The 61,095-nt window shown below is 43.2% G+C and overlaps 4 protein-coding genes across 8 annotated transcripts; 2 read left to right on the top strand and 2 right to left on the bottom strand.

Annotated features, from left to right (window-relative positions):
- Positions 1-1,844: 1,844 nt before the first annotated feature.
- LOC135546240 (gap junction delta-2 protein-like) lies at positions 1,845-33,287 on the bottom strand. 2 transcript variants are annotated; one of them, XM_064974497.1, is made up of 2 exons: positions 32,072-33,287; positions 1,845-4,345 (listed from the first exon to the last, which is right to left on the bottom strand). In XM_064974497.1, the coding sequence occupies exons 1-2, from the start codon at positions 32,140-32,142 to the stop codon at positions 3,502-3,504; spliced, it is 915 nt and encodes a 304-aa protein (XP_064830569.1). In that variant the 5' UTR covers positions 32,143-33,287; the 3' UTR covers positions 1,845-3,501. The 2 variants fall into 2 exon arrangements, with proteins under 2 accessions (XP_064830569.1, XP_064830570.1); XM_064974498.1 differs by lacking the exon at positions 32,072-33,287 and adding an exon at positions 15,643-15,778.
- Positions 33,288-35,321: 2,034 nt separating this feature from the next.
- LOC135546236 (ribosome biogenesis protein NOP53-like) lies at positions 35,322-44,619 on the bottom strand. 3 transcript variants are annotated; one of them, XM_064974491.1, is made up of 14 exons: positions 44,424-44,619; positions 43,815-43,894; positions 40,974-41,286; positions 40,388-40,464; positions 40,191-40,287; positions 39,461-39,660; positions 39,312-39,367; positions 39,071-39,166; positions 38,828-38,929; positions 38,571-38,720; positions 38,295-38,470; positions 37,898-37,964; positions 37,574-37,650; positions 35,322-36,965 (listed from the first exon to the last, which is right to left on the bottom strand). In XM_064974491.1, exons 3-14 carry the CDS (start codon positions 41,177-41,179, stop codon positions 36,905-36,907), a joined length of 1,365 nt encoding a protein of 454 aa, XP_064830563.1. In that variant the 5' UTR covers positions 41,180-41,286; positions 43,815-43,894; positions 44,424-44,619; the 3' UTR covers positions 35,322-36,904. The 3 variants fall into 3 exon arrangements, with proteins under 3 accessions (XP_064830563.1, XP_064830564.1, XP_064830562.1); XM_064974492.1 differs by lacking the exon at positions 43,815-43,894; XM_064974490.1 differs by lacking the exon at positions 44,424-44,619 and having other exon boundaries at positions 43,815-44,386.
- Positions 44,620-45,189: 570 nt separating this feature from the next.
- On the top strand, positions 45,190-48,184 carry LOC135546238 (histone H3.3A). The gene is made up of 4 exons (XM_064974493.1): positions 45,190-45,307; positions 46,521-46,664; positions 46,798-46,951; positions 47,425-48,184. Exons 2-4 carry the CDS (start codon positions 46,537-46,539, stop codon positions 47,551-47,553), a joined length of 411 nt encoding a protein of 136 aa, XP_064830565.1. The 5' UTR covers positions 45,190-45,307; positions 46,521-46,536; the 3' UTR covers positions 47,554-48,184.
- Positions 48,185-49,187: 1,003 nt separating this feature from the next.
- Positions 49,188-52,156, top strand: LOC135546239 (histone H3.3A). 2 transcript variants are annotated; one of them, XM_064974494.1, is made up of 4 exons: positions 49,188-49,295; positions 50,124-50,267; positions 50,485-50,638; positions 50,849-52,156. In XM_064974494.1, exons 2-4 carry the CDS (start codon positions 50,140-50,142, stop codon positions 50,975-50,977), a joined length of 411 nt encoding a protein of 136 aa, XP_064830566.1. In that variant the 5' UTR covers positions 49,188-49,295; positions 50,124-50,139; the 3' UTR covers positions 50,978-52,156. The 2 variants fall into 2 exon arrangements, with proteins under 2 accessions (XP_064830566.1, XP_064830567.1); XM_064974495.1 differs by having other exon boundaries at positions 49,193-49,291.
- The last annotated feature ends 8,939 nt before the right edge of the window (positions 52,157-61,095 follow it).

Raw genomic sequence — 61,095 nt, 5'->3', positions numbered from 1 at the left:
ACTGACTTGTAAAAGAGTTGGAAATTAGAGATTCCTGACATCAAGACTTAATACACGTTTTATCTCAAAAGCTTGGACAACGACTAAAAAAACCTCTTAAACCAGGTAGAAACATGCTTATTCTAGCCATTGTACATGCCTTAAAAAAGAATACATTTGAAACCCCATGTAATTTGCATATCACTTTGGCAAGGGAGGTATACAATACTAGTGCATTACATTTCAACACACCGCCCCAGTTTGCACATTTCAAATGTTTTGTTCTTTACATAGGAAAAAAAAATGACTTTTTCAATTTGTCTTTCAATTACATCACTGTACAAAAAAAGAGCAACAGACAATAAAATGAATCCACAAGTCAGGAAAAAAAAGGAAACAAATCAAGAAAAGAAAATTGCATAATTTTCACATATAGACTAGAGAGACCATTGGACCGCTAGAACCCTGTGAAGTGTTCACTTTGGGAAGTGTCCTCATCCCAACCCTGTTATATACCCCTCAATGAGACCAGACAGGAGAGCAGTGGTGAGCAGCCAGAAAGCAGAGACACGTGGGGACTGGAGAGTCCTGTATATCCATACTATACTTCAGACCAACCTTACCAAGCCATTTCTTAAAGAGAAGGGCCCAGGATCATTTAAAAAAAGCCCGGCCTTAACCTCTACTTTTACACCCTCTCAGCGGTCTTCTGAGAACAAGGCTCCGCCACATCCGATCCCACGGACATTCAACGAGCTCTGAAGAAGAGGACTTATTCTATACTAGAGATTACCGACTGGTATCAGAGGGTGAATCACAGACGAGCCTGAATGAATAAAGAGTCTTCTTTGGCCACTTCACCAGTCACACCTCAATAAGACTATACCACCACGTCAGTAGTGTGCTCAGTGAGGATAGAGAGGAGGAGCATGGATAGCTGGACTCATACATAGAGATACAACACTAGAGGCTGATTTCATAGAGCCCCAATGCTCTAGAAGGGAACAATTTGTCAGCCATCTTACATGGGGACAGTTCTGAACCGTTCTATCTCCATAAACTTGGTTGTAAATCCTCTGTAATTGAATGACTAGCAAGGCCTTTGTTTTTAGAGGCCTTGGCTCTGTCTGAGCGATGTCATGGCTTTCTGTCGTTCTGTTTAGGACATTGTTCATTTCCTGTTCTTTTCAAACAAATGTGCAACTTAAGGCTTTCTGGCTTTTCATATTCCACTGGTAGTGGCATCCATATTTCCTCTCCCATGTCTGTTTTCTCTGCTTGGCTTGCGTCATATAAATTTTGAGTGGTGTGAAATGCATGCTGGGACTGTTCCTCCCTGTCCTCCCCTCTCGGCTGGAGTTAGTTTGGCCCGGGCCCAGTCGGTGTCACTGTAAACCCAAACATCTCCAACCTGGGCTGTCTACTCTGTTTTACAGTGTACCAGACGCAAGTGCCAAAAGAACACGTAGTGTTGATGTCAATGTCTACCAGCAACTCCCCCCTCTCCATCTTTTCTCTCCTGCTCCCTACAGAGTGTTTCAGAGATTACACACTCCAGGCTGTGTGTCCCTTGGCAGTGCTTGGGGTGACCCCCATTACAGGGTTCCCATATGATCGTGGGGTAGAACACAAGGAGAATGTTCCGGCCAAAGCATTTCCATTCGAGCAGAACCATGCTGATGGGGATTCTCTCTCTGGATGGGACATAAACCAAGGAGCACACACACACAGGCACAGTGTACAGTATGGTGAAGCACCTCGCCGGTCATGTTTGGCCTTCTTATTATTTCATCGCCATGGACACTACTACTGCTCCTTGTACCAACCACTCCCTCAATATATCCACAACAAGGACCCCCCCCCCCTCCCCTCCACCTCCCATGTCTGGCCTCACTGCAGGGTCAAAGGCCATTGTGCTGTAAATGTGGGATCCCTTTTAGAGCGTACCACTATTGTAGAAAAGCTGAACCCTGTGTTCAGTGGCGTTGAGCGAGTGTGTTGGGCTTTTATTGCTGGTGCTACAGAGCTTTTCCCAACGAGAGTTCCTTTCTCTCTCCCGTCTGTCTTCAAGGATCATGGTGCAGCGCTTATTGTCCTTGGTACTTTCCTCAGTCTCTTAAAGGCATGCCTGCTGATCACCACATATGAGAGAGATGCAGCACAAACCAGTAGATGAACATGTTCTCTGTCAGGAGTACCATTCATGACAACACTTAGTTTCTTTTAGAAGCACTGCTTGTGTACATGCCTTTTTCAAATACCTCATGCAATCCTCCTCTCAGACACAAATTCAGTTCCATCGATCGGAGGCAAAATGCTTTGAAATTAACAAAAACAAAGTACCCTCATAAAACCCAACCATGTTCTTTTGGCCTCCCCTCCCTCCATAAAGACAAATACATCTATTTTTGACATACTCTCTCACCTAAAAGAGGAAATACTATGCAGGAACTTTCAAACAAGAAGTAAATCCAAAGGACGGTACCAACTTTGTCACAAACAGAATAAATCAGCTCATAATAATGATATCATAAACATATAAATTAGTAATACAATGATCTGGTCCTTCACCATAGAGATTGCAAGGAGAAGGTTCCTCTTTTACTCTCTCTTATTCCCTATTTCTCGCTCTCCTTTTATTTCTATCTTTATTTCAGTCAGTCACAAACACACGCAACACATTGGAATGCTGGAGAGATGTTGGTGGGGGGTGTTGGTGTGGAGGGGAACGGTTTGTGACTGTGGAGGTGTCGTTTATGCGTGACCTCCTTGGGTTTATCTCTAAAGTTTACACCAAGGAGAAAGAGGAGAAGACATTACTGTCATCCACCCTCAGTCTCAACGGTGCAGGTGCCAGCAGTGGAGAAGTAGAGGAAAAAATGTTTTCAATATTCCTTCATGGTGTTTGTGTTAATAATTGTTTGCCAGGAGACAAAATGTAAACAGCAGTTTCTTCTGGCACCAGCTCCAGGACTCCCGAACACTGGCTCTCTCCGTCATCGTCATCTCTGCAGACTAGCTTGAGAGGAACATCATTCTCTCTCCACACCAGCAAAGAGGGGCTAGAGAGTCGAAACCGTGCGTGCTGCTTGTGGAGAGGCGGATCATCGATGCGACAGCTCTTCCGCTCCTTCTCAGTTAACGACCCCTCCAACTCTCTTCATCATGGATGACATAAGCCAGAACAGCATCATGACATAGCCTACCCTTCGGTCCCCTTCTCCACCCCACCGCCTCTGGCCCGGAAACCCTACAACAGCCAGAAGCCTCTCCTTGAAGACTTCCGTACAGCACTTTGGGAACGTCCCAATAAAACAAAATCACATGACAAGGTGACAAGAACAGGTGCAGCTGGTCTCATAATAAATAAAAAATACAGCAAATATTCCTTGGCAGCTTTTTTTCACGTCCCCCTCCTCCTCTTTCCATTAAAACTCTAAAAAGAGAGAGTGGAATGAAGTGGTCGCCCCACTCGTTCCCTACCCTGCCCCCTCACTTACCCAGCCTATAGCCCTGTCTCCATCAGACATAGGCGGATTCGCTGGACTGGGTCCTGCCCATGTTGGGGGGCTGCGACATGTGGGTCATGTCCTTCTTGCGGATCTCGCAGATGGACTTGCGGCGGGCCTGCACGCCCCGGATGGCTGCCTTGATCTTCTTCCAGCCCAGGTGGTTGAGCTCTGCCAGGTTGAGCAGCACGCAGATACCGCTCACGGCGAACATGAAGACCAGGAAGACCGTCTTCTCGGTGGGCCGCGACACGTAGCACTCCACCTCCTTCACGCAGGGGTAGCGGTCGCACTCGAAGATGCCCGGCACGCTGAAGCCGTATAGGAAGTACTGTCCCACCAGAAAGCCAATCTCCAGTGCATTACGGAACACCACCTGGATAATGTAGAAGCGTGAGATGCCCTCCTGCTGTCGCTGCTTGGACTTCTTGCCATGCGTGAGCCCCCGCGGCACATTGGGGATCTCTTTGACCTCCATGCAGTCATGCTCGTCCTTCCCGCCACTGTCGCCGTGGTGCACCAGGATGCCGTTGATGTTACGAAGCTTCCTGGTGCCACTTTGCCCGTAATCCGAACGCTCCAGCAGCGGGTAGAGGAAGGAGTAGCGCCTGTCACGCTGCTTGGCCGACTGGTGCACAGAGTAGGTGATGAAGCACAGGCTGGGCGTACACACCAGAATGATCTGGAAGACCCAGTAGCGGATGTGGGAGATGGGGAAGGCCTTGTCGTAGCAGGCCTGGTTGCAGCCCGGCTGCAGGGTGTTGCAGATGAACATGGTCTGCTCGTCCTCGTACACCGTCTCGCCAACGATGGCCACGATCAGGATCCGAAAGATCACCACCACGGTCAGAAGAATCCTGTATGAAAGAGGCACACACAGAGAGACAGAGAGCGACAGAGACAGAGAGTGAGAGAGAGATAGAGAGAGTAGAAAATACATACGTGTTACAGTTAACAACTGGAGGGAGTGGTGAAGAGAGAAAGGATAGTAGAAGACCAACAAAACATATTGGATTAAAGAGAGTGAAGTAGCTTTGGGCACAGCAGGAGCAAGAGAGGGAGAGAGAACGTGGATAAGAGATGTGGAGTTGTGGGAATTATGAGTAGTGAGTGATAGGTAAGGATGTCACTGTTCCTTTAGATGAGGTAGAACAAGGGATTCATCTGGAGCACATTCATCTGCTGAGCACAATATATACAAAGCATTCAGAAAGTATTCAGCCCTGTTTACTCTTTCCACATTTTCTTACGTTACAGCCTTATTCTAAATTGGATTAAATCTGTTTTCCCCCCCATCCTCATCAATCTACACACTATACCCCATAAAGACAAAGAAAAAACAGGTATATTGATGTAGAACAACAATTATTTAATCAATTTTAGAATAAGGCTGTAAAGTAACAAAATGTGGAAAAAGTCAAGGGGACTGAATACTTTACGAATGCTTATAGTTGTCTATAACCTCTACTTCACTCTTCCTATTCAAGTTCAACCCATATCCTAAAGCATATCAAACCAGACTTTCCAGAACACTGCACTTTGTTCTCCCACCATCATTCACCTTTTGTGTACAGGAAATAAGCACAACATGTATGAAATACTGTTAAACCAAATTAAAATACAGTATCCAAAAGTGTTGCTTTTGGCCACCAAGTGAATAATTTTTAAAAAAATCTACTTTTACCGTTCATGTCAAAGTTTTTTTGGGGAGGGGGGGGTGTAATACATTTTACAATGAGGCTGTAACGTAACAAAATGTGGAAAAGTCAAGGTGCCTGCATACTTTCCGAATGCACTGTACGTAAATTAGAGAAATAACAATTATTACGTGAATATTTTTTCCGTGCTACTTCCAGTCATTCTATCTCCAGCGCAACAGTCATTTAAAACAGGGACATGACACATCTCTCTGCTTCATGGTCTAATTTTAGCGTCAGGCTCATTTAACACGTAACCCTCATCCCAGTCCCTGCTAAAGTGGATCTTGCTGTAATTAATTTTGTAACACACAATCTCTGTCTTCCCATTTTTCCTTTCCCCTTAGCAACCGATGACACTATGCACCTCGTCTGCGGTTTACATGCTATTTCTGTGCGTGTGACAGAGGGGCGAGAGAGAGATTACTGTGGTAGTGGGGGTGTGAAGCAATTCACTGTGATTTTTCAGTGGTGTGCTTATTGTGACATGTTGAGACGTATGTATACAAGCTTGTGCGCTGCTTTTGTATAGCGTAGGGATACGATTTCATTATGCGAGTGGGCTTCAGAGGCACCCTCCTTTTTCACTGTCAATGGAACTCAGACACTCTCACTCAAAGCTCTCTTCTCATTCATTTTTCATACAAACACAGCAGGCATTTTTAACGCAAGCCTTTTGTGTGGCGTAGCCTGCAGCTCTCGAAGAGTTCAGAGCAATTCACACTTGAATTGAACCTGTATTATAAATGATCATTTTTACTCCACGGGCACAGATTTACCAGATTTAACAATATTGTGATAACTTTTATGAAGTGATGACAATAGAACAAAGTGGGATTGTCACCTTAGTTGCCAAATAGTTGGGTGCGGTTCGGCTGATGTGGGTGAATTGGTAACCTACCAATCGGAGCGGTTTACTGGCCTGCACATGCCACAGCTGTGGTTTCAAGGGGCATATTTCATCTGACCCAAAGTCAGCCGCTACTCACATGTAGGCCTACCTCTCATCATAGACAGAGACTGCAGAGGTAAAAACAAATATGCCTGGAAATAAATGATTATTACTATTTAAAGAAGACATGCTCCCAATCCGCCCACCTGTAATCTAATGTGCCGGATGGAAATGCAGTAGAGAAAAATGAAATGCTTTTTCAGTTGTCACCAGTTTAGGGCTGAGTATTCACTGTAGCAGTTCTAGAGCATTGTGTCAGCTCGCGCACTGTATCAGTCACAGGATGTGAAAAAGTATTAGGTACAGAGGAAAAACATCAAGTTACTGTCAAATTAGTTACAGACAGAGATTAAAAGTCACAAAAAAATGCAGGAGCTAGAGATTTCCTTGAATAAAAAAATGCCATGAGAGAACAAAATCTCATCAGGGAGAATGAATTATATAATGGCTTCCACAGGCAACCCCACAACCTTAATCTGTACCAGGGCCAATGGAGGATTCTTGCATTAGGCCTAGTAGTTTGTTTAATGCCATCGAATAGCTTTAGATTATCTATGCCCATAACCCCCACCTGCTTCTTCTCCTCTTTTCCCTTCACTCTCTCTTTCTGTCTTTTCTCCCTGTCTTTCTGTGCTCCTGCTCCTACCATCTCACTCCCTCCTAACCCCCCTCTCTTTCCCTCCTCACCTCTGCCTGGCACTACAACAGAATCAGCTCCAAATAGAGACTATTTCTCTCTTTTTTGGGAACCATTTTTGCTACCATTGTCGGCAGACCCTGTTTAACATTAAAAGGAAATCTCCTTTGTGAATCTTGCAAAAACGTCCAAAACGATCTGAGTTGTCCTCCGGTCCTCCCCCTCAACAGCCTGTATTTGTTTGTCGTTAAATGAACACCCTGTCTGTGTTTTCATCCAATCCCCAGTGATTACATCAAAACATTATGCCCAGAACCCAAACTGCTTCTTTTAATTTGATCACGGTTTTTCTCTCAAATTTGAGGACAAAAGCCAGGGGGAGGTTTATTTGTATCTGCAGTGATCAGTAACTAACAGTGTGCACCAACATGTGGAATTATACATTCTTTTTCGGAGTGAAGCGTTGTCACAACCGTCCGCGCACAAACCACTGAGCAGCTTGCATTGTTTGCCTGCTAAAAAAGAAATACAGAGATGCCATTTGAAGTGATGCCGCTGTACCATTGTTGTTATGGAGGAAGAACAGCCCCTGTCATACCGTACGGTCATGAATGTCGCTCTTCCCTAAGTGTGACTTACCGATTCAACAGTGTTTCTTTAAGTAACCCCTGGAGATAATATGTTGATTGAGGAAAGTGGGTACGAGAGGAAGGAGAGGGGGGGGGGGGCACCCTGGTGCCTTTACCCACAAACCCCCTCCCTCCCCTCCTCTCTCGCCTCGCACCCAACTTCCTCTGCCAGTTACCATGGCAACAGCCGATGGGAAGAAAAACGAGAGGTGCTCATGAGCGCTGATTCGAGCCGAGGACCAGCTAAAGTGAAGAAAGGCAACTTAACTACCCAGCAAGCTGAGAGAGAAAAAACACCAGCAATAACAATGCTACCAAATCAAACTGGAACTGTCTTCTGTCATCTGTGGATGGAAGCCAGAAAACAATCATTCCACACCCAGGAGAGAACATCTCTCACAACCTGTTGTGCAGAATGGTGCAGACATGGTTGATCTGTGATGGAATCTTATTGATAACCACGAACACGACCGATATATACTAATATAAAAAACACTAGAGAAGTGTAAGTGTTCCATCTGTCTTGTCCAATGCCAAGGCTCCCGAGTGGCGCAGCGGTCTAGGCACTGCACCTCAGTGCAAGAGGCGTCACTACAGGCCCTGGTTTGAATCCAGGCTGTATCACATCCGGCCGTGATTGAGAGTCCCATAGGGCGGCGCACAATTGGCCCGTCCGGGTTTGCTCCGGGGAGGCCGTCATTGTAAATAAGAACTTGTTCTTAACTGACTTGCCTCGTTAAATAAAGGTTAAATAAATAAATTGGCTAGGTCATGTTATTAGAAAGTATTCAAATCCTTTTCAGTAGGTGATGGCTGAAAAAGCGATCCATACAAAAGAAGCTGTGAAGAGTCAAAGCTGGCTTGTTTGCCCTATGATTTAAGCATTCCCCATGATACTGCTGTGTAATCCTCTTAAAGGGCTCCCTCTTTCCCTGGCTGCTGCTTTACCTGGTCTCATCCCTTTAACTCTCTCTATAAAGTATTTCCCTGGCTTCCCCATGTCTGTCTTGTGTCAGGATAACAAGGTTGAGCATCAATAGGACCTGGTTGACTTGACAGCAGGCCATTTGTCACCTAGCCCACAGCTACAGTATGTCTTGCTTCAGGTGAGGTCAGAATCTTGTCCGTTTAGCCAATACTGTATCGACTCTCCCCAGAGAATGTAGCCTATTTCCTCAGCTGCTCAAACACGCCCCCCCCCCCCCCCCACACAGGTCCATCCATATACACACATACAGTGTATGAAATTGTACACACACATGCTTACACACGTACTGTATATAAAACATCACCATCAGCACAGACACTTATATTAATAAGTGTATATTAATAAGCCACATACCCAGTCAAGCATTCACACAAAATACATGATGCAAATAGTCTGATATAATTATTACTGGGCTGTCCATTACAAATCCACCCACCTTAGAGAGCACAGGAAGAACACAGGAATGTCAGACATTACAGACACAATCAGCTTTCTAATGCTCGGCAACAGCTGTGGGTGTGAGTGTCTTTGCGTATCTGTTTGCTTGGGTGTGTTTGTTGGCTTGTGTGTGTTTGCGTGTGTGTGAGTGTGGATGGCACTCTGTTGGCTAGGGGAATGGCTCCCCTCTGCTCCTTCTGTCACCGACTGGAATGTGACAGAGATGGAGGAGGTCCAGGATAGCCCTCAAGACCGGAACACACCCTCCGTGGCAGAGCCAGTACACACTGCTCAGTGTGCTAAGTGTGTGTGTGTGTGTGTGTGTGTGTGTGTGTGTGTGTGTGTGTGTGTGTGTGTGTGTGTCACTGGCTGTGGGTTTTTGTGTGGTTTGGTGTGAGAGATATAGAGCCAATATTGTATGTGTGTGTAGATGTTTTTTGTGTGTCTATATAGGTCTAAAGTCTATGCCATACAGATGTAAATCTCATTTGTAGACCTCTGACGCGAGACAGTACCCACTATCTACTTCTCATTAGGTCCTACTACTGGCCTGAAAACAAACACACCATCCCTGTGCAGCTGATCAGTACTGAGAGACAGACTGGGGTCATGGCACAGTGGTGGTGTCCTCTCTCGATGCACTAGAGTGACTGGTGCTGCATTTTGTACTGATGATTTAATTATACACAGCACAGCCATGATTAATCCATATTTACCACACGAGTAGCTCCAAGTACACTCACAGTCTCACGGCAGTCCTTTACAGAGTCCCAGAGACCTCCACTCCACAGTAATCAACTGGTAACAGTATAGGTGTGCTATAGGGCTGGTATCGTCATGGCAACACAGCCATCAGAGTAGAGTGCTGGGTTTGGGAAGGTCATGAGGTGTGAGCTGGGAAGAGTACAACAGTCAGCGATCGGGGTGGGAGCACGGCTATAATCCACATTTAATCTGCTGTTTTGGACAATCCAGTGTGGTCCATGCCAACGCCAAAACCCAAATCACTCTCAGTCACACATGCTGGAAGCATTCTCCACTGACTCCCAGCCACACATGGTTAGCATACACTCCTCTATCGCTCCTAAATCTATTCTAAACATATACAGTACAGAGAAGTATTATTCATATATTCTAAACATGTACAGTACAGAAGTATTATTCATATATTCTAAACATGTACAGTACAGAGAAGTATTATTCATATATTCTAAACATGTACAGTACAGAGAAGTATTATTCATATATTCTAAACATGTACAGTACAGAGAAGTATTATTCATATATTCTAAACATGTACAGTACAGAAGTATTATTCATATATTCTAAACATGTACAGTACAGAAGTATTATTCATATATTCTAAACATGTACAGTACAGAAGTATTATTCATATATTCTAAACATGTACAGTACAGAAGTATTATTCATATATTCTAAACATGTACAGTACAGAAGTATTATTCATTATTCTAAACATGTACAGTACAGAGAAGTATTATTCATAAAACATGTACAGTACAGAAGTATTATTCATATATTCTAAACATGTACAGTACAGAAGTATTATTCATATATTCTAAACATGTACAGTACAGAAGTATTATTCATATATTCTAAACATGTACAGTACAGAAGTATTATTCATATATTCTAAACATGTACAGTACAGAGAAGTATTATTCATATATTCTAAACATGTACAGTACAGAGAAGTATTATTCATATATTCTAAACATGTACAGTACAGAAGTATTATTCATATATTCTAAACATGTACAGTACAGAGAAGTATTATTCATATATTCTAAACATGTACAGTACAGAGAAGTATTATTCATATATTCTAAACATGTACAGTACAGAGAAGTATGCAAGGACCCCAGACATTATGATTCACGAGACATGTCACATCAAGATTGATGTGTACAGTTAGTGAATCAATGTAAAAATAACAAATTGCTAGTTGTGCATTTCAGTGTGATGAACATCTACATTTTGGGTGAAGGTTGTGCATTTTAATGCTTATGTGTTTACTTGTTTATAGGTGGGGGGAGAGAGAGGGAAAGAGAAAAAGAGTGGAGGAGAGGTCAGTGACTCTGGCTGTTGAAGGGCTGTTCATGAGGGTTCAGTCCATGAGTCAGCGCTTATGACTTCCAGGGGTTGTAAATGACCGTAAGACTGACCTTAAATGACCGTAAGACTCACAGGGAGAGGATAGAATAGACAGTGTCCCAGACCACTCTTAGGCCACTCTTAATTATTATCTTATTAACGCATGTCAACAACTCAAACAGTCATGGAGCCATAGATTCAGAGAGAGAGACATACCATGGTTTGTCAGAGATTAAGTAAAGGCCTCATCGTTTAGGCCTCACACTAGTGTTGGGCTCTCCACAACAGAACAGTGAGTTTTCATTACCTTACTTAGCAAGAAGCATATGAAAGGTTGTATCAGTTTGTTAAGAGCCTTTTCCCTTTGTTCTAAGCTTCCATAGACTCATAATGAGATCCACTGATTGTACAAAGGCACCAGTGCTCTCGCTCTATCTGTGAGAGTAAGATGGGTGAAGTGTCTGTGGGTATTGATTTGCACCTGGTGCAGATCATATCTTTCCCATACATCTCTGACACATTGTCTTATACTGCCTCTCAATGTTTATCTATTTTAATAAGGTCTCTCTCTCTCGTTCCCTGAACAGATAGAACTAGAAGGCCTTGAGAGGGAGGGCGGAACTGAGGCAAACTGCATCTTATCATTCTGCTGCAATGTTTGGGCTATAGGCATGATGAGGGCAGATATGGCATTGGTCTCTCTCTCCACCTCCTCTCTCTCTCTCTCTCTCTCTCTCTCTCTGTATGTATCCTATCTCTCCACCTCCTCTCTCTCGCTCTCTATCTCTCTCTCTCTCTCTGTATGTATCCTATCTCTCCACCTCCTCTCTCTCCCTCTCTCTCGCTCTCTCTTGTTCCCTGAACAGATATAGCTAGAAGGCCTTGAGAGGGAGGGCGGAACTGAGACACAACCTGCATCTTATCATTCTGCTGCAATGTTTGGGCTATAGGCATGATGAGGGCATGGGGAGATATGGCATTAGTGTGTGTGTGTTTGTCCACTGTGTCCAACGTTGTCCCTCAGGGCTGACAGCAGCAGTTGTCAGGCCTGTGTGAGTGAGCCAGACAGCTCAGTCACACACGCACACACTTAATCACGCACACAAACACACACACAAAAGGTGTGATGACAAAAGGTGTGATGCTCCCATCTGAGACCTAAGGAGATCAGACACATGAACCACTGCTCTCTCCCTGTGTGTGTGTGTGTGTGTGTGTGTGTGTGTGTGTGTGTGTGTGTGTGTGTGTGTGTGTGTGTGTGTGTGTGTGTGTGTGTGTGTGTGTGTGTGTGTGTGTGTGTGTGTGTGTGTGTGTGTGTGTGTGTGTGTGTGTGTGTGTGTGTGTGTGTGTGTGTGTGTGTTGTTGTGTGTGTGTGTGTGTGTGTGTGTGTGTGTGTGTGTGTGTGTGTGTGTGTGTGTGTGTGTGTGTGTGTGTGTGTGTGTGTGTGTGTGTGTGTGTGTGTGTGTGTGTGTGTGTGTGTGTGTGTGTGTGTAATACATGTCCCAAATGTTTGTAACACAATTTACTTGGAAAGAGTGGAAATCAATTCAGTATATTCTTGCCAGTCAAATGACCTCTCTCTCTCTGCAGCATGGTGAAGCTGAATAGTTAATGGGAAGATAAGTGAATTTGATAACGTGTTAGGTGTAGTGTGAAGTCATTGTCACATTTAGCATGCGGTTATTCATATTTGGCTGCTAACAGTGTGTGGCTTACTCAGTTTTGGCAGTGTAAACATTTGCCTGAGAGTGTAAGAGTAAATATAGCATCCGCACTGCAATTTGCTTACGCTTGTGTTTGTATGTTTGGCCGGCCATCTGGCTGTATGACTGTGTGTGTGTGTGTGTGTGTGTGTGTGTGTGTGTGTGTTGGGGGGGCGAACTTGTGAGTCAAATGAGGATCTGTTTCACAAGTGTCTGTTTATGTTTGTCTATCTGTGTTGGAGGGAGCGTGGCATCTGTCCTTTATTGGTCTGTGTGAGGTGTTTCACTGGTGTTTGTGTGCGTGAATAAGTATGTATTTGTGTGTGTGTGTGTGTGTGTGAGCTGTCTGGCTCTCTCATCAGCTTCTATCACTTTGACTCAACCACACACAGCAGCTGCTGCTGTCAGCCCTGAGGGACCATGTTGGACACAGTGGACAAACACACACACACACACACACACAAATGCCATATCTCCCCATGCCCTCATCATGCCTATAGCCCAAACATTTCAGCAGAATGATAAGATGCAGATTGTGTCTCAGTTCCGCCCTCCCTCCCACCCTCTCAAGGCCTTCTAGTTCTATCTGTTCGGGAAACGAAAGAGAGAGAGAGAGAGAGAGAGAGAGACCTTATTAAAATATAAAAACATTGAAAGGCGGTATAAGACAATGTGTCAGAGATGTATGGGAAATATATGATCTGCACCAGGTGCAAATCAATACCCACAGACACTCACGGATGCTTAGAACAAAGGGAAAATGCTCTTAACAAACTGATACAACCTTTCATATGTTTCTTGCTAAGTAAGGTAATGAAAACTCACTGTTCTGTTGTGGAGAGCCCAACACTAGTGTGAGGCCAAACGATGAGGCCTTTACTTAATCTCTGACAAACCATGGTATGTCTCTCTCTCTGAATCTATGGCTCCATGACCGTTTGAGTTGTTGACATGCGTTAATAAGATAATAATTAAGAGTGGCCTAAGAGTGGTCTGGGACACTGTCTATTCTATCCTCTCCCTGTGAGTCTTACGGTCATTTAAGGTCAGTCTTACGGTCATTTAAGGTCAGTCTTGCGGTCATTTATAAACCCCTGGAAGTCATAAGCGCTGACTCATGGACTGAACCCTCATGAACAGCCCTTCAACAGCCAGAGTCACTGACCTCTCCTCCACTCTTTTCTCTAACCCCCCCCCCCCCCTCTCTCTTAGGATTCCTAATCGTCTGTTGATTGTTTACCCAGCTGTTTGGGGTACAGTAAATAGTCGAGTGGAGCCGTCACACCTGGATTAATCCAGTCAGATAGAACCCCATTGAGAGAAAATCACTCAGAAGTCTCTGAATGTAACAGCTGTGTATAGGATATCTTCCGGCTTTTTCAAAGTGACATGGTTTATCCAAACACTCATCCATACACCCATACACAAAAGACAAGGGTTTGTCTGTATGACTTTAACAGTGGTGACAGGGAGCTTAGCGTTAAAGGATTGGAAGGATGAGTAATTGGAATAATGGATAGAAAATAAGAAACGGTGGGAGAGGAGGAATGGGTTGTGGGAGGAGAGGGTGAAAAGAGAGATGGAATGAGAACAGAAAACTGGAAAAATCAAGAAAGAAACATCCAGTGGAGAGGAGAATAAGGGAAATGAGAATATATTTGCATCGAAATGCATTTGTACACATTTTTATACGCTGTGGTGCATGTTGATAGACACATTTATTGGCTGTAGGGCAGGGGTCAACAACAGGTGTCCCGCAAAACCAAAACCGACCAACATTAAAAGGTTGGTGCCCCAACGTTTTTTTGGGGGGTGGATTTTATACTGAACAAAAATATAAATGCAACATGTAAAGTGTTTCATGAGCAAGTTTCATGAGCTGAAGTAAAAGATCCCAAAACTTTTCCATACGCACAAAAAGCTTATTTCTCTCAAATTGTGTGCACAAATTTGTTTAAGTCATTGTTAGTGAGCATTTCTCCACCTGACAGGTGTGGCATATTAAGAAGCTAATTAAACAGCATGATTATTACACCTTGTGCTGGGGATAGTAATAGACCACTCTAAAATGTGAAGTTTTGTCACACAACACAATAATACAGATGTCTCAAGTTTTGAGGGAGCATGCAATTGGCATGCTGACTGCAGGAATGTCCACCAGAGCTGATGCCATTGAATTTAATGTTAATTTCTCTACCATAAGCCACCTCCAATGTTGTTTTAGAGATTTTGGTAGAACATCCAACTGGCCTCACAACCGCAGACTAGGTGTAACCTAGCCCAGGACTTCCACATCCGGGTTCTTCACCTGCAGGATCGTCTGAGACCAGCCACCCGGACAGCGAATGAAACTGTGGGTTTGCACAACCAAAGAATTTCCACACAAACTGTCAGAAACAGTCTCAGGGAAGCTCATCTGCATGCTCGGTGTCGTAACCGACTTTGGTGGGCCAATGCTCAACTTTGACGGCTACTGGCACGCTGAAGAAGTTGGCTCTTCACAGATGAATCCCGGTTTCAACTGCACCGGGCAGATGGCAGACATTGTGAACAGAGTGCCCGATTGTGGTGGTGGGCTTATGATATGGGAAGGCATAAGCTACAAACACAATCAGCTTTAATATTGCAGATAGATTGTAGCTTCCATCAAAGTAATTGTCTGCATCATTTCCAATCCCCCATATGCATTTTTTGTAAATATATATACAGTACATTTGGAAAAATATTCAGACCGCTTGACTTTTTCCACATTTTGTTACGTTACAGCCTTATTCTAAAACGGATTAAATAGTTTCTACACACAATACCCCAGAATGACAAAGCAAAAACTTTTTTTTATTTTTTTTACATTTTTGCAAATTTATATAAACTCTGAATCTGAAATATCACATTTACATAAGTCTTCAGACCCTTTACTCAGTACATTGTTGAAGCACCTTTGGCAGCGATTACAGCCTCAAGTCTTCTTGGGTATGACTCTACAAGCCTGGCACACCTGTATTTGGGGAGTTTCTCCCGTTCTTCTCTGCAGATCCTCTCTGTCAGGTTGGATGGGGAGCATCACTGCACAGCTTCAGTTGAAGTCAGAAGTTTACATACACCTAGGTTGGAATAATTAAAACTCGTTTTTTCAACAACTCCACAAATTTCTTGTTAACAAACTATAGTTTTGGCAAGTCGGTTAGGACATCTACTTTGTGCATGACACAAGTAATTTTCCCAACAATTGTTTACAGACAGATTATTTCACTTATCATTCACTGTATCACAATTCCAGTGGATCAGAAGTGTACATACACAAAGTTGACTGTGCCTTTAAACAGCTTGGAATATTCCAGAAAATTATCATGGCTTTAGAAGCTTCTAATTGACATAATTTGAGCCAATTGGAGGTGTACCTGTGGATGTATTTCAAGGCCTACCTTCAAACTCAGTGCCTCTTTGCTTGACATCATGGAAAAATGTAAAGAATTCAGCAAAGACCTCAGAATTTTTTTGTAGACCTCCACAAATCTGGTTCATCCTTGGGAGCAAGCCGTCATACCGCTCAGGAAGGAGACGCATTCTGTTTCCTAGAGATGAACATACTTTGGTGCAAAAAGTACAAATCAATCCCAGAACAATAGCAAAGGACCTTGTGAAGATGCTGGAGGAAACTGGTACAAACGTAACTAAATCCACAGTAAAACGAGTCCAATATCGACATAACCTGAAAGTTTGCTCAGCTAGGAAGAAACCACTGCTCCAAAACCGCCATAAAAAAGACAGACTACAGTTTGAAACTGCACATGGGGACAAAGATCTTACTTTTTGGAGAAATGTCCTCTGGTCTGATGAAACAAAAATAGAACTGGCCATAATGACCAGAAAAAGGAAAAAGGGGGAGGATTGCAAGCCGAAGAACACCATCCCAACCTTGAACCATGGAGGTGGCAGCATCATGTTGTGGGGGTGCTTTGCTGCCGGAGGGACTGGTACACTTCACAAAATAGATGGCATCATGAGGATGAAAGATTATGTGGATATATTGAAGCAACATCTCAAGATATTAGTCAGGAAGTTAAAGCTTGGTCGCAAATGGGTCTTCCAAATGGACAATGACCCCAAGCATACTTCCAAAGTTGTGGCAAAATGGCTTAAGGACAACAAAGTCAAGGTATTGGAGTGGCCATCACAAAGCCCTGACCTCAATCCTATAGAACATTTGTGGGCAGAACTGAAAAAGCTTGTGCGAGCAAGGAGGCCTACAAACCTGACTCAGTTACACAAGCTCTGTCAGGAGGAATGGGCCAAAATTCACCCAACTTCTTGTGGGAAGCTTGTGGAAGGCTACCCGAAACGTTTGACCCACGTTAAACAATTTAAAGGCAATACACTCAATTAGTATTTGGTAGCATGTAAACTTTTGACCCACTGGGAATGTAAATAAAAGCTGAAATAAATGACTCAACTATTATTCTGACATTTCACATTCTTAAAATAAAGTGGTGATCCTAACTGACCTAAGAGAGGGAATTTTTACTAGGATTAAATGTCAGGAATTGTGAAAAACTGAGTTTAAATGTATTTGACTAAGGTGTATGTTAACTTCCGACTTCAACTGTATTTTCAGGTCTCTCCAGAGAAGTTCGATTGCGTTTAAGTCCGGCTCTGGCTGGGCCACTCAAGGACATTCAGAGACTTGTCCCGAAGCCACTCCAGCATTGTCTTGGCTGTGTGCTTAGGGTCGTTGTCCTGTTGGAAGGTGAACCTTCACCCCAGTCTGAGGTCCTGAGCACTCTGGAGCAAGTTTTCATCTAGGATCTTTCTGTACTTTGGTCCGTTCATTGTTCCCTTGATCCGGACTAGTCTCCCAGTCCCTGCCGCTGAACAACATCCCCTCAGCATGATGCTGCCATCACCATGCTTCACTGTAGGAATGGTGCCAGGTTTCCTTCAGATGTGACACTTGGCATTCAGGCCAAAGAGTTCAATTGTGGTTTCATCAGACCAGATAATCTTGTTTCTCATGGTCTGAAAGTCCTTTAGGTGCTTTTTGACAAACCAAGTAGGCTGTCATGTACCTTTTACTGAAGAGTGGCTTCCATCTGGCCACTCTACCATAAAGGCCTGATTGGTGGAGTGCTGCAGAAATGGTAGTCCCTCTGGAAGGTTCTCCCATCTCCACAGAGGAACTCTGGAGTTTAGCTGTGCAGACAGCTCTAGGAAGAGTCTTGGTGGTTCCAAACTTTTTCCATTTAAGAATGATGGAGGCCACTGTGTTCTTGGGGACCGTCAATGCTGCAAAACTTTTTTTGTATCCTTCCCAAGATCTGTGATCCCGAGTGGCGCAGCCGTCGAAGGCACTGCATCTCAGTGCCAGAGGGGTCACTCCTGACCCTGGTTCGATACAGGCTGTATCACACCCGGCCGTGATTGGGTGGTGCACAATTGGCCCAGCGTCGTCTGGGTTCGAGTTTGGCCGGGGTAGGCCGTCGTTGTAAATAAGGATTTGTTCTTAACTGGCTTGCCTAGTTAAATAAAAAAATGTGCCTCGATACAATCCTGTTTCGGAACTCTACGGATAATTCCTTCAACCTCATGGCTTGGTTTTTTCTCTAACATGGCACTGTCAAATGTGGGACCTTATATAGGCAGGTATGTGCCTTTCCAAATCATATCCATTCAATTGAATTTACCACAGGTGGACTCCAATCAAGTTATAGAAACATCTCGTGGATGATCAATGGAAACAGGATGCACTTGAGCTCAATTTCGAGTCTCATAGCAAAGGGTCTGAATATTTATGTAAATAAGGTATTTCATTGTTTAAAAAAAATGGTATTCATTTGCAAACCTTTCTAAAAACCTGTTTTCACTTTGTCATTATGGGGTATTGTGTATAGATTGATGAGGGAAAAATAGAATTAAACAATTTTAAAATAAGGCTGTAACGTAACAAAATGTGGAAAAACTGAAGGGGTCTGAATACTTTCCGAATGCAGTGTATACATATATATATATATATATATATATATATATATATATATATAAAATAATAGTGAAGACATCAAAACTATGAAATAACATATATGGAATCATGTAGTAACCACTAAGTGTTAAACAAATCAAAATATATTTTAGATTCTTCAAAGTTGTCACAATGCTATCATCAAGGAATAAGGTGGCTACTTTGAAGAATCTCAAATATAAAATATATTTTGATTTGTTCAACACTTTTTTGCTAACTACATGATTCCATGTGTTATTTCATAGTTTAGATGTCTTCACTATTATTCTACAATGTAGAAAATAGTACAAATAAATCAAAACCCTTGAATGAGTAGGTGTGTCCAAAATTTTGACTGGAACTATATATACATACATACATACATACATACATACATACATACATACATACATACATACATACATACATACATACATACATACATACATACATACATACATACATACATACATATACACAAATACATACATACAGTGGCAAGGATAAGTATGTGCACCCTTTGGAATTACCTGGATTTCTGCATAAATTGTTCATAAAATCGCTCTGATCATCATCTAGGTCACAACAATAGACAAACACAGTCTGCTTAAACTAATAACACACAAACAATTATACATTTTCATGTTATTGAACACACCGTGTAAACATTCACAGTGCAGGGTGGGGAAAGTATGTGAACCCTTGGATTTAATAAGTGGTTGACCCTCCTTTGGCAACAATAACCTCAAGCGAACGTTTACTGTAGTTGCGGATCAGACCTGCACAACGGTCAGGAGGAATTTTGGACCATTCCTATTTACAAAACAGTTTCAGATCAGCAATTTTCTTGGGATATCTGGTGTGAACTGCTCTCTGGAGGGCAGGCCACAGCATCTCAATCGGGTTGAGGTCAGGACCCTGACTGGGCCACTCCAGAAGGCTTATTTTTCTTCTGTTGTTGATTTACTTCTGTGTTTTGGGTTGTTGTCCTGTTGCGTCACCCAACTTCTGTTGAGCGTCAATTGGCGGACAGATAGCCTTACATTCTCCTGCAAAATGTCTTGATCAACTTGGGAATTCATTTTCCCGTTGATGATAGCAAGCTGTCCAGGCCCTGAGGCAGCCCCAAACCATGATGCTCCCTCCACCATAGTTTACAGCTGGGATGAGGTTTTGATGTTGGTGTGCGGTGCCTTTTTCCCCCCACACATAGTGTTGTGTGTTCCTTCCAAACAACTCAACTGTAGTTTAATCTGTCCACAGAATATTTTGCCATAAGCGCTGTGGAACATCTAAGTGCTTATTTGCGAACTTCAGACGTGCAACAATGTTTTAATTGGACAGCAGTGGCTTCTTCCACGGTGTCCTCCCATGAACACCATTCCTGGTTAGTGTTTTACTTATATGGTACTCATCAACAGAGATGTTAGCATGTTCCAGAGATTTCTGTAAGTCTTTAGCTGACACTCTAGGCTTCTTCTTAACCTCATTGAGCACTCTGCACTGTGCTCTTGCAGTCATCTTTGCAGGACGGCCACTGCTGGGAGAGTAGCAACAGTGCTGAACTTTCTCCATTTATAAACAATTTGTCTTACCGTGGACTTATGAACATCAAGGCTTTTAGGGATACTTTTGTAACCCTTTCCAGTTTTATGCAAGTTAACAATTCTTAATCTTAATTTTGTTCGAGGCATGGTTCACATCAGGCAATGCTTTTTGTGAATAGAAAACTCAAATTCTGTGAGTGTTTTTTATAGGGCAGGGCAGCTCTAACCAACATCTCCAATCTCGTCTCATTGATTGGACTCCAGGTTAATTGACACCTGACTCTAATTAGCTTTTGGAGAAGTCATTAGCCTAGGAGGTCACACTTTTTCCAAGCTACACTGTGAATGTTTAAATTATGTATTTAATCTAGACAAGAAAAATACAATCATGTGTGTGTTATTATTTGAAGCACACTGTGTTTGTCTATTGTTGTGACTTAGATAGATCAGATCAAATTGTATGACTCATTTATGCAGAAATCCAGGTAATTCCAAAGGTTTCACATATTTTTCCTTGCCACTGTATCTTTTTAAAATATATGTTCCTTTATTATGTTCCCCTAACTGTACCACCCATCCCCTAATTGGAGTAAACTAATGGGCAACAATACTTAGGCTTCTACTTCCAGCTTATACATACTATATACATTTTACGGACATAATGTCTTTTTCTCTTCTTTTTTTATCCCATCCTTCAACTCCCCTCATCCCCTCCCATCTATCGCTGAAGACCATCCAGTTTTGCTTTCTAGCTGGCATATATTTTTGCCTGTGCTGTTTCACAAAAATTCTGAACCTCTATACATTTTACGGACCCAGTATATTTTACATTAGTTAACTTGTTGTTTTTAGTCCCACCCTTCATCTCCACTCAACCCCTCCCATCTATCTCTGAACACCATCCAGTTTTTATTTTCTATTTGCCATATATTTTTCGAACGGCTGTGATGTTTCACAAAAGTTCTGAACCTTTCCAGTTGCGTTTTATTGATGGCAATTTGATACCCTGATGAGATTCTGAGGCCCATTGTCGGGCCATTCATCCGTTGCCATCGCCTCATGTTTCAGGATGATGCATGGCCCCATGTACACAATTCCTGGAAGCTGAAAATTTCCCAGTTCTTCCAGACATTGAGCATGTTTGGGATGCTCTGGATCAACGTGTAAGATGGCGTGTTCTAGTTCCCGCCAATATCCAGCAACTTTGCACAGACATTGAAGAGGAGTGGGACTACATTCCACAGGCCACAATCAATAGCCTGATCGACTCTATGCGAAGGAGATGTGTCGTTGCTGCATGATGCAAGTGGTGGTCACACCAGATACTGACTGGTTATCTGATCCACGCCCCTATCTTTTTTTTAAGGTATCTGTGACCAATATGCATATCTGTATTCCCAGTCAATGTGAAATCTATAGATTAGGTCCTAATGAATTTATTTCAAAATATTTATTTCCTATATGAACTGTAACTCAGTAAAATTAACAGTAAAATCTTTTAAACTGTTGCATGTTCCATTTATATTTTTGTTCAGTGTAGTTTTTGATTCAAAAAGGACCAGGAATTCAGCTGAAAAAAATATGTAATTTAGGAAGTCTGTTCCCAAGTATTCCCACTAATAAAAAAAAAATATATATATATATATATATATATATATATAGTGTACAAATTATAATTATTTCCAGCCCTCCTACCATTCGCTCCGATCTAGTTTCCTGCCCATGCTGTAAGGGGAATAAGTGACTGTAAACACTAGGGGCCAATGTATCTGAAATGAGGACGGTAATAAATAGACCTGTGTGGGACTCCGCAATGACATTACCCTGAGGCAGGGCACAGGGTATGCCATGCCGTGCAGGCTTGCTCCTCTACCTACAGTGCCTTGCAAAAGTGTTCATCCCCCTTGGTGTTTATCCTATTTTGTTGCATTACAACCTGTCATTTAAATGGATTTTTATTTGGATTTCATATAATGGACATCCACAAAATAGTCCAAATTGGTGAAGTGAAATGAAAAAAATAACTTGTTTCAAAAAATTATAAAAAATAAAAAACAGAAAATTGGTGCGTGCTATGTACACTGCTCAAAAATATAAAGGGAACACTTAAACAACACAATGTAACTCCAAGTCAATCACACTTCTGTGAAATCAAACTGTCCACTTAGGAAGCAACACTGATTGACAATAAATGTCACATGCTGTTGTGCAAATGGAATAGACAACAGGTGGAAATTATAGGCAATTAGCAAGACACCCCCAATAAAGGAGTGGTTCTGCAGGTGGAGACCACAGACCACTTCTCAGTTCCTATGCTTCCTGGCTGATGTTTGGGCCACTTTTGAATGCTGGCGGTGCTTTCACTCTAGTGGTAGCATGAGACGGAGTCTACAACCCACACAAGTGGCTCAGGTAGTGCAGCTCATCCAGGATGGCACATCAATGCAAGCTGTGGCAAGAAGGTTTGCTGTGTCTGTCAGCGTAGTGTCCAGAGCATGGAGGCGCTACCAGGAGACAGGCCAGTACATCAGGAGACGTGGAGGAGGCCGTAGGAGGGCAACAACCCAGCAGCAGGACCGCTACCTCCGCCTTTGTGCAAGGAGGAGCAGGAGGAGCACTGCCAGAGCCCTGCAAAATGACCTCCAGCAGGCCACAAATGTGCATGTGTCTGCTCAAACGGTCAGAAACAGACTCCATGAGGGTGGTATGAGGGCCCGATGTCCACAGGTGGGGGTTGTGCTTACAGCCCAACACCGTGCAGGACGTTTGGCATTTGCACATCAAGAACACCAAGATTGGCATATTCGCCACCGGCGCCATGTGCTCTTCACAGATGAAAGCAGGTTCACATGTGACAGACGTGACAGAGTCTGGAGACGCCGTGGAGAACGTTCTGCTGCCTGCAACATCCTCCAGCATGACCGGTTTGGCGGTGGGTCAGTCATGGTGTGGAGTGGCATTTCTTTGGGGGGCTGCACAGCCCTCCATGTGCTCGCCAGAGGTAGCCTGACAGCCATTAGGTACTGAGATGAGATCCTCAGACCCCTTGTGAGACCATATGCTGGTGCGGTTGGCCCTGGGTTCCTCCTAATGCAAGACAATGCTAGACCTCATGTGGCTGGAGTGTGTCAGCAGTTCCTGCAAGAGGAAGGCATTGATGCTATGGACTGGCCCGCCCGTTCCCCAGACCTGAATCCAATTGAGCACATCTGGGACATCATGTCTCGCTCCATCCACCAATGCCACGTTGCACCACAGACTGTCCAGGAGTTGACGGATGCTTTAGTCCAGGTCTGGGAGGAGATCCCTCAGGAGACCATCCGCCACCTCATCAGGAGCATGGCGAGGCGTTTTAGGGAGGTCATACAGGCACGCGGCGGCCACACACACTACTGAGCCTCATTTTGACTTGTTTTAAGGACAATACATCAAAGTTGGATCAGCCTGTAGTGTGGTTTTTCACTTTAATTTTGAGTGTGACTCCAAATCCAGACCTCCATGGGTTGATAAATTTGATTTCCATTGATAATTTGTTTGATTTTGTTGTCAGTACATTCAACTATGTAAAGAAAAAAGTATTTGTTTTTGTTGTTGAATTTTTACCCCTTTTTCTCACCAATTTCGTGGTATCCAATTGTTTTTAGTAGCTACTATCTTGTCTCATCGCTATTACTCCCGTACGGGCCCGGGAGAGACGAAGGTTGAAAGTCATGCGTCCTCCGATGCACAACCCAACCAAGCCGCACTGCTTCTTACCACAGCGCGCCTCCAACCCGGAAGCCAGCCGCACCAATGTGTCGGAGGAAACACCGTGCACCTGACAAACTTGGTTAGCGCGCACTGCGCCCGGCCCGCTGCAGGTGTCGCAGGTGCGCGATGAGACAAGGACATCCCTACCGGCCAAACCCTCCCTAACCCGGACGACGCTGGGCCCCACGGACCTCCCGGTCACGGCCAGTTACGACAGAGCCTGGGCGCGAACCCAGAGTCTCTGATAGTATATAAAAAAGTATTTAATAAGAATATTTCATTAATTCAGATCTAGGATGTGTTATTTTAGTGTTCCCTTTATTGTTTTGAGCAGTGTATTTGCTATGAAGCCCCTAAATAAGATCTGGTGCAACCAATTACCTTCAGAAGTCACATAATTAGTTAAATAAAGTCCACCTGTGTGCAATCTAAGTGTCACATGATCTGTCACATGATCTCAGTATATATACACCTGTTCTGAAAGGCCCCAGAGTCTGCAACACCATAAAGCAAGGGACACCACCAAGCAAGCGGCAAAATGAGGACCAAGGAGCTCTCCAAACAGGTCAGGGACAAAGTTGTGGAGAAGTACCAATCAGGGTTGGGTTATAAAAAAATATCTGAAACTTTGAACATCCCACGGAGCACTATTAAGTCCATTATTAAAAAATTGAAAGAATATGGCACCACAACAAACTTGCCAAGAGAGGGCTGCCCACCAATACTCACGGACCAGGCAGGGAGGGCATTAATCAGCGAGGCAATAAAGAGACCAAAGATAACCCTGAAGGAGCTGCAAAGCTCCCCAGCGGAGATTGGAGTATCTGTCCATAGGACCACTTTAAGCTGTACTCTCCACCGAGCTGGGCTTTATGGATTGACTTTGGGGGGGGTGAATAGTTATGCACGCTCAAGTTCTGATTTTTTGTCTTATTTCTTGATTCTTTCACAATAAAAAATATTTTGCATCTTCAAAGTGGTAGGCATGTTGTGTAAATCAAATGATACAACCCCCCAAAATCCATTTTAATACCAGGTTGTAAGAAAAGGAAAAATGTTAAGGGGGTGAGTACTTTCGCAAGGCACCATATGGTAAGTATGGTAGACCCTGTTTCTGGAAGCCATCGTTTGGGCTGTTTGCTTCAGCGCAACTATGATTAGTAAGTAACTATAACAAATCCATCAGGTTAAAATATCATACTAATTGGTGTCCAACCACATGGTTTCCATCAGGTTTAACCTGACTGGAGCGTGGGTTCCCTTGCATGGGTTCCCTCACATGTTCCATTACCTACTCCTTTATCTAAGTCTAACCCAACTCAAGAGGTTTTACCAACTCCTACTCCCTTTGTCTGATGCTGTCTACAATGTTTTCCCACCAACTGTCCATAGCGCTCATCAGTCATGAAGCTGGGTTATAGCCAAATCATTATGATCTCTGCCTGTTTTGAGGCTCTTCCTTCCAACAATGGGCATCAGTGTCGATCAAAGGTTGGTTCAATAGGAACCCTGGTATGTGGCCAGTGTTCAGTCATGCTCTCTCCCTCTCCAGCCTGCCTATCAATGGAAGGAAGCTACTCTCTGAGCTCAGCCAGGAATTATATTTCCAAGTGGACGACGTCTGATAAATCATACACACAAACACACACACACTGTCTTGGGAAAGGAATGTGGCATCTCTCCTGCGTGTGTTAATGCTAATGCAATTCATGTGATTCATGTTGAAAAGCAGCCAGTTTGTTTTCGTATTGTCCTGAGGGAATGCACAGTGGCATCACCAGGGGGAATAAGGGAGCCATGATGCTTCCTTCCTTATTCCCTCACATCTTCAGACAGTGACCAATGAGGTGCCCCAAACCACAGTGTAAGGACCAATCAGGGACTTGTGCTCAGGGGAATTTCCAGTTTCCACAATGTTTCTGAACAGCAATGATGCCAAGGTCAGATGTCATGTCATGGAGAGCCATCACTGTCTACCGCGGCTGAACAATAGTGAAGGCAATTGCCAGATAAGATGCCAGCTACTTACAGTACAATCTTAGAAAAAAGGGTTCCAAAGGGTTCTTCATTTGTCCCTATAGGAGAACCATTTTTGGTCCTATGTAGAACCCTACCCAAAAGGGTTCTACAAAGGTTTTTCCTATGGGGACAGGCAATGAACTCTTTTTGTTTCTAGATAGCACCTTTTCTTTCTAAGAGTGTAACAGTGGATGAAAAGCAAACATGACCAAATGAGTCAGCTACAAAACAGCTGCTTTAACTCAAACTCTAATACTCCTCTTGCTTATGTTTATATTACCATCTTACCCTTTCACACCATCAGAGAGACAGAGAGAGAGGACAGTTCTTACACTGATACTGTAACCATGGAAATAGAACTACTACAAGACACTAGAATGGGTAAATCAGAACATTACTTGAATATCGGATTACCATTCGAGTAATTACATTTCTATGACTGTAACCAGCCTCTGCAGACTGACGCGATGACGCCTGCCTCTGTCAGAGTGTGAATAACACTTTGCTCGCACTCCTTCTAGAGTTGGTGACTAATTCAGATGATCAGTGTGGATCATGAATGAGTAGGGAAGGTGTGATCCTTCTTAGCACCACTACTGCTACCGGATACAGGTTGACTGGTCTGTCTCCTAATGGAAGCACAGATCTGTGGAAGCCAGGGGTCAGGCAGCTTTGGCACTATGCATAATATACTGTAATTCTATAGCGCTAGTTCTGGAGGAACATTCATATAGACATAGCGATGGACACACGGATTATGATAGTGTTACGAATGTGTTATGAAGTCGTTATGTAGGTACCCTTCAAATAATGTGTCACCCTATAATGAATGTGCTGAATAGTTGATCATGTAATGTATACACTCAAAGTATCTACTCTTGTATGACAAATTATGGACAACTAGCTATAGGGCCCAGTACTGTATTATGAGGAAGCCTACAGTCGATATTGGATGTTGGTTTTAATCTCTCTCTCTCTCTCTCTAGGCTTACAGTAGATTTGGCAAGACATGATTTTGTGATGAGAAAACATCAACAATGACTGACAGTGACAGCTCTTTTGTACTTCGCTGTGCTGCAGTTGCACGTTTAAGCCTCCACTGCATTAGGACAACCAATGACATAAGAACCTTACAATTCATTTGTGATATAATTCAAAACATACACTACCGTTCAAAAGTTTGGGGTCACTTAGAAATGTCCTCGTTTTTGAAAGAAAAGTACATTTTGTGTTTGTTAAAATAACATCAAATTGATTAGAAATACAGTGTAGACATTGTTAATGTTGTAAATTACTATTGGAGCTGGAAACGGCTGATTTTTTCATTGAATATTCATAGAGGCCCATTATCAGCAACCATCACTCCAGTGATTCAATGGCATGCTGTGTTAGCTAATCCAAGTTTATCGTTTTAAAAGGCTAATTGATCATTAGAAAACCCTTTTGCAATTATGTTAGCACAGCTGAAAACTGTTGTTCTGCTTAATGAAGCAATAAAACTAGCCTTTAGACTAGTTGAGTATGGGGCGGCAGGGTAGCCTAGTGGTTAGAGCGTTGGACTAGTTACCGGAAGGTTACGAGTTCAAACCCCCAAACTGACAAGGTACAAATCTGTTGTTCTGCCCCTGAACAGGCAGTTAACCCACTGTTCCCAGGCCGTCATTGAAAATAAGAATTTGTTCTTAACTGACGTGCCTGGTTAAATAAAGGTAAACAAACAAAACCAAACATCTGAAGCATCAGCATTTGTGGGTTCAATTACAGGCTCAAAATGGCAAGAAACAAATAACTTTCTTCTGAAACTTGTCAGTTTATTCTTGTTCTGAGAAATTAAGGCTATTCCTTGCTAGAAATTGCCAAGAAAATGACGATCTCGTGGAGCGCTGTGTAGTACTCCCTTTACAGAACAGCGCAAACTGGCTCTAACCAGAATAGAAAGGGGAGTGGGAGGCCACGGTGCACAACTGAGCAAGAGGACAAGTACACTAGAGTGTCTAGTTTGAGAAACAGACACCTCACAAGTCCTCAACTGGCAGCTTCATTAAATAGTACCCGGGAAAAAAACACCAGTCTCAACATCAACAGTAAAGAGGCGACTCCGGGATGCTGGCCTTCTAGGCAGAGTGCCTCTGTCCAGTGTCTGTGTTCTTTTGCCCATCTTAGTCTTTTCTTTTTATTGGCCAGTCTGAGATATTGCTTTTTCTTTGCAACTCCCGGAGTCGCCTCTTCACTGTTGACGTTGAGACTGGTTTCAGAAGAAAGTCTTTGTTTCTGGCCATATTGAGGCTGTAATCGAACCCACAAATGCTGATGCTCCAGATACTCAATTTGTCTAAAGAAGGTCAGTTTTATTGCTTTTTTAATCAGGACAACAGTTTTCAGTTGTGCTAACATAATTGCAATATATTTTTCTGATGATCAATTAGCCTTTTAAAATTATAAACTTGGATTAGCTGACACAACGTGCCGTTGGAACACAGGAGTGATGGTTGCTGATAATGGGCCTCTGTACGCCATTGTAGATATTCCATAAAAAAATCTGCCATTTCCAGCAACAAAAGTAATTTACAACATTAACAATGTCTACAACTGTACAGTGCCTTGTGAAAGTATTCGGCCCCCTTGAACTTTGCGACCTTTTGCCACATTTCAGGCTTCAAACATAAAGATATAAAACTGTATTTTTTTGTGAAGAATCAACAACAAGTGGGACACAATCATGAAGTGGAACGACATTTATTGGATATTTCAAACTTTTTTAACAAATCAAAAACTGAAAAATTGGGCGTGCAAAATTATTCAGCCCCCTTAAGTTAATACTTTGTTGCGCCACCTTTTGCTGCGATTACAGCTGTAAGTCGCTTGGGGTATGTCTCTATCAGTTTTGCACATTGAGAGACTGAATTTTTTTCCCATTCCTCCTTGCAAAACAGCTCGAGCTCAGTGATGTTGGATGGAGAGCATTTGTGAACAGTAGTTTTCAGTTCTTTCCACAGATTCTCGATTGGATTCAGGTCTGGACTTTGACTTGGCCATTCTAACACCTGGATATGTTTATTTTTGAACCATTCCATTGTAGATTTTGCTTTATGTTTTGGATCATTGTCTTGTTGGAAGACTAATCTCCATCCCAGTCTCAGGTCTTTTGCAGACTCCATCAGGTTTTCTTCCAGAATGGTCCTGTATTTGGCTCCATCCATCTTCCCATCAATTTTAACCATCTTCCCTGTCCCTGCTGAAGAAAAGCAGGCCCAAACCATGATGCTGCCACCACCATGTTTGACAGTGGGTATGGTGTGTTCAGGTTGATGAGCTGTGTTGCTTTTACGCCAAACATAACGTTTTGCATTGTTGCCAAAAAGTTCAATTTTGGTTTCATCTGACCAGAGCACCTTCTTCCACATGTTTGGTGTGTCTCCCAGGTGGCTTGTGGCAAACTTTAAACGACACTTTTTATGGATATCTTTAAGAAATTGCTTTCTTCTTGCCACTCTTCCATAAAGGCCAGATTTGTGCAATATACGACTGATTGTTGTCCTACGGACAGAGTCTCCCACCTCAGCTGTAGATCTCTGCAGTTCATCTAGAGTGATCATGGGCCTCTTGGTTGCATCTTCTCCTTGTATGAGCTGAAAGTTTAGAGGGACGGCCAGGTCTTGGTAGATTTGCAGTGGTCTGATACTCCTTTCATTTCAATATTATCGCTTGCACAGTGCTCCTTGGGATGTTTAAAGCTTGGGAAATCTTTTTGTATCCAAATCCGGCTTTAAACTTCTTCACAACAGTATCTCGGACCTGCCTGGTGTGTTCCTTGTTCTTCATGATGCTCTCTGCGCATTTAACGGACCTCTGAGACAATCACAGTGCAGGTGCATTTATACGGAGACTTGATTACACACAGGTGGATTGTATTTATCATCATTAGTCATTTAGGTCAACATTGGATCATTCAGAGATCCTCACTGAACTTCTGGAGAGAGTTTGCTGCACTGAAAGTAAAGGGGCTGAATAATTTTGCACGCCCAATTTTTCAGTTATTGATTTGTTAAAAAAGTTTGAAATATCCAATAAATGTTGTTCCACTTCATGATTGTGTCCCACGTGTTGTTGATTCTTCACAAAAAAATACAGTTTTATATCTTTATGTTTGAAGCCTGAAATGTGGCAAAAGGTCGCAAAGTTCAAGGGGGCCGAATACTTTCTCAAGGCACTGTATTTCTGATCATGTTAATGTTATTTAAATGGTCAAAACAAATGTGCTTTTCTATCAAAAACAAGGACATTTCAAAGTGACCCCAAACTTTTGAACGGTAGTGTATATGTAATATAATAAAATAATAACTCAAAAGCTCAGATATGAATGAGGTTTCTCTTTAGTGAGTAACAAAATGGACATCCCAAAATACACCCTATTCACTTGATAGTGTACTACATTACTTATGACCATCGTCATACGTAGTGCACTATACATTGAGTGTACAAAACATTATGAACACGGCTCTTTCCATGACATAAACTGGCCTAGCTGAATCCAGGTGAAAGCTATGATCCCTTATTTATGTCACTTGTTAAATCCACTTCAATCAGTGTAGATGAAGGGAAGGAGAAAGGCGGGTTAAAGAAGGATTTTTAAGCTTTGTAAAAAATTGAGACATGGATTGTGTATGTGTGCCATTCAGAGGGTGAATGGGCAAGACAAAAGATTGAAGTGCCTTTGAATGGGGTATGGTAGTAGGTGCCAGGCGCTGTGGTTTGTGTCAAGAACTGCAACGCTGCTGGGTTTTTCCACGCTTAACACTTTTCCGTGTGTATCAAGAATGGTCTTGACACAACTGTGGAATCAACATGGGCCAGCATCCCTGTGGAATGCTTTCGACACCTTGTAGAGTCCATGCCCCAACAAATTGAGGCTGTTCTGAGGACAAAAGGGGTGGGTGCAACTCAATATTAGGAAGGTGTTCTGTTTGGTATAGTCAGTGTGTAGGGAATAGGGAGCCATTTGGGACGCACACAAAGCCAAATGAGCAGACTTTCCACTGCAGTCTTGGAGCATTCATTTATCTTTATGCAGATGTCAGGGAGGACCAGTGACCACACTGCCCATAATGAGGACACAACCAACCCCACAGCCTTCTGTAGAGACTTCCCAGAAGACACCATAGCAAAGGAGACCACTTTCTGCTGCATGCAGCTCTGAGAAAACACGCTCTCTGATGCCTTCTACACTTAGGATATGACACGCTATCAGAGTAAGAGAGAAAGAGAAAGTGTGAGAGGGTGTGAGAGTGCAAGGGAGAGAGAGAGAGAGAGAGAGAGAGAGAATAGAGAGTGAGAGGAGAAAGTGAGAGGAATGGACTGGGCGAAAGTCAAATGAGGTCTCTGCATCCTCGTGCTGTTTCAAACTCTGATAGCTGAAGCCCCTTGGACCAATGGCATCTCTCCTCTCCCCATTCTCCCACATCCATTCTCCCCTCCCTCCATCATACATCCCATCACTTTGTCCACAGGATTAAAACAAAGCCTCTCAGCTTCTGATCAGCCACTTTGGACAGGAAGCCACAGACTCAATCAGACCATATTTGCAACATATAGAGATGACACACAGAGGGGAAGGTTCATTGAGAGCCTCAAATTGACCATGCAGAAGAGAATATCCTTGCAATAAGCCCCCTATCCAATACCTAGCCTACAGTATATTCTAATCATCCCCATCAAAACCGATGGGGGATAGAGTGCCCTTTGCAGCCAACACCAGATACATTTATTAACAATCTACCCTTTTAAAATGGTCATGTAAGTTCTTATTTTTATTTTTGTATAATTTGAATGTTATGGCTATTGTGTTTGCGATTGAGCCTTCGGAATGGAATCCAAAGACAAAGTGAATGTGACATTAAAGCTTTTGAATGTAATGTAATTTAACTAGATCAGGTCAATTCACATCTGGACTTTGAAGCCAGTTCCACTACTGATTTTCAATATGTCCCTCTAACCAGGGACTGATAATGACCTGGGACACCAGGGTGCAATTCATTATCAGGTAGAACACAACTGCAGTACTCTGGACCTGCAGGCTCAGATTTGAATACCTCTACTCTAGATATCAGTATGCTGCTTACCTTCCGATCATAGTGGAATGCTGCTGGACGGCAGCCTCCAGAAGGCGCTCCAGTATGGTCCACTCCCCCATGATGGCCGTGGTTCCTCCTCTGGGTACAGGAAACCCGCTATAGGCCCTCCTTCGGGGCTTCGAGGTGCCCTAGGCTCACCTTCGTCTACCCACCGGAGGGGAAGCGAGAGTGCTGCTGCTGGGTGGGACTGTGGGAAGAGGGCGTCCTCTACAACAGCTCACTGGGCCCCCATGGCTGCCTGGTGGATATCCATGGACCCTGGCTCCACCCCCACCACGCTGACCTGAGATGACTGGAACTGCGCTTCTCTGTGTGCCGCCGTGCAGATGCGCGTGCACGTACAAGCACTGTATCTGGTGGCAGAGTTGGTGTCCCTGTTTTCACTAGTTCTACCCTCACGTGGGTTCTCTCTCTCTCTCTGCGATCCTGGCCTCTAGGTGTACCTGGCCTTTCTACCTATCTCTGTCTCCAGCTGCTTTCACACACACACACACACCTGCTCGCTAACACAACACACATAGAAGAGCCTCACGCTCTCTCCTCAGCTGTCGTAATCCCTCAGCCACTGTGCTGTGTCTGGTAAAACACAATGAAACCAGACTCACACACTCTGAAACGCCCTGCCATGCACTGAGACTTACAGTATGCAGGAACAGTGATCCATCGCACCCAGTCTCACAAGCACACTTCACGCTCACACGCTCGCACATTGTCCTCAACAGTCAAAGATCAGCGTCTGTCTTCTCGCTCCACTCCTCCCTCATCCTCCTCTTCCCTCCCTCCACTGTCTCTCCTCCGTCCTCTCTCTCTCCTTCCCTGTGGATAGTCTTGTGCTTCTCTGCCTCTCTCTCCACCTCTCCCGAACAAGCTGCTACCTACCGCTCTCCCTCCACATTGTCTAGTTTTCTGCTTCACCCTCCCTCTCTCATCTCTCCTCGTTCTGTTCACACTGTCAGAGGAGTAGTGTACCTCTCTCTCTCTCGTTTATCGCTCACTCTCCCCCTCTGGCAGAGAGTGAATAGCTGCCTCGCTTCTGCTCGTAAGGAACGCTCCCCACTGGTTTCTCTCAGCGTGCTAGAGGAATAATAGCTCTTCTTCTCCTCCTCCCTCCCTCTGCCTTCATCTTGCTCCTCTCACAGTTTGACTTCACACTCTCTCCTTCTCCACCTGCCCACTCCCTCTCACTCTCTTACACTCTCGGTCTGTCTGCAGCCACCCGGTTCGCGCGTGTCCAGAGGATTAGAGAGGAATCATCGCTCTGCTCCTCCCTCCCTCCCTCCATTGCTCTGTTTATCCCCTCCTTTCTCATCTCTCACTGTTCCACTCCAAATACAACACAACCGACACACAAACCATTTTCCATTATCACTCTTTCATCCATCCCTCCATTTTCCCCACCTCCTGGTGTGTCTGTTCTACCTCTCCTCTCACCTTCTATGTGTACACAGAGCGTTCACATTGACAACTGTGTTTATAGGCACTGGCATGGTGTTTGGGGATGCAAATGTAGAAGACTTGTCGTGGTCACCTTTGCTGTTATGGTCACTCTCAAATGCACAAACACTTGCTAATTCTCTGGTGGAAGATGATATTCGACGTTTGGAGGAAGGTGGGAAAAGTCTAATGCTGCAGTGACTGTCCGAGCCTGTTGGATCTGGAGTGATTTACTCAGGTGATGCACCCCCCTCTCTTCAGGATCCAGACCCGTATCCTCCCAGATGAATACAGCCGTGGGACTGACTTGTAAAAGCTACTGTATTGTACACAGTTCATATCACTGTTACCCATCCTCTCATGTTCAAGAACGCATCAACTGTGAGGTTCAGGTGAAGACCATAAATATCTCCCAAGAGGGTCTTTGACATAACCATGTCCTGAATGAGTGACCTATGGTCAGTACCTGTGCAGTCATTAGGGGATGAGGTACTCACCTTCACTATTCGTGTGTATTTGAGAAAGGACAGCTGGAAGACTGGTATATAGGACTATAGATGAGAGGACTGATGGTTGCTGACTCAGGGAGCCGCGTCGAGACACACTATAATGAAGTGATGCAGGTGAGCAGTGAGAGCATTCATAATGAGTAACGCTCGGCTCCACTCACGGCACACCATTGTCATCTACTTCATGCTAATGCAACCTGACTCCATCAACGGCTTGCACATGTATGTGGTGAGGGAGAATAGGAGAAAAACATGAAAACCTTCGCTCTCAAACACACACGTAAATCTGTACACTCAAAATGACTGAAGGTCATGGTGAACCAAGATGGCTGGTAGCATCGTTAGATTAAATGAGAACATTATTGTCCATTGCGTTATGAAATAGCCATACCATAGGTATGGTTTACTACAGGCACAGTCTCAGAGGCACCAGTGTGTTGAGTGTAACGACTATGGGTAGGGGCAGGGCGATGTGGGCACCGGAGGTTGCCTGGCTGGAAGGCACAGGGATTAGCGGTGTGGGATCAGAGGCGGGCGGTGGGCCACTCTTTAGGTAAAAGATTACATTTGCACCCCGATTAAGGGATAAGCAGCTTTGCCGGAACTCCAGGCACCCACGGGACCAGGGGATACTTCCATACTGCCTGGCCAGGGGTAATTAAGGTTTATGTAATTAAGGTTTAAGGTCTCCCCTCCCTGTCGGTGTCCTCCTCCTCCCCAACTCCATATTAATGCCCATGATTTTGGAATGAGATGTTCATCGAGCCTGGTGTCCACATACTTTTGGCCATGTAGTCTACATTATATGGACTCCCTGTAAAATATTAGTGGCTGACATGATTTTTGAATGACTACCCCTTCCTCTGTCCACCATACATCTGTAAGGTCCCTCAGTTAAGCATTGAATTTCAAGCAGATTCAAGTACCAAGACCAGGGACCTTTTTGACAGCCTCAAAGATGGGCAGTGATTGGTTGATGAGTAACAATAAATCAGACATTGAATATCTCTTTAAGATATTAATTATCAAGTTAATATTCCTTCCTGTCAAGTTAATAATTATGCTATGGGTGATGTATTAAACCACCCCGACACATCAGAGATGCAGTCGTCCTTTTGAACTGAGCTGCAGGACAGGAAGGAAACTGCTTAGGGATGTCACCATGATGCCATTGGTGATTTTAAGAGTTGGCTGTGATGGAAGAAAACTGAGAATGGATCAACATGTGACTCTACAATAATGACCAAAATGACAGTGAAAACTATACATAATAAAAAAAGATTCCAAAACATGTATATATATATATATATAATATACAAAAACAGCAAAGGAATACTCTTTTTGGCCTAAATGCAAATCCAACACATTACTGACTAACTGCCTCCTTATTTTCAAGCATGGTGGTGGCTGCATCATGGTATGGGTATGCTTGACATTGGCGAACACTGGGGAGTATTTCAGGATGAAAAGAAACGGGATGGAGCTCAGCACAGGCAAAATCATAAAGGAAAACCTGCTTCACACCAGACACCGGGAGATGAATTCACCTTTCAGCGCGACAACCTACAACACAAATCTACACAGGAGTTGCTGACCAAGACTGTGAATGTTTGTGACCAGGTTACAGTTGGTTTAAATCAGCTAGAAAATCTATGGCAAGACTTCAATTTTGTAGTCAAGAATTGTGAAAAGAACAGCCAAATATCTTAAGAGACTTTCCCAAAACTTGCCGTTAAAGTGTTTAACATGTATTGACTGAGGGTGATGAATACTTATCAAGGTAGTGTTCTTTTTCATGAATCTTAAAAAATCTAATCTAATCCACTTTTACAGTATTTTGTGTAGACAGACAAAAATGTACAATAAAATCCATTTGAATCTCACTATGTAACACAAAATGTGAAGAAATCCAAGGGCAGTGTACTTTCTATAGGCACTGAATAATACATTTGAGACACTATTTTCGTAATGGTCACATGACCACTAAGATATTTCTATATACCACAAGCACCATGGATACACTATGTAAACTAGACCCTTTAAACATTGCATACAAAAAATATTTTTACAATTTCAACAATGTATTGTGTTTTTAAGCTGTTGAATAGACTTCTGGTGCCAAATTCAAATTTCATCTGGAGACTTGTGGTCGAGACAATTTTAAGAAATCATATGAAACTTCTTTGCAATCATACTAGACACCTTAATAATGCATGACTTATTTGTTGAGAAGCACAAACAGATTTAAATAGCATAATCAGAGTAAAAACAATTTCATTAATTAACTTGCTTTAATGAAATCAAGTCAAATTACAGCAAATCAAGTGATTTTGTACACAACAGATATAACTGAACGAATGTACCCAAGTCCACATGTTGACAAGTGGCTTTAAACGTTAGTCTGCCATTAACAGCCTTGTTATTCACTCAGGAATCCACTCTTTCTAATGAGGGCATTAATCTTGGTTTTGCAAGAACGAAAGACAAGATCACCAACTGGGAGAGAGCCCCCTTCTGAAGACTTTAACATCCCCAACTGATGCCGACAGACCCAGAATCAGTGCATTTAAATATCCAAATGCATTAGAACTGACCCTGAATCTGACGGGCGCCATCTGGATTGGGCTGGTGCGTGAAAATACCATTGCACAGCAAATAATGTTCCAAATCGTGGTGACTTGGATCTTCAATATTTTCCAACAACACAGATTTAAAAGGGTGGCGAATCCATCACTGACTTAAAATGGGCCGAGTTGATTGGAGACATTTGAGGGGGCAAATAGTAGCTCTTTGGCTGGCTGTCGCCCAGTGGCAGTGGGTGCTGTGTTGTGAGTGACATCACAGTCCTGAACAGTTCCATAGGTTGGTTGTTTGGTCTCTAGGTGATCTCCCTGAAGGCCCTCTTCTCAACATACTTCACCTTGTGTCTCCTCTTGAACCTGCGGGAGGAGGCGGAGCACACAATCAAAGCACTTCAATGGCTTTATCAAATCAAGACTATTCTCATGTATTATAAAAACAAAAGGAGATGTGGAGGGGAAGCAGCACTGCACATTGCCCTCAGTTCCCAGGAGGCTGTTTACACAACAGCTCCCTGAGTTCCATGATTGTCTTCACATTTCCGTGGAAATACTGTGAGCGCAAGGATGGGATCATCACTGGACATCGTCATGATTATTAAGCCGACTGAACCAAAAGAGAGGTATACTACAACGCATGTTAGCCAGCTAACTTTGATAAAACAACAAAAGTAACTATTTTCTGGTTCATTAAGACAGCTAAATGTGTGTTTGGTTGTTGGGTCAATTAGACCAAGCCAATTTAAAGCTCATCTTTCGAAAAAAAAAAAAAGTTATTTCACAATATTATGGGCTAACGCATAGATCCTGCTTTGTAGTATACCTCTCTGGAAACAGACAATAATGCAAACAAATCTAGAATGTTCTACTATGAAAGTTAGGAGTTAATGACATGCAAACTACTATGTATAAATATATACCTGACATGAGCTGCTGTTTGTTTTACAGAAAGGGAGAGAATAACTTACTTGGCTCGTTCTCTGGGCTCAATCATGTTCCTCTTTTGCATACTCTTGAAGCGGTCTTTGAGGACACTGCCCTCTGGCTGCAGGACACATAATTACATGTGGAGAAGGGAAACATGTCAGTACACATCAGTAAATCCATATAAATAAATAGTGCTCTGATGAAGGACCTTGCTCCAAACGGGTCAGCATGTGACATTATTGTGAATTAAGTTGCTATGCTGTAACTTTTTCAGCATTTCAGTTCCACACACATGTACATGGGTTCAAAAGGTCAGCCCAGTGTGAATGCATTGTAGACAGTGAGAGGGATGGTCAGTCACAAACCTTGAGTGTCCGCAGGGATCCAGGAATCTCATCACTCAGCTGGATCTCTAGATCCTGAGCCTGGAACCTGGGGAGATATGTGGGGGCCAAGTTCAGACAGAGTATGGAGATCACAGAGAGGACAATGGCACAGACGAAACTCACACTAAGGGGAAAGCAGCACCATGGAAATCAGGCTAAATTACTTGGTTTGGAATGGGGTATAGGTTTTTCTGGAGCCCGTTGTTATAGAAATGTCTAAGGCTTCTTCCAGTGAATACTAGGATGCGTTTTACCTGCTTTTCAAATTGTCCAGGAAGCTCTATGGAGGACCTGTTGCATCTCGCTCTAGATATAAATTGTAATAAACAACCAAGATAGTATATGAGAATAGTGGCATTCTTGTGGAGGTACTGACTTGAGTCTGCCGAGACGTCGGGGCATGGACTTCTCTGCCTCCTGGTTGGCCTTCCGCTGGGCCACCCTCTCTCTGGTCCGCTGCTCCCGCCCCTTCAGGGTCGCCTGGATGGAGCGCAGCTGGAAGAGCTGCTGCTTCTTGTCAGTGAACACCCTTGCCGCCTGCTTTTGTTGTGACTGAACAGCAAAAGAGACACCGTCGGTCAGATCCTAAGCTAGCACATGGAGGGGAAAGGCTAGAGCACATTAGGGGGAAAGGCTTTGTAGTCTTGCATGCCTTTATCTTGTCGGCTCGCTCTCTCTTCCTTTCTTTCTCTGTCTTTTTCTCCTGCTGCAAGCCACCACGAATAGAAACATCTTCCTCCTCCTCTTCCTCCTCTTCCTCCTCCTCCACTAACCCTTCCACTAGTTCCTGGAAGACTGTCTCCTGCAGAGAAACAACAGGAGGTCAGGCAAAATGGAGCTGAAGGACCACATACAGGTCTGAATTGTGTAATGATGAACAGTGGGTGGGGGGGGGTTCTGTTGTCGTACCTCAGTGGCAGTATCCTCTCGTTTGACAGCCAGCTGTCTCTCTATTCTCAGCTCTGCTCTCTCCCTCTTCACCTCCACCTCATGGGCCTCTAGTAACAAGGCCTGGGAGAAAAAGGTCAGCACTTCAATACATCAACCACAGCATTACCCAACATGAAGAGACAGAACACCACACACACATCATGGGAGCAGACACATTGATAAGTTGGCATTTAAAATCACTGTTTACGTGTATTAAGTTACCTGATGGGAGAAGAAGTCTGGGTTGTAGGAGCCTCCAGGGGCTATGACCTCCACTGCCGGGAGAATAGAGGGCTTTGCGTTGAGCTTCTCTGGTCGCTAAGAATGAACAAGACAGCTTTTAAAACTTAAATACAGTAAGACAGTAAATATACAAACACTCCTATTTGCCTAAGTATCCCTTTTCACGATACAACACTGAGAGACTATACATTTTAAGGCAGTGACAATGCTGCATTCTAACCTTCACACGCCTTTTCCCTGTTTGCTCAAGGTAGTAAGGATCTGCGGTCTCTTTGGCTGCAATATGAATAAAAGGTGGTCACAAACACTGACAGAAGAACTCCAACTATTTATTTGACTTAGTTTAGCATTTTGAATAGCCAAACTTACCCTCTCCTCCCCACAAGTCATAATAGGGTCTGTCTGGGAAGTTGTTGGCTGCCGCCTTTGCCGTTGACGTTTTAGTTGCCGGCCTGCGGTTCAAGAGCCGTTTCTGTCTCCGTGGCAACACACCCATGGCCGCCAATTTCTCAGCATTCTCTGCAATGCGGCGGAGTTTCTTTGCGTTTGGTTGCTGGTAGGCCAAAACACTGGGGGAGAGAGGAGGGAACTGAATTTTAAATAGTGCCCTGAAGACTTCAGTGTGTACAATCACAGCTTATTATGAGAAATAAACTAACCAGAGTACACTTGTGTACTTATCAAAATACAGCCTTGCTGCATGACTCCAGTTTACAAAGTGGGGGAAATCTGCGTAGTCTTAGTTTGTGCACATTAGCAAAACCTTTCGCAACAGAAAACAAAAACAAGTACTTCTTATTGGACAAGTTCAGGTAGTCCCTTTCCCGTTTGTTTCCATTTCCTTACTAGTAAATACGACCCAGTAGAGGGGAAACAGCACATTGCCCTCAGTTCCCAGGAGGCTGTTCACACAACAGCTCCCTGAGTTCCATGACTGTCTTCACATTCCCAAGGAAATACTGTGAGCGCAAGGATGGGTTCATCACTGGACACTGTGCCATGCGCAAGCTGACTGAACCGGGCCAAACCATCTCCAGCTAAGGGCCAGGGAAGGATGGGGGTGAGAGGGCAATTGTCAGGGTATATCAGAAAAACTCACTCTTTAGGTGGAGGGACAAGGGAGTCATGCTGCAGGATCAGGTCTATCCTCAGGGGACGTGACTTTGACTTCTTCCCCTTCTTTCTCTCTTGGACTTCTAGCAGACACAGAAAACAAAACTTCAGTGATTTGACACTCCAAACATTAACAAAGTTGAAGCGGAAAATATATTTGATGTAAACAATGATATTGCTTACCTGGCAGGACACTTTTTTTCTGCTCTCCGATGTCCACAAAGAACAGGCTATCATCTGGCTTCTCGGATATCAGTCCTCTGTCGAATAAAATATTTAAAAAAAAGTTTAACTAGGTAATTCAATTTGAATCAAAATATGTAGCCACGGCATAAAGCATGTGTTAAACTCTAAATATTGCTAGCTAATGTTTAGTAACGTTATATAAAAGCAGCCGAATCATAACGTTACTAGTAAACAGGTTAAGAAACGATTCCGTTTAGGTGTGTTGCTCAAGGTTGGATAATTATGAGGGTGATTATAGATTGGAACGTAGGTAGGACATTGTTTTTTAAAACATGTAGTTATCTAGCCAACTCCCTTGGTTAACCAGCTTAGCTTGCTTGCTAATTAGAATAAACAACCCAACGTGTACATTAGCATTGTAAGGTACAACTTCCATTTTTGCAAGATGTTGACCTGGACTGATTGACATGCAAACCTAGCTTGCTAGAATAATCAGATGTTTGATAATGTCGCAATACCTGCTAAATATACGCTTATAAGCAGGTAATAAAAGCTAGCAAGAGTTGGCAAACATGCTGCTCACCCTGTAGCTCTTTCCTGAAGTCTCACGTCATCCAAAAACTCTTCAACATCTTGAATATCACTGTGTTTGTTCCAATTCTTTTTCTTATTCTTATTCACACGCTTCCTCCGGCCACTGCTCAAGTCATCTGATTCGGCCGACGATTTAAAAGATATGAATCCTGGCTGCAACGCTGCCACGCGTTTGAGTCTCTTAACCGCCGCCATGCTGGATCAGCCTTCTTTTCTTTGATGAGGTTTAAGGGCAGTTGGTATCCAATAAATGTTGCATTAGCGCCACCTACTAGACTGGAGTATAACTCCCTTAAACCTTGCTTGAAAAAAATACAAAATAAATAAATACAACAAATACCCTACCATCTAACACTACTAAAAACATAATAATAATGTCTAAATAAAATACCATACTCCACTATTTAAATCTATTTAGTCCTACTTCAGGCCAACAGCCTGAAAGGATGGGACACCACCTCTTAACAAACCCTGTAACTCTTCTGATGTCAAGTCTCCAACACCCAAATACCTATCTGCAGCTGACACCACAACCTTTATTTTATTGGACTTACATTCCATCCCTGCAGTACAGTTGATAACCATTGCCATAAATGCCAAAAATCAAATCTTACTGAAACGTATTATCACTTGTTGGTTTATCCCTCTGTACTGGTACAGATCGACTACTCACACCACTTCTCAGGATCCCTCCCCCTTGACCCATCTTCCTCTACTTTCTTCACCGCCTCAGCATATGACAACTTCTGCACTACTCTAACCTTGGAAACCTCAACCTGCCTCTCTCGCACAGGACATTACTGATCCCCTGCCCAATGGGCACCCCTACAATTAACACATTCCACTACTTTCCCCAATGCTACGTATTCCTTTCTCTCATGCCCTTCTACACACTTCTCACACCTAGGACCCTCCCTCCTACACACCGATGCCACATGCCCATAAGCTTGACACCTGTAACAACGTAAAGTATTCGGGACAATAGCTCGTAACATCACTTTGTCGGAAAAAGACTCAACATCAAAACTCAAAAGAACAGACAATGACTCTTCGGTTCCTCCATTCACGCCACTGTCTGCATCACACCAAACAATGAGCAACACAAACACCGGGAATCTTCCCCTTCAGTTGGTCAGCTTTCACATTTACCACGACCCCATTAAATCACTCCTTTCAATGGCGCCCTTTTCTTGAGTGCAAAACAATTCCCATCTCTTGCCCCCATTCACTTAACACAGAGCACTTTCTCCCTCTGACCAGCAGAAACACATACAATTATTACCAGACCACTTTTGGTTACCTGCACTGATTCCACAGCACCCAACTCTGTTTTCACCTGCCCTGAGACCAAAAATGGATCTGCCAATAGGCAAGGGTCCACTTTTTCCAAAAACATAACTCCTACTGTCACAGGCTCATCTTTATCCTGACCCTCGGTGCAAGCCTCTGGCTCTGAGAACTTACCACCTACCACATCCAACGTTATGGTGCATTACTGCCAGCTACTGTACTGGAGTGTGGGCCAGAAACAGGCATTAACTAAATCCTACCTGCCAGATCCGTTGCTCTTAAAAAAAGACAACAAAATATTTGAGACAATATCTAATGAGGTTCTACTCAATATACACTTTAAACTAATTTCCTGTATCAATTTCTCCCTCAAATTAGACCTGAGCCTCTCTCTTTCCCTCGGATACTGCCCACATGGTAGCAATATATGCTCCACGGTCTCTGTTTCCTGGCAACAATCATAATTTCCTGTTGGATGCTTTCCTCCCACATTTAAGGATTTATTCAACTGGCTGTGTCCCACCCTTAATCTTTTAAAAATAGCCTCCTCTCGTCTGTCCCTTCCTGCCGTGGGTTTATAGTACCTCATAAAGCAGGCCCTGTCTGCTACGTGACCTAAAGAACTGGAGACTCCTTAGCACTGCACATGAATCAGAGTAGTGAATAACTACTGTCTGGCTTGACTTCCTCCACCCACTGCAAGGCCAACAGTATGGCCATCAGCTCTGCCGTTTATACAGCCAGATGATCTGTAATGCGTTTCCTGACTCTCACCCCACATTCCTGAACTACAAATGCTGACCCAGAACGTCATGTCCTCGGATCTTTTGAACCATCTGTGTATATGGCAACAAAATCCTGATACACTGTATCCAGACGTCCATTAAACAAATCAGATGGATCAACACCCTCCCCATCTTTCTGTAGTCTCTCCAACACTTCTAGATCAACGCTCCTCCGCTCTCTCCACTGGCTTCCAGTTGAAGCTCGCATCCGCTACAAGACCATGGTGCTTGCCTATGGAGCTGTGAGGGGAACGGCACCGCAGTACCTCCAGGCTCTGATCAGGCCCTACACCCAAACAAGGGCACTGCGTTCATCCACCTCTGGCCTGCTCGCCTCCCTACCACTGAGGAAGTACAGTTCCCGCTCAGCCCAGTCAAAACTGTTCGCTGCTCTGGCCCCCCAATGGTGGAACAAACTCCCTCACGACGCCAGGACAGCAGAGTCAATCACCACCTTCCGGAGACACCTGAAACCCCACCTCTTCAAGGAATACCTAGGATAGGATAAGTAATCCTTCTCACCCCCCCCCTTAAATGATTTAGATGCACTATTGTAAAGTGGCTGTTCCACTGGATGTCAGAAGGTGAATTCACCAATTTGTAAGTCGCTCTGGATAAGAGCGTCTGCTAAATGACTTAAATGTAAATGTACTGGAGGCGGGAGTAGCCATGGTGGATTTACAGGAATAGCTACCGTTGGACTAAACTCCATTCCATTCAGTCCCATCTCCTTCTGCTGGGTATTACCCACTCACCCAAAGCTTGTGTTCTGTCGTCGCTCATGTTCCCAGCATGCCTGTAAAATCCCTTTTGCAGGATGAGACACCCCATGTCCCTGTAGGGTGAGACAATAATTCATTGCCAGCTGCTGTCTCCTAATCTGCAATGGCATATATCCCCCATCTCCACCTGTAGTGCAGCCTCTGGGATTTGTCCAAAAGGCCCCACTACATATTCTGAGTCCTTGTCCCTGTATGACATCTAGCCTTTCCAATGATGTCCGGGCTGTCGAACCATACCCTATGCTACCATAGTCTATTACAGATCGGATCAATGCAACATACATGGTCCTCAATGAGGAACGCCCAGCTCCCCAATCCTTCCCCGCTGCTCGACACCACCATACACTTCCCTATTTGCTTCCCTCTGCGCCATGTCCTTACAGTACACCACCAAGCTCACATCTCTTAACACATTAACATTACAACTTCCCCAATCAACTCCTTTATCACAGCCGTCAACCTTATCGGACTCATCTCCCCAACTCCTCTGTCCTCCCTAAACTTCAGAACCACTTTCTGTTCCTCCTGACCTCCATGCTCGCTTCACTTTCTTCTCCATCACTATCTCTTACAATAACTCACCCAGTCTCAGCATAGCGGTGCCAACTGCCGCCACACCGAGTAAAGTTTGATTGTTTGTTAATCAAAGATTAACCGCTAGACACCGCTTTCAGCCTCTCTGGCCAAATCTACTACCAGAGCAGTACCCGGGAGTTCAACGAGCGTTTGCGTAGCCCTCCGACGTCTCCAGTCCATGCTCTGCTGGATCAGCTGTAGAATGTCTTTTCTTTTGAGGTTCAGCATGAGCTGATGGGCCTCTATCGCCACCTCGAGGAGGGGTTGTGTAAAAACCACCCCTGGAAATAAGATATTTGAAGGCCCAAAATGTATAAAATTAAGATTTTTGCTATGTATTTTTGCTAGGTATTTTGATACTTTTGTGATTTAAAACTTGTTTATAATACTAAAGCAATGTTTGTCACAATACACAAACCTTCCAAGAAATGTCATCTGAGAATCTAAGTTGTTTGATTTCTTACATTAACAAATTTGGTAACAGAAATCCAGTAATTGCTAATTTTGTAATTAAAACATTTTGTCTTATGCACTCACGTGGAATCACGTGTCCCATAAAACACCTTCAATTAGTCCATAAATGTCATACATTTAAATGGTCAATATCTGCCAATGCAATAAATAGACATTTTAAAAACATCGCACATTATGTAGTATATCACGCTTTTCTGAATGTATTGATCATATTTTTCAGTTAAGATGATTGATAATTGATTGAATGGGTCAATTGATAAACGTGTAGAAAAGTTGGTCTCTCTTGTCGCAGCAGATGCATTGTGGGTAACCTGCCATTTTAACCCAATATAGGACTCCATTCTGTTGTGGGAACAACGCAATAAATAAGGACACGAGACCAGTTTCACATTTGAACATTAGCTGTTGTATCAAAGGTAAGTGTCGTGTTTGAAATATATATTTTTAATTGTGTATTTGTGAATTTTCACTTTTTTTGTTCTTTAGATCGTATCTTTTTGCAACTAAATCCGCGATCATAGGGAAACCCAAGCTCGACGACCGAAAAAGCAAGCTATTATCTGCTTGTAGTAACTAGAGACCAAAGCATTCCTGTCGAATTTGACACGGTTATGCACCGGTTCTGCGTGATCTTCTGAGTACTGAAGTTTTTCAATCGATTCCTAGTGGTGTTTAGAACAATCTTCAATGTGTTTGTTAGTATAAAGCGGCAATGTCATCGTTTAAACGTCGTTTTTTAATTGTCACCCTCTTGTAAAACTCATTCGAATTTCCCTTCCCGTTAGTACGTTCCTGTTACAGCAGCCATCGTCTCCAATGCGTAAGAGGCGGGGACCTATTTGGTGAAAAACATTGCTCATTGGCGAACAAGGAAGAAAATCCCGCCCATCAGATCACTAAACGAGTCCCGATTGGTAGTTGTATGAAACCGTTACGCTGTAATTCGCTCAATTTGATGTTCATCTTTGCGTAATTGAGCCACAGACATGGGTACAATCCGTGTTGTAAACAAATATCAAATTGTAAGCATGTTGATTGGTAGGTTACTTTAAACGGTATCGGCTACTAGATACCTGTCAAATTGTACTCTAATAATTTTTGGATTAACCAGTACTAACGTAATCTGATTACTTCCGTTTACGTTTGGATTAATTTTCCTTTAGAATCGTTAGACAAAAGATTCATCGAACGCTGTGTCATTCTAGTGGTCTCTACTTGTGATCAGGTGGAACAAATTTAAACGTGCCTTTTTCCAATGATGAATTGAAAGTCTGAGATTAGAAAGGTGGTTATGTATTTTGTCATAACAATATTTCTAAATGTAACCGTCTTGTTTTTCAAAAGTATCTTATCGGATAACTATTTTTAAGGTAACATTAACTTTGTAATCAGATGACATGTAACAGATTATTCCAAACCCCGTTGATTGGATAGTGTCCAAACAATGCACTTTTATGGTTTCATAGAGCTGAAATGTGTCTCACCTAAAATCAAATGCCTCATGAAAGCTTGGCATTTGGAAGTATGACATGTGGCGTTTATCAGGCTAACATGGTTTTATGCTGCAATTTGATATCTAGTTGGTTACACTTCCATTAACATTCCTTTCTCAACTTTGCCTTCATTCAGGTGATTTGTAGGAGCCATGGCCCGTACCAAGCAGACAGCCCGTAAATCTACTGGAGGCAAAGCCCCACGTAAGCAGCTGGCCACCAAAGCTGCCCGCAAGAGTGCCCCTTCTACTGGTGGGGTCAAGAAGCCCCATCGCTACAGGTGATGGAGAGTGATGAAACGCATAGTGCCTGAACAGCCTTTCACCCACCTGGTGTCGTGGTCTCCTTTAATAATTGTGTAGATGGAGTAAAGGACCACAGTGGTTAATTAATTACTGTGTGTTTTACGCCAGGCCTGGTACTGTGGCCCTGCGTGAGATCCGTAGGTACCAGAAGTCCACTGAGCTGCTGATCCGCAAGCTGCCCTTCCAGCGCCTGGTGAGAGAAATCGCTCAGGACTTCAAGACTGACCTGCGTTTCCAGAGTGCAGCCATTGGAGCCCTGCAGGTCAGGGTTTATGATTTCTGTTAACCTGCCAAATAACACTAAAACCAGACCTATCGGGAATCTGTACACTCAAAGGGAAACTTCATAATTTTGGCAATGAGGCCCTTTGTCATCTTTTGCTGAGTCGGCTGAACTACTGAATGCCATGTGTCTGTCCAGTATGAAGAAAGTTAGTTAGGTTTGCGAGCTAATGCTAGTTAGTATTAGCACAATGACAGTCTATGGGTATCTGCTAGCATGCTCATAGATGTAAACTTTGTCATTGCACTAATGCTAGTTAGCATTGGTTCAAGAAACTTTCTTCATACTGACTCAGGGGAAGTAAAGAGCCTCATTGCCAAAATTATGAAGTTTCCCTTAAAAGGTGGTGACCTACTGGCAGTCATCTCCCCAAATGTTCAAAGAATGCATTGGTCCATACCAAGATAGAGCTTATGCATGTCAGCTGAATTCAACTTTTTTTTTGTCTGCAGGAGGCCAGCGAGGCTTACCTGGTTGGTCTGTTTGAGGACACCAACCTGTGCGCCATCCACGCCAAGCGTGTCACCATCATGCCCAAAGACATCCAGCTGGCCCGTCGTATCCGTGGGGAGCGTGCTTAGACGCCTCCCTTTTTTATTATTTTTTTTATACCTCAGTCTGTCTTTTCCTCCCTTCCCACTTATCCTTATAAGGAGCTTGATTTGAGTAATGATGTGACACAAGTAAACTGTGTAGTCTTGTCCCCCTTAGTTCTCTTAGCAGCAGACTTTTAGGGTACTTTGTATCTGTTTTGAAGCTGATCTGAGTCACACCTTTGTGTATGCAACTCAGCACAGCAAAGGGTGCATGCATGAAGCATCTTGGGCAAGCATTTCCCCCTCCTACTATTACATTATGACGGTTGGTTTTCTAATTGATAAACATGTGGTGTTTTTACATGTACCCTTTATTATAATTTTTTTTACAACTAGTGTTTCTACTGTTTACATGATACATTTACAAATGGTTAATTGTTTTCTGAAATTGATCAATAAAAATATGACTTTGCATGATTCAAAATATTGCATAGGCCTATGTAGCACAACGTTAATGTATTTCTCCCATGTCTTGATCCAGGTGTAATTTTAGTTCCTTTCTCAGGTTGTGATGCCCTTTTCACACTAATTTCGTTTTTTATTTTATACATTTTTAAGCAGACATTTGTAAAAATCCAGAATTCTCATACAAAGGTGATAAACTACTGTTCCACAACTGGTTGAGTGACGTGATTGGCCTGTACTGAGTTGTATGCTGCTGGCAATGGTATTTTAAATAGTGAACCGTTTTAATGTTATTTGAACTGTCATATTCATTGGCAAAAGTACCCACTTGTTTTACTTGCCAAGTGAAGATTTTTTTAATAGAAAATGTTGCGTGAATATCACCAGTATAATACTACTTGACTAAGTATTTGGTTTTAAATATACTTTATCAAATTCCTTACTAAGCACACGGCACCGTGACCTTTAATTTTTTTACGACTAGCCAGGGGCACTCCGGCATTTACAAGCATGTCCAAAATCTTTACATCACATTCAGACTTTGCTCGTCTTATTATATTTCTTATAATAGAATTAAGATGTGTGAATTGTTTTGCTATTACTGCATTGTTGGCGCTAGGAACATATTTCGCTACACCCGCAATGACATCTGCAAAATGTGTGACTGATTTGTGAGTAGGGATGACCAGGGACGTTCTCTTGGTAAGTGCGTGAATTGGACCTTTTTCTTGTCCTAAGCATTCAAAATGTAGCAAGTCCTTTTAGTGTCGGGGATCATGTGTGGCGTAAACACTTTGTCCAAAATATAATAGTACAGATACCCCAAAAAACTAAAGTACTACTTACGTATTTTTACTTAAGTACTTTACACCACTGATTGGAAACCAGACCTTTTACATTGCAGGCTGACATTGGCACAAGACCTGTGACTGTAAGGTTGTACGATGATATAGAAATGCAAAATAACTTCAGCATAATAGCTTTCTTGAGCATGGCAAATTGAAAAGCCAAAACGTTTCCACAACATCTTGAAAAATATCGATAGCAAGTATGCTATTATGTTCGCATATGAAATTTGGAGACTGATATAAAGTAACATTCAGTGGCGTACAAAAAAATATCCAAAGATGTGTTTGAAGCACCACAAATGAAACGAAACTAGAAATGTTTGTATACACTATGGCATTCTGGGAGAAATGATTGACATAGCGGCCATTTTCCCGCTGGACGGTTGTTCCCATTGTGGATACGAGGAAGAAAATACTGACACCGCCAGACAAGCTAAACACTTCTCACATTCTTTTTAACCACTTTTGGTGTAGGTAAGTCAAACACTCGACTGCTTTTAATTTACGTGATCTTCACATTCGAAAAGTTTCAAATTGCTTCAATTGTGGTGTAATTTTGTTGGAGAACCATCTCGTTTTCGTCGTAGAGGAAAATAACAAACCCCACTGTCGAAACGGCACAGAATTGCAGCCTTTTCTACAGCTAGTGCAACTGGATGAAAAAAAATTCAAATTATGCGCGGGTTCGCTTCGGTTGTACGCAGGCATTAGTGGTCGAAGTCCGTTTCTGTGCCTACATACGAGTTCTCTGAGATGTCTTTTATGTATATTAGTTGTTTGACAATATCATCAAACAGCTGTTTATTTAAATATCAAAGTTTTAGTGGTACTCCTTTGCTCTTCTGCCTATGGTCTTTATCCCGGTTGCGCATCAAGCAGCCGCCATCGTCACAGCGGAGTGGGCGGGGCTACCAACGTCTAGGAGCTGTAGATTGCGCCTCCTCGTGACAGAACATACGCTGATTGGTCTTAGTTATATGTTTACACAATAAGATTGACTAACCAACCAATGCCGTCGTTTTCCCCCATTGATTGATTGATTGGCCCACTCGACTTTGATTGGGAAAATTCATGTTGTATACTCTCAACACTTTTTTTGGTTCTAGATGTGTTCAATAACAGTGAGTGGAACACCCAATTACTGTACAGAAATAATCTTGTTTCACAGGGATTTTCACATTTTGTGAAAGTTTTGAATCAGCTGAGGTAATGGATGAATACAAATCCAGTTACTTATTATCAGGTATAATTGCAATGAAAGTGTAAGCTATAGTAATTTTTGTGGTTCTCCCCTTTGTTCAGGTGATTTGTAGGAGCCATGGCCCGTACCAAGCAGACAGCCCGTAAATCTACTGGAGGCAAAGCCCCACGTAAGCAGCTGGCCACCAAAGCTGCCCGCAAGAGTGCCCCTTCTACTGGTGGGGTCAAGAAGCCCCATCGCTACAGGTGAGAGTGGTAGTGAGGCTGAAAGGTCTTGCCAAAGCTGCCCTCTGTCCCTGAGCCACACTAATGTTCCTTATTATGACTCCATCACCACCTGATGCAAGAGAGAAGGATTTAGGCCTAAAGAGTTTGATGACATGTTTGACTCTGGATTTCTGTAATGAATCCATACAGTTGTGTTAGTCATGGGATTGTTCTAACTGCGTGTTTTTCCTTCCAGACCTGGTACTGTGGCCCTGCGTGAGATCCGTCGTTACCAGAAGTCCACTGAGCTGCTGATCCGCAAGCTGCCATTCCAGCGCCTGGTGAGAGAAATTGCTCAGGACTTCAAGACTGACCTGCGTTTCCAGAGTGCAGCCATTGGGGCCCTGCAGGTCAGTGCTAACCCCAACTAAGGGACACAAGCTGTCATAAACCACATATCTCAAGGTCGAGGCAGGAAGACTATAATTGCATTATTACTTTTTTTTAAATCACACACTAAAGAGAAATGCTTCGAACATGTGCCTGAATGTATGACAAAATAGAATTTTACAGGTTGATATTGTGAGCCGTTTCTCCAACCTGTTCTTTGTTGTCTGCAGGAGGCCAGCGAGGCTTACCTGGTTGGTCTGTTTGAGGACACCAACCTGTGCGCCATCCACGCCAAGCGTGTCACCATCATGCCCAAAGACATCCAGCTGGCCCGTCGTATCCGTGGGGAGCGTGCTTAGATGCCTACCTGATTTACCTCTCCTCCCCTCAACAGTCTGCCCTCCCCTTCCCTCCCCCTCATGTTGGTAGTGATTTAGAGAAACGATGATTATGATAAGAATAATGTGTATAGTGGTGTTTTCTTAGTACTCTCGACAGCAGACTATTATAGGGTACTCTTTTGTGCATGTACCTGCTTGTTGCTGGTCAGATCCCCCACCAACACACCATCAAATCAGATGTTCCATTGTCATGATGCCGTGTGGAGAGATCAGATAAAACAAGACAGGGAATCTGACATAGGATGTGGTCGCAGGAGGATGGGGTTAGGTTTTTATCTGCAGAGTGGAGTACCTCTTTCTCTGCAGGGTGCTAGAACAACTGCCCTAGTCCCCTTCCTCCTTCCCCACTCTTCCAGTGAAATAGAGACTGAGCTGGTATCTTTCATGGCGACACATGAACGAGAGTCCAGCCCCCCCCCCCTTTGTTTGTGAGCGTGTAGATTCTGATCAGCACAGCAAATTGTATACAATTCAAAAACATCTCTGAAGCAAATGTTTATTACAATATTGATCGTTGTCATGGGTATTATTTTTATTTTTTATGCTTACGCACATTTTTCATAGTGGATAAAAGATTTGTGAATGAAATGGAGGTGGATTCAAATAAAATTTTGTACAGAAAACAAAATTGACGTAAGCTATCGTTTCTACAGGTGTTGAAGCTTGTTATTTGTTTTAGCTGTCGAAGGGGATTCTAGATTGTTCATTCTCATTTCATTGCCTGTTATATTGGCACTTTTTTCCCTTTTTCTTTAAATTCTCAAATTTGGCTTCTGCGATAAATAATTGGAGACAGCATTTAAAGACTTTTGCAAACATAGTGAATCCAGTGTTCTTTGTGATCACTCCTGAGGGGCCTTGTTGTGAGGTTTATGGAGCTGGTGGTCAATGCTCTCTTGCAAACCAAAAACAGTCTAATTGGTAAAGTGATCATGTATGTTAAAGTTGAGCTGTAATTGGAATGGTCACGGATATTTAGACCTCCCCTTTTGCTTCTCAGGTTGTGTCACCCTTTTAACTTAAAATCATTTTTGTTTCTTAATTGGAATTTGAAATGTTAAGATGTTTAAATAAAACAATGTTTGTATTTTCCAGATTTCTCATATGTGGTAATAAATGGATGTTACACACGTCTCAGTTTTGTTTAGTTCATTGACTGAATCCGTTACTACTAACAGATATTTAATATTATAAAGCACACATTTGATCAAATATTATGTCATATACACATGTTATTGCGGGTATAGCGAAATTCTTGTGAACAATCCTGATTTAGGTTTGTTTGCTATTACCATCACAATCTGGTGTTTTTCTGAATGAGCTAAATCCTTGTGTAAAGGAGTTACACAAGTGTCCAGTACTGAGTTGAGGCAATGGAAAAACAATACACATTAAAACATGGTTTGTTCTCGTAATAATTTAGAGCTAAAAAACGACCAATAGAGGGCAGTAAAGTGAAGACTATGGATGGAGGGTATCCTTAGAGCCCTATACTAAACATTATTTTAGGTATCCCTTCAACAGTATTCAGACCATTGGAGCTGTGCTGCTCTATCTGAGATAAAACTGAAACCTTACAGAAACAGCATTGTATCAGATATTTGTTCTCCGCTGTGGTAAGTTAGGCCTAGAGCACAGTGTCATTCTATGTGTCCCTGTTTTTATGTGACGTCTTCAGATCAGAGAGAGAACATCCCTATAGAGAATGTTCAAAAAGTGCTTTGTTTCTTTATTTGATCAGTCATCACATTGATAACTACATTAACACTAGCAGAATAACTGGGCTCAGCCTCAGAGACCCATGCATTCTCTTCAACATTCACACCAATTTAGATTCTGTTTTATTGTAGAAGTTGTGAAAGTCTGTCCTAATGAACTGCGAGAAGTGAACAGTAAAAGTGAAAATATATGATTGAGACAGCAAGCATGCAAGGGCCTCAGAATAGCACATTTCTCACAGGGGTGGACACCGGACAGGAAAAATCAACATAAAGATCGAATCGGCCTTCTTGACTTTTAGAAATCCCCCCTGAACAAGTATGTCTGTTTTCCACCAAGTTGCTTAGCTTGTTCAGGAAACTAGTAGAAACCTGTTCATTATGGTAATTCAGGCGTTGTCTACATAATTCCTATGCACATACCTATGTTATATCGTAGGTGTAGTTTGCAGACTTGTTAATTTTAACAAGTCTGCAAACAAATCTGCTAATAATATAAAAAAGTAGCAACTGATTAGAAATGCTTAACAGTGTTGTTGTCCTCTGAAGTAAATGAGGGTAATAATCTATTGTGTACATCAATTTGTGTGCGAGTGGGTCAGGCAGCAGGACAGAAAAATATTGGTCTATATATATATATATATATATATATACAGTATATTCTCCAGTTCAGGAATAGCTGTCCCTCATTCCTAGTTTCCACCCACACTGACCTAATCTAGCCACCGGATCAGTGTCCTTGTCAATTACTGTACCACACCTTTTAATCTGTACACACAGACGCACACTAAAATATATACAGTACGTATAGCTTCCATACAGATTAACACCAGCATAAACACACAACAGTAGGCATTCTACAGACAGGAGACACCAATATAAAAGCAGGCAGATGCGTTTATTAAATAAATACCTTTGGAAATATTCAGACCCCTTTAACTTTTTCCACATTTTGTTAGGTTACAGCCTTATTCTAAAATGCATTAAATTGTTATGTTTCCTCATCAATCTACACTAAATACCCCATAATAAGAATGCAAAATATGTTTAAAAAAAGTTTTACTCAGTACTTTGTTGAAGCACCTTTGGCAGCGAATACAGCCTCAGGTGTTCTTGTGTGTGATGCTACAAGCTTGGTACACCTTTATTTGGGGAGTTTCTCCCATTCTTCTCTGAAGATCCTCTCAAGCTCTGTCAGATTGGATGGGGAGCATCGCTGCACAGCCAATTCCTTCGACCTCATGGCTTGGTTTTTGTTCTGACATGCACTGTCAAATGTGGGACCTTATATAGACAGGTGTGTGCCTTTCCAAAACATGTCCAATCAATTACATTTACCACAGGTGGACTCCAATCAAGTTGTAGAAACATCTCAAGGATGATCAATGGAAACAGGATGCACCTGAGCTCAATTTCGAATCTCATAGCAAAGGGTCTGAATTATTATGTCAATAAGGTATTTCTGTTTTTTTGTGTGTTTTTTTATACATTTGAAAACATTTCTAAAAACCTGTTTTTGCTTTCTCATTATAGGGTATTGTGTATAGATTTATGAGGAACATTTAGTATTTAATCCATTTTAGAATAAGGCTGTAGCATAATTCCACATAACAAATGTGGAAAAAGTAAAGGGGTCTGAATACTTCCAGAATGCACTGTACATAGAGATGAAGTGCACCACTACACAGTACATCAGAGAAAGCTGGATAGATGTGCTATTATTTTATTATTTTTTCACTATATACACTGAACAAAAATATAAAATCAAAATGTAAACTCTTGGTCCCATGCTTCATATACTGAAATAGAAGATCACAGAAATGTTCCAAATGCACTAAACGCTTGTTTCTCTCAATTTTTTTGCACACATTTGTTTACATCCCTATTAGTGAGAACTGAGGCATATCAGGTGTGGCATATCAAGAAGCTGATTAAACAGCATTATTATTACACAGTTGCACCTTGTGCTGGGGACAATAAAAGTCAACTCTAAAATGTGCAGTTTTGTCACACAACACAATGCCACAGATGTCTCAAGTTTTAATGGCACGTGCAATTGGCATGCTGACTGCAGGAATGTCCACCAGAGCTGTTGCCAGGTAGTTGAATGTTAATTTCTTTGCCATAAGCCGCCTCCAACGTCGTTTTAGAGAATTTGGTAGTACGTCCAACCGGCCTCACAACTGCAACCACGCCAGACCAGGACCTCCACACCTGGCTTCTTGACCTGCGGGATAGTCTGAGACCAGCCACCCGAACAGCTGATGAAACTGTGGGATTGCACAGCCGAAGAATTTCTGCGCAAACTGTCAGAAACAGTCTCAGGGAAGCTCACCTGCATGCTTATTGTCCTCACCAGGGTCTTGACCTGACTGCAGTTCAGTGTCGTAACCAACTTCAGTGGGCAAATGCTCACCTTCAATGGCAGCTGGAACACTGGAGGCGTGTGCTCTTTACTAATTAATTCCGGGTTCAATTGTACCGGGCAGATGACAGACAGCATGTATTGTGTTATGTGGGGGCGAGCGGTTTGCTGATGTCAAGGTTGTGAACAGAGGGCCTCATGGTGGCGGTGGGGTTATGGTATGTGCAGGCATAAACTACAGACAACAAACACAATTGCATTTTATTGATGGCAACTTGAATGCAAAGAGATACCGTGACATGTCCCCCATTGAGCATTTTTGGGATGCTCTTGATTGACGTGTACGACAGCGAGTTCCAGTGCCCGCCAATATCCAGCAAATTCACACACCCAATGAAAATGAGTGGGCAACATTCCGCAGGCCACAATCAACAGCCAGATCAACTCTATGTGAAGGAGATGTGTCGTGCTGCGTGAATAAAATGATGGTCACACCAGATGCCGACAGCTTTTCTGATCCACGCCCCTATCTTTTTTATAAGGTATCTTTGACCAACATATATATTTGTATTTCCAGTCATGTGAAATCCATAGATTAGGGCCTAATGAATATATTTCAATTCACTGATTTCATTCAAATCAAATCAAATTTTATTTGTCACATGTACCGAATACAACATATGTTTGTCACATGCAATACAATTTCACCTTACAGTGAAATGCTTACTTACAAGCCCTTAACCAAAAATGCAGTTTTAAGAAAGAATTCCCCCAAAAAATAATAAGAAATAAAAAGTAACAAATAATTAAAGAGCAGCAGTAAAATAGCAATAGCGAGGCTATATACAGGGAGCACCAGTACAGAGTCAATGTGCGGGGGCACCGGTTAGTTGAGGTAATTGAGGTAATATGTACATATAGGTAGAGTTATTAAAGTGTCTATGCATAGATAATAAACAGAGAGTAGCAGCAGCGTAAAAAGGGGGAGCAATGCAAATAGTCTGGGTAGCCATTTGATTAGATGTTCAGGAGTCTTATGGCTTGGGGGTAGAAGCTGTTTAGAAGTCTTTTGGATCTAGACTTGGTGCTCCGGTACCGCTTGCCATGCGGTAGCAGAGAGAACAGTCTATGACCAGGGTGGCTGGAGTTTTTGACAATTTTTTTGGCCTTCCTCTGACACTTCCTGGTATAGAGGTCCTGGATGGGAGGACGCTTGGCCCCAGTGATGCACTTGGCTGTACACACTACCCTCAGTAGTGCCCTGCGGTCGAAGGCCGAGCAGCTGCCATACCAGGCAGTGATGCTCTCGATGGTGCAGCTGTAGAACCTACTGAGGATCTGAGGACCCATGCCAAATCTTCTCAGTCTCCTGAGGGGGAATAGGTTTTGTCACGCTCTCTTCACTACTGTCTTGGTGTGTTTGGACCATGTTAGTTTGTTGGTGATGTGGACACCAAGCAACTTGAAGCTCTCAACCTGCTCCACTACAGCCCCGTCGATTAGAATGGGGGCATGCTCGTTCCTCCTTTTCCTGTAGTCCACAATTGTCTTGATCACGTTGAGGAAGAGGTTGTTGTCCTGGCACCACATGGCCAGGTCTCTGACCTCATCCCTATAGGCTGTCTCGTCGTTGTCGATGACACTGTTGTGTCATCGGCAAGTTTAATGATGGTGTTGGAGTCATGCCTGGCCATGCAGTCATGAGTGAACAGGGAGTACAAGAGGGGACTGAGCACGCACCCCTGAGGGGCCCCCGTGTTGAGGATCAGCGTGGCAGATGTTGTTGCCTACCCTTACCACCTGGGTGCGGCCCGTCATAAAGTCCAGGATCCAGTTGCAGAGGGAGGTGTTTAGTTCCAGGGTCCTTAGCTTAGTGATGGGTTTTGAGGGCACTTTGGTGTTGAACGCTGAATTTTAGTCAATGAATAGCATTCTCACATAGGTGTTCCTTTTGTCCAGGTGTGAAAGAGCAGTGTAGAGTGAAATAGAGATGGCTGTAGATCATCTGTAGATCTGTTGGGGCGGTATGCAAATTGGAGTGGGTCTAGGGTTTGATGGTGTTGATGTGAGCCATGACCAGCCTTTCAAAGCACTTCATGGCTACAGATATGAGTGCTACGGGTCGGCAGTAATTTAGGCAGGTTACCTTAGTGTTCTTGTGCACAGGAAGTATGCTGGTTGGCTTGAAACATGTTGGTATTACAGACAGGGAGAGGTTGAAAATGTCAGTGAAGACACTTGCCAGTTGGTCAGCACATGCTTGGAGTATACGTCCTGGTAATTCATCTGGCCCTGCGGCCTTGTGAATGCTGACCTGTTTAATGATCTTACTCACATCGTCTACGGAGAGAGTTCTCAAACAGTAGCTTGGAACAGCTGATGCTCTCATGCATGCTTCAGTGTTACTTGCCTCGAAGCGAGCATAGACATAATTTAGCTAATCTGGTAGGCTTTTGTCACTGGGCAGCTCGCGCCTGTACTTCCCTTTGTAGACGGTAATAGTTTGCAAGCCCTGCCACATCCGATGAGCGTTGGAGCCGGTGTAGTACACTTTAATCTTAGCCCTGTATTGACACGTTGCCTGTTTGATGGTTTGTCAGAGGGCATAGCATGATTTCTTATAAGATTCAGGGTTAGAGTCCCGCTCATTGAAAGCGGCAGCTCTACCCTTTAGCTCAGTGTGCATGTTGCCTGTAATCCATGGCTTCTGGTTGGGGTATGTACGTATGGTGACTGTGGGAACGACGACATCAACGCACTTATCGATGAAGTCAGTGACTGGTGTAGTCCTCAATGCCATCGATAGAATCCCAGAACATATTCCAGTCTGTGCTAGCAAAACAGTCCTGTAGCTTAGCATCTGCGTCATCTGATCACCTTCTTATTGACCGAGTTACTGGTGCTCCCTGCTTTAGTTTTTGTTTGTAAGCAGGAATCAGGAGGATAGAATTATGGTCAGATTTGCCAAATGGAGGGCGAGGGAGGGCTTTGTACGCGTCTCTGTGTGTGGAGTAAAGGTGGTCTAGAGTTTTTTTCCCCTTTGGTTGAATATTTAACATGCTGGTAGAAATGAGGTCAAATGGAAATGTAGCTCAGTAAGATCTTTGAAATTCTTGCATGTTGCGTTTATATTTTTGTTCAGTATAGTATATGAAGCATAACCTGAGCATGGCTGGGTTTCAGCTTTATGTTGATAAAACCAAAAGGTATTATTCACTTAATCTGATTCTTTATCTGTTTGCTTGTTTGCAGACAGTTAAATTAGGATTAACACTTCTGAAAGCTTTGACAATTCATTCTAAGTAAGTGATACCATTCTATATGAGGCCATGAGAAACCCCTGCATCCACTCTCATCCAGGCACTCTCTCCTAATTCATTGCAACACTTTGATTCACTGCGAGTCTTCATAGGCTTGTGGCTCTCTGGACCTTTCTGGGCTGCCGTGTTGGTAGAGACAGTGACAGGACCTACAGGGAGACACAAAAGAGACCGATTTCAGCAACATGAGCATGTCTGACTCTCAAATGCATTCTCAGAGCACAGAGGATATATTGCTCACATAGTACCTGCAGAATAAACAAGAAAACAAATGCTTATCATTTGATATGACAAGAACAATAGAACCAGGATATATGCATTGTAGGAGGAAATGGTTATTTTAGTATGTGTGTCCTGGTTTCTTTAAACGCCTTCACTCTCTCTCTCTGTGCATCATACATCGTACATTCTCTTAAACCATTTTATAGCATCACTACTATGCTAAACACTACTGAAGCCCACCCCAATTCTACCCAGCTACTAAAGGTTGCCCCCTTTCCCCCCCTTGCACCTCTCCCATCCCCCTGGCACAGAAGGTTGACCCTCCAGCTCGTGTCACCAAGTGCTGGGACCGGTCCCCCCGCCAGGGCCAATGGGCTACCCGGTATTGGTGTGCGGTGGCTGTGGGCAGGCGGCTGTGTGTGTGTCAGTGTTGGGTCACGGCGTGGGGATTAAGCAGGTGTGAGTGATTGGGGGTGACAGCGGTCTCAGCATTAGGGGCCTCGGGGGAGATTTCTCGGCCCTGTTTTAGACCCACTAAGCTGGGATTTGGACCGCAGTAGTGTGTCAGCAGTGATGCTGCCCTGCCCGGTCCTCCTTCGACCCACCCACCACCACCCGACACGTCCACCCTCCACTCCTGCCCCCCCTCCTCTTCTTGTCTGACCTCCTTTCCCTCCACCCTTTTCTGTCTCATTCCTTTCCTCTCAATATTCCTCTCTACAACTCTTCTGCATCATTTAGCCTGTGTATATACTTTTCATCTCACTCTTATTCTGTCCCTTCAGCTCTTGGCATCAGTACTGCCACCTCTATGTCATTGTACACACTTACACACATTCTACTCAGCATGACACCTGTCACTAGGCCCAGTGCTGGCTGTGTCTGCTTCCAGCATGCCCTCAGTCTTGCACTTTAAACAGTGAACAGGCTTGGCTCTGGAAGGCCTTGTCATCATAGGCGTCTTTGGTGGTGCTGTTATCCTCATCAGGAAATGTTTTATCAGAGTCAGGCTGCATAGAATCCAGACATATTATAGAGTTGTTTTTTTACTGTTCACACCCCGTTGCAGGCGAAGCCATACATGACCTTAGTTGGATAGCTATAAAGGACACTTTGGAGCACACAGCAAAATCTAGCAAACAGTAACTGGTTCATTGCTCATGCACTGAGGCCTATTCTAGTGACGGCAAACACAACCTGTGACTCTATTGCCGGGCTGGGTCAAGAGGTCAAGATCTACCATGGAGATTCAGTAAAGTGAGCTCAAGGTTTACAGGTCCTGTTCGCCAACAGTTAGCAAGACATCCAATAACACGGCTTGTTGCCAGATGGCGGCATCTGATGTACGTCTGACGGACTGAGAGAGGGCGTGTTCTGTTGAGTGGTGTACTGTAGCTCATGATGATCTGTTTGTCATTGATCACATGTATGTAGATGTGCCTCTTTTCTTCTTCAAATTCCAAGGGTTCAACTGTCCTAGATGCTCTATTCGCTTATCAATATAAACGCATTGAATTGGAAACCTGACCGGAAATGAAAATCACGATTATGAATGACTTTGGATGTGTGACTGTAACAGTCTACAGATTCTGCTATGTGTGTATGTGTGCGTGTGCGCGTGAGCGTGCGTATGAGTGTGTTTGTGTTGGGGCATGGGAAGTGAGAGAGTGTGGTCTGAGATCCCCATTACAGCCAGTCTATTGTAATGCAGCACATTAAGATCCTCACCCGCCAGCGTGTACTAATTAGAGACATTCCACAGGATTAAACAGCCAATTAACAATAAGAGACCATTGTGAGAGTGTGACCTTGTGCGTCACCACAATGGGGTTTGTGTGTGTGTGTACGTGGGCATGCATTGTGAGTTTTGGTGGGTTAACAAGGTGGTTTGTGGTAAATTGAAAACGTGTGTTGAAGTGTGTCGAAGTGTGTAAATGTGTCCCTGTGATTTAGTTGTGCATTGATTGAGGATAGATGTGTGGTAGAAGATCCTGCACGTCTATGAGTGGGTGTGACAGCATGAATGACACCCTTGGTTCGGGTATCATTTCTCTGTTGTATTGTTTGTATATCGTTGTATTTTCAAATTGTGTGACTGTCCTTGTCAATCAGTGTACCAGTGTTCTGTTACTTGTCATGTTGTGGGTTTGTTGTGGACCCCAGGAAGAGGAGCTGACACTTTAGCTAATGAGGATCCAAATAAATAGACAAACAATAATGTATGTGCCGATATTTCATTATGCTTGTTGTGACAAAGTGTGTGTGTTGCTCTTTCGTGAGTGGTACCTGTGAATGTAGGGCAAGCATGGTAGAATGGTGTTGTTAAACAGTATGAGTGTTGTGTGAGTGAAGGGCGGCAGGTAGCCTAGCAGCTAACCGTGTTGTGCCAGTAACCAAAAGGTTGCTAGTTCAACTCCCTGAATTGACTAGGTGAATACAGTGGGGCAAAAA

This window comes from Oncorhynchus masou, chromosome 9 (genome assembly GCF_036934945.1).
Source record: "Oncorhynchus masou masou isolate Uvic2021 chromosome 9, UVic_Omas_1.1, whole genome shotgun sequence".
In the NCBI taxonomy this organism is placed as follows: domain Eukaryota; kingdom Metazoa; phylum Chordata; class Actinopteri; order Salmoniformes; family Salmonidae; genus Oncorhynchus; species Oncorhynchus masou.
This window is presented reverse-complemented; position numbering and strand designations above follow the sequence as displayed.

Excerpts from the sequence above, each read along its gene's own strand:
- LOC135546236 (XM_064974491.1), bottom strand. The coding sequence starts at position 41,179 with ATGGCGGCGGTTAAGAGACTCAAACGCGTGGCAGCGTTGCAGCCAGGA. Across the intron at positions 38,930-39,070 it reads CAGACTTCTTCTCCCATCAG|GCCTTGTTACTAGAGGCCCA; the intron begins GTAACTTAATAC and ends TTTTTCTCCCAG. Across the intron at positions 36,966-37,573 it reads GAGCCCAGAGAACGAGCCAA|GTTCAAGAGGAGACACAAGG; the intron begins GTAAGTTATTCT and ends CTCCTCCCGCAG.
- LOC135546238 (XM_064974493.1), top strand. The coding sequence starts at position 46,537 with ATGGCCCGTACCAAGCAGACAGCCCGTAAATCTACTGGAGGCAAAGCC. Across the intron at positions 46,665-46,797 it reads AAGAAGCCCCATCGCTACAG|GCCTGGTACTGTGGCCCTGC; the intron begins GTGATGGAGAGT and ends GTTTTACGCCAG. Across the intron at positions 46,952-47,424 it reads CAGCCATTGGAGCCCTGCAG|GAGGCCAGCGAGGCTTACCT; the intron begins GTCAGGGTTTAT and ends TTTTGTCTGCAG.
- LOC135546239 (XM_064974494.1), top strand. The coding sequence starts at position 50,140 with ATGGCCCGTACCAAGCAGACAGCCCGTAAATCTACTGGAGGCAAAGCC. Across the intron at positions 50,268-50,484 it reads AAGAAGCCCCATCGCTACAG|ACCTGGTACTGTGGCCCTGC; the intron begins GTGAGAGTGGTA and ends TTTTCCTTCCAG. Across the intron at positions 50,639-50,848 it reads CAGCCATTGGGGCCCTGCAG|GAGGCCAGCGAGGCTTACCT; the intron begins GTCAGTGCTAAC and ends TGTTGTCTGCAG.
- LOC135546240 (XM_064974497.1), bottom strand. The coding sequence starts at position 32,142 with ATGGGGGAGTGGACCATACTGGAGCGCCTTCTGGAGGCTGCCGTCCAG. Across the intron at positions 4,346-32,071 it reads CATTCCACTATGATCGGAAG|GATTCTTCTGACCGTGGTGG; the intron begins GTAAGCAGCATA and ends TCTTTCATACAG.